The 71468-nt window shown below is 43.6% G+C and overlaps 4 protein-coding genes across 5 annotated transcripts; 2 read left to right on the top strand and 2 right to left on the bottom strand.

The window, feature by feature from the left end:
* Positions 1-12385: 12385 nt before the first annotated feature.
* On the top strand, positions 12386-33139 carry LOC122056418 (protein CHUP1, chloroplastic-like). The gene is made up of 6 exons (XM_042618356.1): positions 12386-13727; positions 13835-13966; positions 14062-14243; positions 14320-14431; positions 32650-32784; positions 32886-33139. The coding sequence occupies exons 1-6, from the start codon at positions 12489-12491 to the stop codon at positions 33051-33053; spliced, it is 1968 nt and encodes a 655-aa protein (XP_042474290.1). The 5' UTR covers positions 12386-12488; the 3' UTR covers positions 33054-33139.
* Positions 33140-53810: 20671 nt separating this feature from the next.
* LOC121968240 (probable polygalacturonase) lies at positions 53811-55776 on the top strand. Its single transcript, XM_042518702.1, has 5 exons — positions 53811-54394; positions 54470-54590; positions 54705-54879; positions 54954-55024; positions 55108-55776. Exons 1-5 carry the CDS (start codon positions 54062-54064, stop codon positions 55746-55748), a joined length of 1341 nt encoding a protein of 446 aa, XP_042374636.1. The 5' UTR covers positions 53811-54061; the 3' UTR covers positions 55749-55776.
* A 21-nt stretch (positions 55777-55797) lies between these two features.
* On the bottom strand, positions 55798-56918 carry LOC122054839. Its single transcript, XM_042616266.1, has 3 exons — positions 56550-56918; positions 56249-56461; positions 55798-56136 (listed from the first exon to the last, which is right to left on the bottom strand). Exons 1-3 carry the CDS (start codon positions 56916-56918, stop codon positions 55798-55800), a joined length of 921 nt encoding a protein of 306 aa, XP_042472200.1.
* A 6210-nt stretch (positions 56919-63128) lies between these two features.
* LOC121968239 (transcription factor TRY-like) lies at positions 63129-63946 on the bottom strand. 2 transcript variants are annotated; one of them, XM_042518700.1, is made up of 3 exons: positions 63625-63946; positions 63461-63548; positions 63129-63387 (listed from the first exon to the last, which is right to left on the bottom strand). In XM_042518700.1, exons 1-3 carry the CDS (start codon positions 63671-63673, stop codon positions 63288-63290), a joined length of 237 nt encoding a protein of 78 aa, XP_042374634.1. In that variant the 5' UTR covers positions 63674-63946; the 3' UTR covers positions 63129-63287. The 2 variants fall into 2 exon arrangements, with proteins under 2 accessions (XP_042374634.1, XP_042374633.1); XM_042518699.1 differs by having other exon boundaries at positions 63461-63551; positions 63625-63944.
* Positions 63947-71468: the final 7522 nt, after the last annotated feature.

Below are 71468 nucleotides of genomic sequence, written 5' to 3'. Positions count from 1 at the left end.
AAATCAGCACTTTATCACGTGCAGGTAAATGAGAAAGAAAATGTAAATGGGAAAGAAAATTTTAATTTAATTTAATAGGAAAGAGAAAAGATAAAAGTTGTTACACCGTAGATAAAATGAAAATAGATACTTCTTTTATACATTTTCAAATCTCTGAGTATCTTTAGCAATCCCAAATTTTAGATGCGTCATTTGAAAATTTGCCTAAATTTATTAGTTCCACTCTTGTGATGGTTGAGCACTCAGCACAATACACCGTACGCAGCCTCAAAAGCTATTGTTGGCCAGTTAGGGTTATAAATAATTTTTAATGAATAAATTTAGTATTCAATTTAATAAAAATTTATTTATATTCATTTAAAATATATATATAATTAATTAAATAAGAAATTTGAACAATTCATTAAATTAAATAAATAAGTTTGAACACATATGTGTTCAGATCGTTAATGTTCATGAATAAGATTCATAAATAATATTTGTAAACAATATTTGTGAATAATATTCACGAATCATGTTCATTAATAAAACTCATATCAACATATTAAATAAATAAAATAATAAAATAAAATAAATAAATTTGAATTATGAAACTCAATAATCAATCAAATAAGTAAAAATTTTAAATAATCAAATAAACTTGAATTGAGAGTTCGATAACATCTAAACGAACCAAGCTCAAGTCAAGCTTGAATTAAGATATCGATAACATCTAAACAAAATAAATTTAAGCTCATAAAAAATAAATAAAACCAAGTAAACAATCATTTCAAAGGCTCGGTTCATTTTAAGTCTGACTTGGCTTGACTTGATTACCTAATCAAATAAGCTTGAATACTCTGAAACTCGCCCTCAGGGCGTAGCACAGACGGTGGGCGTATAACATCTCTAGTGTAATGGCTAGGGGTTGATTCTCAAGAACTAACGATATGGGGTTTACCCCACTATGTGCTTGATGTCTGTGTACCTACATATACCGCGTGGAGCCGGTACTAGAGAGCGTTAATATAGAGAATCTATATTTGAATACTCCAAAACTCGATTCGACTCAATTTGACTTATTTATAGCCCTAGGACTAGTTGATGTTCAAAACATTACAATCTTCTTAAATACTAAATCATAAATTCTAAATAGAGACCCGAGACTCGAGATCCGAGTGAGTGCAGTTTAGCGGTCGCAGTAATTACCATGCTCTTCATCTCAAAAGTGATACTTAAAGAAAGTAGCAATCTTCATGCTTTTTCATTGTTTTCCCATTCAGTTGTAACCAAATTAATTGGATCAAATCAAAGTAAATTATCCAAAATTAAATAAATTAAACAATTAAATTTTATTATTAAAATTAAATAAATTAAATCAATATAAATTTAATTAATTTAATTAATTATTTAAAAAAATCAAAAAGTTAATCAATTTAATAAAAAATTAAAAAATCTTAATATTTTTTTACTATTTAATAAAAAAATAATTTAATCGATTTAACTGATTTTTAAAAATTTTAAATTAAAAAACTGAATCAATTTAACTGAAATAATTAGTATTTTTTAAATAAAAATTAGGCTTCCAAATAAATCAAATATATTTTCTTTTAATTATTTCATTTAATTGAAGTTTTATTCATGCTTATCTATAATAATTCAATCTATAATTGTGTTAATATGCTCACCCTTGCCACTTTTGTCCCTTCAAAAATTTTTTTGTGATGCCTTAGTTTAATAATTGAAAAGCCTTTGTTTCACTTTTCACTTCTACCTCTTTATAATTTATATTTCGTTATCAACTTAGCCGTCCACTCAACATGTCTTGCTGTTTCTCCTACTAAATGGGTCAGTAAGTCATGGTCTCTATTATGACTTAATTTTGTTTGGATGTAAATATTGTTATGGTACTTTTTCTATGGACTTATTTTGCTCGATGTTTTATTTATCCTCCTATTGTGAATATTCATGCTACTATAGATAAGTTTACAATCAAGATAATAGATCGGACTCACGTATGAGAGGAGGTAATAATCAGGGTCACTCAGCACTAGAGTCTTTAGTATAAAGACGCTCGGTTAACAGGTCGATCGGACCAAAGGAGTCTAACGTTCCCATCTGTAGTAAGACGTCTAGTATATATCCGACTGTCCATCATTCATTCGGGTTCAAGAGAGTCCCAACCAACCACAAGGCCGACCAAGAATAATATTTGGACATTACCCAGGGACCTAGCATCTCACTTGAGATGCCTAGTTTATAATGGGCTAATCTGGTAACCGACCAAATTAACATAGTGGTCTTCATCGTTTATTCTCCCGTCCTTCTATATATAAGTGGCCGAATATACAACTAAATAGAGTTACAAGACAAATCTTAGAAGAAACCTGTCTGAATTTTCAGAGCTTAAATATTCTTCAGGGACAACCCTACCAGTATAAGGACAATTGACTAAAAGTACCGATTAGGCCTCTCAGGAGCTCAGTTCTCCATTCTTCAAAAATAAGTATCCCTGCATATAGTCGTCGGTCTTAAAAAACTATCCAAACCTAGGGGACTTGGCTTTTCATTACTTCATAATCAGATCTCCAACATTACACAATATATCTCAGAGTGGTCTTAAGGGCCGAACGTGTAAGTACCTCAAGGTAATTTTGATGTGATCAACCGAGTTAAGTTAAGTACTATGTGTATTTGATCATTGTGTCTAAGTGTGCAGGAACTTAGGAACACAAAAAGTCGAGCGAAAGATGTAGCTAACGAGAAGGATGGCCCGGGAAACGAGTCGATGGACTTAGTGCATCTGAAAGACAAGGTGTTGTGAAAGAGTACACTAGCGAATGAGAAGGATGTGCGCGGTAGTCAGAGGGTTGAGAAACTGGGGAGGAAGATTTCTCGAGGAGAATATCAGAATTGGGTTCAGGTGAGCTCCAATTCTGGAGGGTCAGAGCATCACCCAAGCGAGCAGAGCAAATAATAGTTAGAAATAGAAGTTAACCATTTTAGGATGAACAATGTCGAAGGTGCCTTTAAAGACATGGAAAGTGCCTTCCAAGAACAGTACCGAGACGCCTTCAATGGATTGAAAGATGCCTTCAGTGAATGGTACTAGCCTCAAATGACCGTTTGTTTCCATTAAATTATGGATAAAATTTTATCCACTTGAAAGCTCCTTGAACCCTTTTGAAGGCACCTTACACCCACGGATAAGATCTCCCATGGGTTATAAAAAGACCTATGGAGCTAGGAAATGTTCAACAATTCCTGTATTCATTTCCTAGTATATTTCTGAGCTTTCAACAAGTATAAGAAGCTTCTCTGCCTTCAACAAAGGAGACTTTTTAGTCTTTCATTTGTCTTGGATTAACAACCACCTAGGTTGTAATCAAATAATTTTCCTCTTATTTTTATTTTATTAGTTGTTCATTAAATTTATTATAATTGTTCTACTCATCTAAGTTGAAAGATCGAAAAATAGTTAATTTTATTTTTGTGGGTAAATCACCCTCCTCTTACCGGCCACACCAGGACCAATAGAACATCCTACCATACTCAGTACTATGGTCTTATATATACACTCAGTCAGCTAAATATCCGGCCGAGATATTTTCAAGACCACATTGCTAGAGAATCGCAATAGCCTGTTAGATAATCACAATTACCGCTTGTTAGAAAATATTCTTTTGTTATTACACGAGTATTTAATAGAACATTCCTCAAAGGTAACTTTGCATTTTCCATTAGCCAACACTTTATGACAGCATATTTCTTCATCCGCCTCATTAATGGTGTCAGTTATAAAAAGAGTGCACACGAATAACGGATTCCTCAGACGGTGACTATCTGCCTCTCAAAATACATATTTCTTTACTTGATAACTTCTGACATCCGACATTTTCTACCACCTTATGATTACAGAGGTTATGAGAGGTGATATATAAAGGGGGCTTATACAATAGCAAGGTACGCTTTAAGATGCTTTTAAGACGCTTTACACTTTAATACGCCTTGATACGCTCTATTACATAGCTATTGTTTAATTTCCCACTTGGGCATCACACTTACTTGAGTATCAAAGGGTTTTCGCTAGAGACTCATTCTCTAATTTTTAGCACTGAGGTTTGTCTACTCTCTCAAGTGCGTATAGAAAGAATTTTTATTCCCATTCACAACCTCTGCTCTTATCTAAAATTTTCATTTAGTCAACTTATAGTTACTTATCCAGTATGTCATCTCTTCAGCTTTTAACAAAAGCTAGAACAAGTAGTTATTCTTTATCAATGCTAGAACTGTCCACTACTATATACTATTTATTTGTGGTGTTTTTATCTATTGAGTAGCAATATGAAATTTACTAATGCTATTGGGTGTGTGTTTCCTTTGAAGAGATATGGTGTGTGTTACTCGTGCAAAGATGGTAAACCATTATTAGTCAGCATGCCCATTCATCAAAGTAAAGGTACTCATTAAGCACCTTCAACTATATTAGATTGTTCTACGTAAACATAATAATAAAGTTCTTTTAAAGGCCATAGTGAATAATCCACGTTTGAGGTAGATCATAAGTAACATATAGGTAAAGTACAAAGTTTACTTAACAATTAAGGATATATATATTTTTTTAATGATTATCAAACTTTAAGGTGCATTTCCAAAGAGAAGATAAATTTTGAGAGGCAACAATTAAAAGGACACTTCTTTTGTTTTTACATCCCACTATTTTTTTTTATCTTGAGAATACTTTTATTTTTAATATTATTATAGCAGCTAGATACTAGCTACTTTAATTTATAACCGTTACAAATGATCTGTTATAATATGATAAAATATAATATTTCATTCTAAATAAAATTATTATATATAAAATATTGTTATATTAAAATATTTTTTTACTAATTTAGTAAAAATATTTAAACTCTATTAAGATCATTTTAACTTAATTAAAATCACTTTAAAATTTTTAACTAATAATTGCTGTAAAAAAGAATTTAAAGTCATTTCAATCAAATTTTAAAAAATATCGATGCAGCTTAAGCATTTTGACTGAGTTGAAAAAAAATATTTTGAATGATAATATTATATATATAATAATTTTGGTTAGAATGAAATATTATATTTTATCGTATTATAGTAGTTATGGAATAACAATGACTAGAAGATAGTCATAGTTACCAAAGTTAAAAGTAAGGATTATTGAAATAAAGAAAATAAGATAAGTGCCCATTTGAGGATTTTTACAAAGGAGCAGTTATTTGATGATTCCTTAAATATGATATACACTTTTGATTTCTAACTAATTTTTTAAGGAAATTTTCACTCCCTGTACATAAATATTCAAGTTGTACGAGGGCAAATGTGAAATTTCCAAAACTAAAAAAACTCAGTATGTGTGATTTTAAAATTTCCATCCGTCGTCGAAATAAATAAAAGAAACGCTCACGATGAGATGAGCGACTTAAAGCTCGGATGTTATAATTTGATTCGAATTATATGACATCGTATAGGAGGACGACGGTCAGTTCACTATCGACGGCTTCTGATTATTTGTCTCGATCAAAATTATAATCTAAATGGAAAGATAAATTCAAAAAAAAAATCATAACTAATTTTAATAAGATTTTAATTACAATCTAACATATAAATTAGGAAAAGGATCAGAAAAACATCTAAAATTACAGACAAAATCTACAATTGTCTTCTTCTGGGGTGTCTATGACTAGGGCTGGAAAAAAATACTGAAATACCGAAATACTGTACCGTAAAAAATACTGAAATACCGTATTTTTCGGTATACCGAAAAATTCGGTACGGTACCATACCGTACCGAATTTTTTGGTAACGGTAACGGTAACGATTTACATTATTTCGGTATACCAACATACCGACACAACCCATATATTAATTATATTAATTTAATTATTTAATTACTCCTAAACCAAACCCTAAGGCCTTAACTCTTCAGTCTTCCCAAACCTATTTCACGTTTCTCCTGTCGTCCTGCGTAGCCGACCATCGCTATTCGCTCACAGCCACCGTCGCAACTCGCGATTCTTCTTGCGCAGCCGATCATCGCGCGCAGCCACAGTTCTTCTCCTTGTACAGCCGACCACAGCCTGTCAAGGTTCTTCTCCTTGCGCAGCTGACCACCACGCGTTGTCACTCCAGTCGCGATTCTTCATCTTGCGCATCCGATCATCGCGCTAGTCGCCGGAGAAGAAGCACCGAGTCTGAAGAAATCTGAGCACCGAGTCTGTTCTAAGAGCTGTGCTTGGCTTGGGCAAGTTCTTGGTGAGTTTTAGCTTATCTTTTTGGTGGATTTATGGTATTTTTAGTAGGATTGAAGCATATATGTTTGGGCCCTTTGGTTATGCAATTTTTTCTGATGATTGTAATTTAGAATAAGAGCACAGTTTGTATCTACGAGCATGGAAACCCGATCTGCAATTAGTGTTCCCTATTTTGTTGTATTGGGATACATTACACTGAGATTAACTTTCCTTTTTTTCCTTACTGATTTTGCTGCCAGGTGGGAGATTTGATTTATTTTTTGATTGCACAATATTGCATTTTTTATGTGCCTTGTTAATATAATGCTCAGTTTCCATCGACGAATCTAACACGATTATGTAAAATCACCACTGTTTGCTGTTCGTTTTGCTTCCCATCGTTTATAATGTTTCCCCTATTTTTCCAGCTAGCGTTTAGCTATTTCCGGCAAGATTTCGACGAGTCTCCGTCGAGCCACCACTCTGGGACCACTATCTACTGGTTTAAGCTTCAATATTGCATATTCAGGTCCGAAATCACATCTCTTGTTCTTATAAGTAAGCTACCCAAACTAATTAAATGAAAAATATAGAAAGTAATCAAAATAGATAGAGCTTCTTCTTCTACAGTTCTATTACTAGAGCTTCTGCTTACATTAATGTCTTGTTTTCTTGAAAGAACCATATTTATACTTACATTAATATTTTCTTTTCTTTGCCCTTATGGCCTTATGGATTAACATTCCTGCTGTCCTGCATGCATAATGCATTTGTAATGTTTAAAATAAACAACTATTCTTTACATTTATAATTAGTGTGTAATTATTTTGATAATAGAGTTGTTATTACATGTTATCTTGATTTAAAAGGTTGATAGTTTCTATTAAATCTTCTTCATGTACTATGATTTAATTCCTTTCTAGTTTCATGTTGATATATCGAATAAATTGGCAGTTAATACTATTATCTTAGTTTTCTTTCAGGATGGAGTCTAATACTCTCCAAAATTCATCACAAACATCAAATACAATTGAACCTGAAACACAACAGTCCACTGCTGAAAAACGACCAAGGAAGCCTCCTAGACATATCAGGAGTAAATTTTGGGAGCATTATATAAAGGGATCAAGGAAGTTGAGTGATGGAACAGAACAACAAATAGGGACATGCAAATATTGCAAAGTTGAGATCCCAACCGTTTACGGAAGTACTAGTGGGTTAAAAAACCACTTAGTAAAGAGGTGTAAGTCAAGTCCGCTCTATGAAGCACGGGGGGATGATAAGAGTCAAACTATATTGACGAATGAGACTATGGGGCAAGGAAGTGCATTGGTTCCTCATACTTTTAATCAAAAAAAATGTGAATTGAAAGTGGCGAGATATGTGATTGTCGATGAAGTGTCTTTTAGGACTGTCGAAGGGAAGGGGTTTGTAGAATTATTACATGAATTACAACCAAGATTCAGAATTCCTGATCAAAAGAAAGTTGCAAGTATGGTTTATGATATTTTCTTAGTTGAAAAGGCTAAGATACAAAGTGTGATTGGCAACCAAAGGATAAGCATCACTACTGATACTTGGACATCCATTCAAAATATAAATTACATGGTAGTGACAGCTCACTTCTTGGATAGTGATTGGAAGCTACATAAAAGAATAATTAACTTCACAAAAATCACTAGTCATCATGGGGAAGAAATTGGAAAGATGGTTGAGGTTTGTCTAAGAGATTGGGGGATAGACAAAGTATTTTCAATTGTAGTTGACAATGCTTCATCTAATGACACTGCAATTGATTACTTGAAAAGAAGAATGAAAACTGAAAATTCATTGTTGTTTGAAGGGAAATACTTGCACTTGAGGTGTGCTTGTCATATAATTAACTTAATTGTTAAGGATGACTTGAAGGAGCTTAATGTTTCAATTAAAGCTATAAGGAATGCAGTTGTTTTTATTCATTCTTCCCCATCAAGATTGAATAAATTTAGGGAGTTTGCTATACTAGCCAAGTTTTCTAGTACATCAACAGTACCTATGGATGTCAAAACAAGGTGGAATGCAACTTATAAAATGCTTGAAGTTGCATTAAAGTATAGAAGGGTGTTTGAAAGGATGACTGAAGAATGGTTGCCCTTTATGAATTATTTCAGTCAAAAAGATGATAAGGGTAAAGAAAGGATAGGGCCTCCAAATGCTGATGATTGGGAGATTTCAAAGGCTTTTGTACACTTTCTGAAAAAGTTTTATGATGCCACTTTGGAGCTAAGTGCATCAAAAAGTCCTACCTCCCAATTGCTTTATCAAACCATGATTGCACTACAAGTTGAGATTGATAGAAAGAGACATGATGATTCAAATCCAATTCTTAAAGAGGTAGCATGTGCAATGAAGTTAAAGTTTGACAAGTATTGGGGAAATTGGAATAACATTAACCCTTTGATATTTATTGGTAATATTTTGGACCCGAGAAACAAACTTCAAATGATGAAAGTCATCGTCAGAAAATTGGGAGGTACTCCTACAAGTGTCAAAGAGTTTGTTGATAGTGTCAAACAAAGCTTGGTAACTTTATGGATGGAGTACAAGGGAATAAATGATATATTGAATGTTGAGAGTCAAGATATGCAAATAGAGTGTGATGATGGATATGGCGGCACTAGTGGTGGTGGTGGACCTAATGGTGGTCTTTGTGATGAATTGTTTGATGATGTGGAAGCACAAAATGAAGAAGAGCAACTTCAAGAGATATCCAATGAAGTGGATAAGTACTTGGCCGATGAGATTGAAAAACGATCTAATCAATCTTTCAATCTTTTGGAGTGGTGGAAAGGAAGTGAAACTAGGTACCCAATCCTTTCAATGATTGCCAAGGATGTTTTTTCAATTCCATGCTCAACCGTTGCTAGTGAGTCAGCTTTTAGTTTGGGCAAAAGAATTGTGGATCCTTTTAGGAGCAGTTTGAGTCCTAAAATGGTAGAGGCATTGGTATGCACTAGTGATTGGCTAAGAGCGGAGGAGTTCTCTTTTTGGAAAGATCCAACTGATGATGACCTTGAACTATATAAGGAAATTGAAGAAATTGAAAAAAGTAACCATTTTTTATTAAATTAAGTTTATATTTATATCATTGTTAATCTAACATGAATAATAGTGTTTCTTTTAACAGATGCAAATGCCAGTCAAGACCGTGCAAACACTTCATCATCTCCCCCCTCCACTTTGGTCTAACTTTAAGAGTAAGACTATATTTATGTTTACTTATTTCAATTCTAATATTTGTAACTAAATTTAGTTTGTAACTTTTGCAGGTCCTTTGAGATGTTAGAGACTTAGAGTTTCAACAAAATTATAGTTAGTAAGATTGCATTTATGTTTTCTTATTTAAATTCTAATATTTGTAACTAAATTATAGTTTTTAACTTTTGCAGGTCTTTTGAGATGTTGGAATTTCAAAAAATCTGCAGACACTTTTTTTTGTAACTAAGCAGTCTAAGCAATAGTTATTTAGTGTTACAACTTGTGATAAATTTGATGTGACACTTATTTTGAGTTTTGACTTTTACATGAAGCACTAATCTTGTAAGATATTTGATGGTTTATGAATTATATTTATATTCTGCATTCATGAGATTTATACTTGAGTGAGAATATAGTTGACAGTGGCTTACAAGAAGTATTGCAGGTTAATCTAAAATGTATTTTTGATAGTCATTTAGTGTTGCACTAATCTGAAATGTTTTATTTCATTCATCAACAGTCAATCTTATTATATTTTTCATCCTGTCGAATTTACTCTAGAATTTTTTTAATTGGAATTTTATATACTTTGAACTGTTAAGAAATGGGGTTTCCATTTGTTAATATATATGGATAAATTGATGTCAATCTGCATATATGTGCCCACGTAATGGTAAACCTCTAAACCTTCATTTGAGTTCAAACATGTCCAATTTTGTCTGGATTTTTATTCTTGAACAGGGATTACAAATACTGACCTTAGAGCTATTCAGGTAGTCATTTTGAATCTCATTTCAGGATTTTAATATAATATCCTAAAGTTTTAGTGTCCTCATCTTCTTACCAAAGGGACATCAACTATCTTCCAGGTGGTTGCTACTGGTGTTACCACATGGTTAACAGACAGAGCTGGTCGAAGAATTCTTCTTATGGTAAGCTTATGCGACATAAATTACCTTTTTTATGCATCTATTTTAAAAGTAATAATAATGTACATGGAAAATCTTATCTGGTTGCAGATCTCCACTGCAGGAATGGGCGAATGACACTAAGCCTTCTCCTAGTTTCTGTTGTTTTTTTTCTGGAGATCAGTCTGGCAATAGTCAGTTTACTAAATTGATTCTAGTACCATGATTGTTCTGTGGCATAATTTGATGTTCCTTTTTAATGTGATCAGGCATCCTTTATACTTATTTCAATAATTTTTAAAATTTTTGTAATTGTTGATAACAGGGAGTCTTTTTCTAAGAATCTTATCCATACCATGTAATGAGCATCCTTTCTTTGGTTGGACTTGTGGTATGTATACGTAAGCTGTGAGTTTATCATTTTATGTACCAGAAGTCATTGTTTTGTAATCCCTAATCTATTGTTTATCTTCTCATAGGCTTTTGTCGTTTCCTTCTCTCTTGGGTTGGGAGCAATTCCATGGATTATTATGTTATGTCTGAGGTATGTGAGTTAAAGCTAGTTAGTTTACTCTCTTCAGAAAGATTGCCGTAGGTTACTGGTGTTCTTGTTGAATGTATGGTGGGTTAGCACATTTCTATGAAAGTTTAAGAAAAACTTATTAACAAAATCAACGATTGATTCATCAATTATCCACAAACTCATTATATAGGTGCTTGTCAGCTTGTGTAATATACTTAATGACTCCGATCACACAAGAATGCTTTAATAATGGGTATTAGCATGTATGTTCCTCCTGTATTTTGTATGCGAAGTCCAAACTAAGTGATAAGCATTATTAGTTCTGAGTCTTACCCATGTGTGTTCACTTGGGAAGTTGAGTCTCAATAAGCGTTGTGGTATTCAATTATATCTGCTTATGAGATTTTTCATGTGATATTTTTCATAATCGTTGTGCATATCTATATCAATGTAATACTAGAACTGTGGTACGGAGAAAACTTAATCTTCATTCATAGTCTTGCAGGCAGTGTAGCAACACTTGTGAACTGGTTGATGCTGTTTGCGATAATAATGACTGCAAATTTGCTTTTGAGCTGGACCTCTGGAGGTTGAAATTCTGTTACCATGTGCTTCTCTCTGAAAATTGACACCTATTTTTGTTGCATTAACACAGGATTTTTTTTCTTCTTCTTATTTATCTTTGCCAGGTACCTTTTTGATTTATGCAGTTGTGAGTGCCCTCACCTTATTGTTTGTCATAATATGGGTTCCTGCGACCAAGGGAAGATCTCTTGAAGAAATACAATGGTCTTTTAGATGAGTTCTGTAAATACTCATCAAGTGTGCTCTTTATATCTACTTGACTCGAGACCTCGCGGGTTCTCGAGCCAGCCATGGGCAAAGTACTAAGATGATCAAATCTCGGCTATTGCTTGTACCTGTTGTCTCTTGTATAAATATGTAACTTTAGATTCTTCTTGAGTGCAATCATTCTGAAGGTTCTGACCAAATCACATCATAAATAATACAAGTGAAATCAAATTAAATATATAAGATTATTTCCTGTAGTCCCGTTTTTATTTGAAACTAGCAACAAATATAAAAAATGGAGAATGCTTCTTATATGACGGTATGACGGCATTTTATCGATACCATACCGACATTTCAATATACCGAAATTTTGGTATACCGAAATGTTGGTATGGTATCGGTATCATTTTTTAGAATACCGAATGTTTCGATATGATATACGGTACTCGGTTTTTGGTACGATATACCGTACTGACCCAGGCCTATATATGACAATGGTACATTAAGTTGATCACCGATGAAAATAAATTAGTCGGTCTATAAGTTAGACCGTAGACGAGAAAATTAAAAAGAAAATGGAAATGGGATACGTTAAAAATTTCCACCTTTATTTAAAAACTTTGTTTAGTTATTTATATGACCTTTATTTCAAATCTTGCACCCCGAAAACAATGCAATAAATAGCCTAAAAAGCCGAACTCCGTGCTCACAGCATCGAGTACGAAGCAGAGGAAAGCATTGCAATATATAGAAAGCCAAAAGCAAACGAAGAAGACAGTTGCCATGATCGCCGGCAAGGTGAAGGCCGCCATGGGGTTCCACCGCAGCCCCGCCACGCCCAAGGCCGAGGCTACTCGCCGGTCCTCCTCAACCTCTACATCCCATAAGCTCTCTCCCGGGACCGCCGGGCACCAGGCACCGCCGACTCCGCTTCCGTCCCTCAACCCCAAAACTGCCGCCGCATTCGCTCGCTCCTTCGGCGTTTACTTCCCACGCACCTCTGCTCAAGTGCAGCCCCGTCCGCCTGAGGTCGCCGATTTGCTACGCCTCGTGGAGGAGCTCCACGAGAGGGAGTCGCGCCTCCGCACCCAGATCCTGGAGCAGAAGCTACTCCAGGAGACCGTCGCTATCGTCCCCTTCCTCGAGAAGGAGATAGCGGACAAGGCGGACGAGCTCGCTCGGGCTCGCGACCGGATCGAGCGTCTAGAGGAGAAGAATTGCACGCTGCGCGACGAGATCGCGGGCTTAAGTTCTAAGCTGCGTAGCAGCGAAGAGGAGAACCAACATAGGGAGAAGAAGATTTCGGACCTAGAGGCCGAGTTGGACAAGCTGAGGAAGGTGACTTTGGAGCAAAGCAATCGCGAGTCACAGGCTTTGGTGGGAGGAGCGATCGACGAGCGCTCGTCATCTCAGCAGTTTCAAGGGCTTATCGACGCCTCCGCGAGGTCGAATCTCCTCAGGAACTTGCGAAAAGCTTCCAAATGCGCTGACATTGTCGGTCCAAGTCACGACGACCAAAAATGCGAGAGCAGAACTGAGAAGGCGGATGAAGCGGAAACCAAAGGGGCGCATCGGCAACCTCACAGCCTTGAGAAAGAAGACGTCTTGAAGCCTCGAGTTGCTAGAGTTCCAAAACCACCTCCTACGCGTAACATCTCCGCCTCGAAGACATCTTCTTCGTCTTTCCTCTCGGAGACCATATCTGGTGTGGCGATAAGCAAAACCCTCAAATTAGCGGAACTCCTCCCGCCGATTCCACCACCTGCGGGTCCCACTCGTAATGACGGAGACCGACCACCTCCACCTCCACCTCCACCTCCGCTGCCGTCAAAGGGGTCCAGGTCGACATCGGGATGCGTGAGGCGAGTGCCGGAGGTGGTGGAATTCTACCATTCCCTGATGCGGCGAGATTCTAAGAAGGAGTCGAGCTGCGGAGGCCCTGAAGTAGCCCCCATTTCCGTCGCTTCCAATACACGCAACATGATCGGCGAAATAGAAAACCGTTCTGCCCACCTTCTCGCTGTAAGTCCCTTCCTCCCCTCCGTTAACCTTCGCCGCCGTTTCCTCTGTAATCGCCAAGGTCCTAGTCCAAATTGACTTAGCTGGTTACGGAAAATCTTAATTCACAGATAAAGACAGACGTAGAGACGCAAGGCGACTTCATTAGGTTCTTAATTAAAGAAGTTGATCACGCGGTCTTCACCGACATCGAAGACGTCGTCGCCTTCGTCAAATGGCTCGACGACGAGCTCTCCTTCCTTGTATCCTCCTTTTTTAAAAAAAAAAAAAAAATTGAGCAAATTTAATTGAGCTGTTAATTAGTACGTGCTTTTGATGTCATGAACGATGCGGGCAGGTGGACGAGAGAGCGGTGCTGAAGCACTTCGAGTGGCCTGAGCACAAGGCGGACGCAATGCGCGAAGCGGCCTTCGGCTACTGCGACCTCAAGAAGTTAGAGTCCGAGGCGTCGTCTTTTTGCGACGACACTCGGCAGCCCTGTGTTTCCTCTCTTAAGAAGATGCAGGCGCTGCTGGAAAAGTACTCATCTGAGCCCTCTTCCTCTACTCCCTTCTGTTTATTAGGGATTACTTGGACGCCGGCTTCCATTCCACAGGTTGGAGCAAGGCGTTTACAACCTATCACGTGTTCGAGAGAATGCCGCAGAGCGATACAAGACGTTTGGTATTCCTTGGGAATGGATGCAGGACTGCGGATGCGTTTCCCAGGTATCCTGGCGACAATCTTTGCTCTATTTTGTTTATGTACTCATTCGCGTGCTCTTGCTTGCGTGCCGTGTTATCGATCTTTCTGATAAGAAAGGACCTTGTTTCTTGTGTACGTGCTTACTTCCTAAGTATGCTTATGACATGCATAAGTATCGAGACAAACAGAATACAGATATCATGGGCCAGAAAAAGAAAATGACATGCGGAATCAAGTTAGGAATTCTTCTTAAGTATGCTTGTGAGTCCTGAGATGCTTTACAGCAACGCAATTGTACGGATTTCCTTGGCCCATCCTGAGTTTTTTGTCCTAAAGCTATAACTTGTCTTTTTAGGCTTTTATTGGCTAGCTAGTGGTTAAGCCAAGGAATGGCCATCTTACCCAGTGAAAGCGTTACAGAGTCATTCATTACTCTCTTTAATTTGTCCATAAATCTATTAAGTTGTGTTTTTTAGAATATTGTTTTAAATAAGTTGAAATATGATCACATAAATGTTTGAATCAGGTTGACAAGAAAAATTGGAGTCCTCCTAACAAAAAGAAAAAGGAAAATGCATAAAGAAAAATAATACAAGCAACATAAAAATAAAATGACACTAAAATTCGTCTCATGTATGCTAGGTATCACTGAGCTTAATTTAATCTGAAATAAAATTCTAACCTCGAGAGATCCCTCAACGTTGCAAACCTAGAGGTAAAAGAAAGTAGAGGACAAACATCAAGTGTAAAGAAAATGTATCCATGATATAATTGTTGGTAGTTTTGAGAGCATGAAACAAAACCTAAATAAAGCGGTAACCACTCACATGGATCTCCCGAAGTCGCAACTGAAGATGTCGGCAGTTGACGAAGAGGTTCTCGCTGTCGGAAGCACGATCACGGAGCAACCGGAAAACGCTTCAAGGTTCACGAGCCAAATCCCAGCCGCTGGATGTTCTCCTTTGCTTGCACACGATTACCTCATGGAGCTCTTTGAACACCTCCGCTGAGCTCGCACACCTTTTTCCAATCCCATTTTGGATATGTGCTTGGACGCTGCTTTTATAGGAAGCCTGAGGAAGACGAAGGGGAAAGGACGCCCCTTCGTCTCCTTGGCGTTTCCAGCAAAGGGAGTAACGAAGGGGAACCCTTCGTCTCAGTAACGCCTCACATCTCCCACTTGTCCAAGTCAATCCATATGGTCACATAGATCATGTTAGTCACATAGACTACAAGGTGATCATGTCACGAAGACCAGAGCGAAATTAGTCACAAAGACTAAATAAGTCACGTAGACTTTATGAGGATCAAGTCATAAAGACCAGAGCAAAATTTAGTCACAAAGACCAAATAAGAACATCCATTCCATACATTAGGGAAAATGGTTCGTGCGACAGCAAGCACAGTGAGCATTCAATTGCTAAGAAGATTATCACACCTTACTTAGCTGCTCCATAGAACGAATCAGAGACATAAATGTCCATAGAACGAATCAAAGACATAAATGACTTGCCTTTACCCCAGATTAAATTATTTACATCATTATGAACATCTCTAATCCCTCATATTGACCATATGTCAAGAGCATGTTCAACATCTCCAATCAAACAAATTATTCACAATTACATTTTATGTACTGAACTAAAACTGTAACCGATATCATGTCACAGATGTAAATCAATCTTAATTTTCCTTTTTAGCTAGAATCTATTCATTCTAATCAGTCGCTTTCCTAGTTATGTTCCATAGACCGAATCATCCATAGGCAATAGGAAACATGCTAAAGTTGCAGACACTGATTAGAATTTCAAGTAGACAGCTAAATAGTCACTTAGGGTAAAATCGAGATTAACTTATAATCTCAAGGGTCTCACATAGTAGAGAAGTAGGGATCCATTCTCCTACTACCTTTCTTGTCGCCATAGCACATGTGGTATGAATCACATGCTACGATGTTATTCTCTTTACCAAAAAGAGCGCATGTTTTTCCCAAAATCTAACATCGTACAGATTTCAATCTAGACATTCCCAATGTCTAATCCTGAATTCAACATATGAATTCTAATCTGGCCTCAAGCAGATTCAGTAAATGGTGGGTGCATTTACTCCAATCATTACACAAATGATCTCATCTTGACACAAATATCAAGGCGGCCTTAACTTATGGGTATGTCTTTATTCACAGCTACATAAGCTGTCCCATAAGTAACAGTCTTACCTCTATTTGTACTTAACAAATAGAGAAGATTGTCCATATGAGTGGACCAATCCCAATCTGCCAACATGCTTATCGAGACTTTATTCGAATGTAATAAAGACATATACACTGAATAGATCATGGTATTTTTCATTTATCAAAATGTCTTTACAATTGTTACATTCTTCGAAGTCCTAAAGACTTCATATGGCCATGAAATGACTCTTTAGTCAATGACTTAGTAAAAGGATCAGCAAACATATTTCGTGTAGGGATGTACTCAAGAATCACCTTTTTCTTGTTAACAATATCCCTTACAAAATAATATTTAATTTCTATATGCTTGTCTTTGCTGTGATATTTGGGATCCTTGGAAAAAGCTATCGCAGCTTGACTGTCACAATATACAGTAACAGAACTCCCACTATCCTCAGCAATCTTCAGATGCTTTAGGAACCTTCTTAGCCAGACAGCCTCTTGCACAGCCGCTGCACAAGCCACATACTCAGCTTCCATTGTCGACAAGGCTACACAAGCCTGCTTCTTACTGTTCCATGAGATAGCGCCATCATTCAGCAAGAAGACATAGCCAGATTTGGATTTTCTGTCATCAAGGCCCCCTGCCTAATCTGTATCTGAGTAGCCACTTAGGCTCATATATGATATTTGGAAACAGAGGCAATAATCAGCTGTTCCTTTAAGATATCTGAATATCCTCTTCACCGCTTTCCAGTGTCTCGATCCTGGGTTTGACTGGAAACGACTAACTAAGTCAACAGCATAGCTTATATCGGGACGAGTACACAACATAGTGTACATCAAACTACCAATAGCACTGGCATATGGTTTCTTCTTCATTTCGGCTATTTCCTTAGGAGTCTTGGGATACATACTTTTGCTCAAGACAGTACCTTTTGTTAGGATCGATGATCGCGGCTAGAGAGGGGGGGTGTGAATAGCCGACCCCAAATCTTCGCGTTTCTTTCTACAAACTAGGGTTAGCGCAGCGGAAATAAAAACAAGAAACGAAGACAAGAAATCAAACCTCAATACGCGTCGATGTAACGAGGTTCTGGAGATGAACTCCTACTCCCCTAGTGTCCGTAAGGTGGGACGAAGCCTATCAATAACTCCAGTAATATATAAACGTATATGGTGCATTAATGAGATTTAAAAATTGGAAAATACTTTCCAAAATAGAGATTTTTTTTAAAAAAAAAGTACTGAATTTTTTAAATTTAAAATATATTTTCACGGGAGCCTCACTTTGGGCCCAAAACGTGGCAGCAAATTACAGTAAATATTTAAACGGATTCTAGGAACTTCTCATGTTAGTACCTAACTAACCGTCTCCGAAGAGGTAAATTATATCGGATCATTCAGATTAAAGTCCGACCCGTTATGAATCGTGATCTCGTCCCAGTCTCTCTCTCTCTCTCTCTCTCTCTCTCTTTCTTTCTTGTGGACGGCGATCAGGGAGCGTCACCGAGCGGAGGCGACGGTGAGTATTCTCCTCCTCCTCCTTCAAGAATTTGATTTCTCATCGATCGATCGATCGGTTCGGAACGATCTCACTGAAGAAGTTAGGCGGTTTTTAATCTCTCCACCAACCGATCCGATACTCAATAGATCACCGGATCGATCCATCGATCGATCCAGCTCGTTTTTCGCCCAAACCAAGTCCCAAGCCTTCCAAACCAATATCCGTCAACCTCGACCTGTTGGTGCATCGCAAGCATCCGCCACCCTCGACTGCCAAGACTCCCACCAAGTGTCCGGCCAACCTTCACCCACTTGACTTTTTCTTCGTGTCAAGTATCCGATCACCCTCGACCTACTTGACCTTCTCAACACCGCACGTCCGATCACCCTCGATCCATCCGGATTTTCCTGCCGCTTCACTCACGTGACTTTCACCCAGCTTCACCACTAGGTTTTCACCGCTTCACCACCAGATTTCAACCGCCCGCCCACTCACCAGACTTCCAACCGCCCAGCTTCACCACCACGTGACTCTCCCACCGCCTGCTTCACTCACGTGACTTTCACCTAGCTTCACCCACTAGGTTTTCATAATCACCGCTCACCACCAGACTTTCCCACCGCCTCGCTTCACCACCGTGACTTTCACCCACCTTCACCACTAGGTTTTCACAACCGCCTCGCTTCACTCACCAGACTTTCCCACTCCGGTCCGTAGAACGAGCCACCGAGGCCCTCTCGACCACAGCTCGAGAACGAGCCACCGAGCCCTCTCCGACTTCCACTTGCGGTCCGAGAACGAGCCACCGAGCCCTCTCGACCTCAGTCCCGAGAACAGCTACCGAGCCCTCCGACTTCCACTGCCAAGTTCCCATACTGACTTCTCCGCCAAGTTCCATACTGACTTTCTCCCGCCAAGCCCTCGCTGACTTTTCCCGCTAAACTCCCCGCTGACATTTCCCGTGCCAAGCGCTCCCCGCTGACATTTCCCGCAAGCTCCTCCGCTGACTTTTTCGAGTCGTCACACCACCTCGGTCAACCAGTCAACCTCGACCTAAGGTCGCACCAACAATCTCCCATCAAAATACAACTCTTCATATCACAACATCAAAATACAACTCGAGTCAGGTCAACTCGAGTCGGGTCAACCAGGTCAACCTTGACCTAAAGTTGCACCAACAATCTCCCCCTTTTTGATGTTTGACAATACCTTTAAGTTAGGCTAATCCAATAGCCTCAACTTTCCTCATGCCACTAGGTAATGAAACATAAGTTACAACCTTACATTCTCCTTCTAAGAAGGCAACCTCCTTCTTAGATAATGCAGGCCTAACTTAAACCCTTCATAAGTTACATAAGCCTCAACTTTCCTCATGCCACTAGGTAATGAAACATAAGTTACAACCTTACATTCTCCTTCTAAGAAGGCAACCTCCTTCTTAGATAATGCAGGCCTAACTTAAACCCTTCATTCTCCCCCTATTGACACACATCAACAAACTCTCCCCCTGAAGAGTAAGTTATCGTTGTTCACAACTTCACTCGTCGTGATCAACAACCTCTCCCACTAACTCCAATGTTCTTTCTTGAACATTCTCTAGACATTCTTCCCCTTTTTGATACACATCAAAAAGAGTGAATCAAGGTTAAGAGTTTCTTCCTAATGAAAGTCTCATACCTTTCATTGAAACCCTTAATTTTCCCCTTGATACTAAATTCAACAATCAACTTAGTGATAATCCCATATCACTCATGTCTTTAAGGAGTAAAAACTCCCCCCTGACTAATAGGTAAAACTCCCCCTAAAGGTCAACTCCCCCTTGACCATTGCACCAACAATGTCTTGGAGAGTTTCAAACCTTTAGAGCTCGAAAACACCACCTCCCGAGCTGCAATTTCAGGCAAACAGTCGAAATTCAGCAGGTTGGCACGCGCTGATCGGTCACCTGACCGATCAGACCTTCCCTGGATCGGTCACCGTGACCGATCCACACAGACCTGGACCGATCAGGGAACCTCCTGATCGGTCCACAACCTTGATTCTGATTTCTGAATTTTTCTTCTCCCGAAATTCAGAAACCTCTAGAAAATCACAGAAAATTTCAAAAATTGTGAAATTTTGAGGATACATTCCTCGTAACATATACTATCATGGAAAAATAGTTTTCTATGAAAATAACTTCCATTTTCAAAACTTGATACAAAGTTCGAAAAACTTTGAGATAGTTCAAGTTTAACTCAACTTTGTATCAACTTGCTCAATGATGAATGCTATCACTAGAAAAGCTTCATCAAGGTTTTTCAAATCAATTTTAAACTGATTTTAAATCATTTAATTTAGGACCACAATCTTTGGGCTAAATGTACATGACTTGTACATAAGCTTTCCCTATGATCCCCAATTTTGAATTAGGCTCATCTAGGTACAAGAACTATGCACCTTGATCCTAACTCATAATCCTAATATTTCACACTCATCTAAGGTGTATCAAACACATCCAAGTCAATTTTGATGTGAGATATGGGTTTAGGTTATCTTAGACTAAGGTCTCATGCATTTTCTAAACATCAATTTGATCTCCATATCAAATTGTGTTTTTAACCTTAAATCAATTTCATTGATTATAAATGCAAGAAATGATGACATGACATAAAATGATATCATACATAATAACATGTGCCAATGTCATGATGTCATGGCATAAAGTATGAAACTTAACTAGAGCATGACATATAAATAACCTAAGCATTATCATGACATTTTAAATGATCATAAAATAAATATGATGTCATGACATGGCATATGACAAACAATACATGGCAAATAACATATAAAGGTATAGAAAATACCTAATTCTAGCCTTAGTTGCCATTTTTGATAATTTTGATCATTTTTCCATAAAATCCATATTCCTAAGTGTATTAGACCTAAAATCATATACTAAGGATTTTTAGATCACCATGTGCCAATTAAATTGACCTAAGAGAACTCCTCAAATGTGATTGGCACATCCTAATCACCTTATTCCATAATTTTCAATTTCATTTTCAAGGCTTGATTGCACCTTGAAAATTCCTAACATGCCACCTTTTGCCATGATTAGGTTAACTACCTATTCAAGTAAGGTTGGCACACCCTAACTCATCTAACGTGATGAAATCACGCTCCTAGGAACCCAATACCTATTGGAGCTCATTGGGTTCACTAAATATTCACTAGGGATGACTTCCCTAGCAACCCTCCTAATGACCCTCTTAGGCTTTAAAGCCTTGGCCATTTGGGACTCATCAAGATCAACTCTAGGGGTGACTCCCCTTGTGATCTTGGTGATGGTCTTCCTAGCCCTAGATTTTGTTCCATAATCGAATGGAACATTGTGATAAGTAGGCTTGACCATTTGGGACTTAGGTTTGTGACCCAAACCTCTCTTGTCCTTTGTCTTTGGTTTTTGACCCTTAAACCCTAGAGATGACTTCTCCAAGTTCTTAAGAGCCTTTTCCAAAGTATCAAGTCTTGACCTCAAGACTTGATTCTCCTTCTCTAATACCTCAAGTTTTAGTTTGTCATTGTTCCTTGAGGTACTCCTAGGCATATGTCGAGTAGTTTTGGGATTCCTACCTAGGTTTCCCTTAACCTTAGATGAGTTAATCCTAGGGTTGACATTTCTAGAGTTATCCTTATCTAGGTTAACATGTTTGGCTCCTAAGCATGTGTATCGATTTCTATAATTATCATGCTTATCATTATTGTCAATTGCAATCAAACTACTAGCATGCATCTTACTAGTATTGCAATAATGTGCCTTAGAGATTACCTTAGGGTTCGCCTTAGCTCCCCCATCGATGTGCTCGGTCTCTGTCCTCGCGAGATTGCCTCCCCCTGACATCGGCTCCGATAACGTCCCCTTCACAGCATTGGAAGCACACCACGTGCTCCTTGCCTCTGCGTGTCGGGACTCCGGCTTCCTTGACCTTTGGCGCCGGTGGAGAATCTCCAAATGCAGCACTGTGTAATTTATTCAACTAAATGGCTGAGTTACCTAGGGTCGAGGATGGATAAACGCCTCCTTCATCCCTTCCTGAGGTCTTCTTCTTGCTCCGAACTCAAGAAGAACTCTCCTCTTCTTCTTTAGATGTTGAGTGGCCCTCAACTTCTAAATCCATTCCTCCATGAAGTGAACTCCTTGGCTCACTTGACTCCTCTTCATGGCTTGAAGTGGAGTTCCCCTCATGGAACTTAGCCAAGTTGTTCCACAACTCTTTGGCATTGTTGTATCCACCTATCTTACATAGAATGTCATTAGGTAATGAGAATTCAAATACTTTCATTACCTCATCGTTGATTGTGGAATGGTGGATTTGTTACTTTGTCCACTTCTTCTTCTCAAGAGGTTTTCCTTCTTTATCCATCGGAGGAGTGAAACCTAATTGTACACAACTCCAATTTTCAATGTTAGTCATAAGGAAATACTTCATCCTTACCTTCCAATACGCGAAGTCGTCGCGATCGTAGAAGGGTGGAATGGTGATGTCTTCTCCGAGTTGATCCATCTCTAGCTTGTGCTCCCTCGGGTGTTAATCCGGCGAAGACTCGCTTGATACCACTTGTTAGATCGATGATCGGCGAGAGGGGTGTGAATACCGACCCCAAATCTTGGCGTTTCTTTCAAACTAGGGTTTAGCAGAATGATAAAAACAAGAAACGAGACAAGAAATCAACCTCAATACGCGTCGATGTAACGAGGTTCAGATGAAACCCTACTCCTCAGGTGTGTCGTAAGGTGGACTAAACCTATCAACCTGTGGATGAGTCCCTGAGAAAGCTAATATATACTCCTTGTGGGTGGAGAAACCTCACTACAATCTTTGCAACAAAGATAGAAGTACACAAAATACAAAGAAGCACAAGACAATATGAATGTAAACAAACACGCGCTTTCCTGCCCTGAAGTAGCAACTTCAGACGCTACACAAATAGAACTCAATAAGAAGCTCACAAGAAGCTTCGAACTCAACAAAGCTCAAAAGCACAAAGAAGAACAAGAGGGAAGAAGAGCAAGAAGAAGTTAAACGACTCTCCTTTTATAACCCGCGAAGAAGACACTGAAAATTCAGCTGCTACGCTAACGTTAGATGGACCGATCCGTGCTTCATCGTCGATCGGGTCCAAGGGTCCGACGGCCCCGAATCCATCGATCGGCAGCGGTGACCGATCAGTCCTTTCCTCGATCGGTCCGACCGATCGTGGCCTTCTCCTCTCGATCGCCTTCTTCCGATCGCCTCCTCGATCGGTCCGCACCGATCAGAACTTCACGACAGATGCCATCGATCGATCGACGGTCTTCATCGATCGATAGATAACATGAGTTTCACAGCCGCGACGACCACCGCATCGATCCAGATACTTAGATCACCGATGATCATCGATCCATCGATCGATCCAGAGCTTTGCCAAACCAAGTCCCAAGCCTTCCAACCAACATCCGTCAACCTTGACTGTTGGTGCATCACGCTAGCATCCGGCCACCTCGACCGCTAAGACTCCCCACCAAGTGTCCGGGTCATCCCTTTCACCCACTTGGATTTTCTCTTCGTGTCAAGCATCCGATCACCCTCGACCTACTGACCTTCTCAACACCGACGTCCGATCACCCTCGATCCATCCGGATTTTCCCTCGCCCGGCTTCACCACCAGGACTTTCCAACTCCTAGCTTCACTCACCAGACTTTCCCCGCCAGCTTCACTCACTTCACTCTAACCACTGTGGGTTTTCACACGCCTCCGCTTCACCCAGATCTTTCCCACCGCCTCGGCTTCCCTCACCGGACTTTCACCCACCTTCACTCACTAGGGTTTTCACCGCCCGACTTCACATGACTTTCCCACTCCTATCTCCGAGAGGCCACCGAGCCCCTCTCGGCCTGGAGCAGAGCCACCGAGCCCTCCGACTTCCACTTGCGGTCCGAGAACGAGCCACCGAGCCTCTCGACCTAGTCCCGAGAACGAGCCACCGAGCCCTCCGACTTCCATTCGTTCCAATACTGACTCCGTGCCAAGTCTCCATACTTGGACTTTCTCCCGTGCTCTCCCTGCTGACTTTTCCCGCAAACTCCCCGCTGACTTTTCCGCCGCAAGCTCCCGCTGACTTTTTGAGTCAGTCACCACCTGGTCAACCAGTCAACCTCGACCGTCGCACCAACAATCTCCCATCAAAATACAACTCTTCATATCAAACATCAAATACAACTCGAGTCGGGGTCACTCGACCTAAAGTCAGCACCAACACTTCGCTATAGCGCTTGTTCAACGCCGTAATCCGATATGTGTCGCAAGATCTCAGTGATATAAGCTCTCGAGACAAACCCAAAAGCCTCTTCGATCGGTCTCTAACGATCTTCATGTACTATGCTTCTCCCATATCTATTATGTCAAATCGTGACGAAGCCAACTGACTTCTATCACACACTTTACGTTACTTCAATTTATTAAAGATATCATCAAATATACATATAATGATAACATGACAACTTTCATTTTCCTTCATAGTAAACACAATGATCCTCATCGACCATTTCAAACCATAAGATAATATTACTTCATTAAATCTTATGTTTGACTCTTGCTTTAGCCCATATATAGACTTCCAAAGTCTACATACTCTTTTCTCGCCTTCAAAGACATAACCTCAGGGTTGTACCATATAGATTTCTTCACAAGATTACCATTAAGGAAAGTTTTACATCCATCCATGTAATTCCACGCCATATTGCCACTAGCTAGGATGACACGTACGACACAAACTTGCCCAACCGGGAGAATGTCTCTTCAAAGTCAATACCCTCCATTTGGGTATATCCTTTTGCAACTAATCGAGCTTTGTATCGATTAATCGATCCATCCGCTTTCCTCTTACTTTGAGAATCCACTTATTCCCAATAGCCCTTCGCCCGGAGGAAGATCGACTAAATCCCAAACTCGATTCTTTCTCATCGACTCCATTTCTTCATCCATTTTTCTCTAACCGAGCTTCTCAAAGCTTCCTCAATTGCTCGAGGTTCATCATCATCAACTGGGAGAACCAATGCCTCATTCTCAATATCAAACCTTCTTCGTAGGTGTCTCTGTTGAGATCTGACTCATTCAGTGACAAATCACTCACACTTGGTTGACTAGAATTAGACATCTCTCGTAATACCTGATTTATTGATAAAGAAACATTATCCTCCTCTTTTATGGAATTTTCTTATCAACTTTATCTCGTGTTGGGACTTAGTTTTGAGAAAAGTAGCATCTCTTGACTCTTTTTAAGATATGGTTCCATCTTGTCGCTCACTAATAGAGACATAACCCTTAGAAGTTTTAGAATACCTTATAAAGATACCCTTCTTATCTTCGGGTCATAATTTTTCATATCCGTGAGTCTTATTATGAACGTAGGTAGCTGACCACTAAGGTCTCAGATTACTCAAATCCGCTGCCTATCCAACGTTCATGTGGGGTAGATGAAACTGACTTTGAAGGCACTTTGTTAAGTATATAGACCGCAACTAATAATGCATCTCCATAATAGGAGATTGACAAATTAGCCTGCGCCATCATAGACTTAACGATTTCAAGAAGAGTCATATTTCTTCTTTCAGCAACCTCATTTTGTTGTAGAGTTCCATGGAGAGTTACCTATCTAATAATCTCTTTCTCATTACACATTGTCTTAAACTGATCAGACAAATATTCACCTCCACGGTCAATGTGCAAGGTTTTAACCTTACATTCCAATTGATTCTCAACTTCGTTCAAGTAACGAATAAAGCAATCTAATGCTTTAGATTTGTGAGAAATCAAATATGCATGACCAAAAAGTGTGAAGTCATCAATAAATGTAATAAAATAAGAACTCTCATTTTAGCCTTCATATTCATTGGACCACAAATATCCGAATGAATTAATTGCAATGGTGATTCACTAATAATAGCCTACTTACCAAAGGTTTCTATCGTCTTTCCAGCAAGACAATGCTCACATATAGACAAGTTAATCTTAGCATGAGTGCCTAAAAGGCCCTCCTTAGCTAATCTATTCATCCGTTCTTGTCCTATATGTCCCAATCTAGCATGCCAAATTTCATCATTAACATCAGCATTACTAGTAAGAGCAATGTTTGAAAAACAACCATCATTATTATTTGGTTCTACATCAAGAACCATAAAACTATTTGTTACATAACCATACCCAATTAACACAGAGTTAATTCGAAGTTCCACACAATGGCTATAAAAATTTACATTATAACCTAAATCAAGAAGACAAATGATGGAAACTAGATTCCGTCGAATCTCAGGAGCATACAGGACATTATGCAGAAACAAGGTGCCTCCACCACGTAGGTTGAGCTTGTAAGTGTCAATTCCTTTTACTTCAATTCTTGCATTGTTTCCTACATATATCCATTTGTTGTCAACTGGTACCCAACGGTACTCCACATATGTAGCTCGATCACGTGCTACGTGGTTCGTTGCTCCTGAATCTTTTTAAGCTCAGAACACTCCCGAGCAAAATGACCCTTCTTGCCACAGTTGAAGCAAGTCAACTTGCTCATAAGTCTTTATCCATATCTCTTTCCTTCTTCTTGATTTGGTTTTTAACAGCAACAACACTAGCTTCCTTTCCTTTCCTTTCCCCTTTCCTTTCTTAAACCATTTTTTCTTATTATTGGAACCAGAACCTTCAGCTACAAAAGCTTGACCAGAAATCCTTGCGGATTCAATCCTCTCCGCCTCAAGTTCAACATGGCGTGAGACATCGGTGAAAGTCTTGATACTCTCACTGTGGATCAGATTCTGTTTCATTGTTTCCCAAGAATCAGCAGTCTTAAGCTCTCGAATCATGTTACTCATCTCCATGAGATGTTGGGCCATGGTAACATTCGAGAGCTTTTTATAGCTATCAAACTTGATAGTTAGCTGGCGAAGCTTACTCAAACTGACTCCACTATATTTCTCTCTAAGGGCTACCCAGACAGCATGAGCAGTGGCAATGGCTCATACTCAAATAGTAGGTCATCCACCATTGAACTAATCAATATACCCTTAGCAATGGAGTCCTTCCTTTTCCATGCCTTATAGGCATCAAGGTCACGTTTGTGCTGTGCTGTAGAACCATCAATCGGTTCCTCCATGATTTGATTTACAGCCTCTAGAACTTCTTGTTCCTTAAGAAAGTATTGTATCTTGAGGTGCCAGATTTTGTAGTTATCCCTATATAATTTCTCACCCTTATTGAGTTCAGCTATGATGTTTTTAGTTGCCATGATCTACATAAATAAACACATTATTTATTATTTCAGTATAATTCATATATGTGCAATTATTTATTAACTCGGTGTAAATTAGAGTTAGTTTACAAAATCAAGTGATAACATTATTTCCACTCATCATTTGTATGTTCTAATCTAATCAACATTGATCAATCATATTACACATATCCCATCTAATGAACGAATCATTATTAAAATAAACTAATCATTTTTCATATGAACTAATCATATGGATATATGAACGAATCATATTCTCATGAACTAATCATGTCATGAAATGAACTAATTATTTCCAAGTTTGTTAACATATAACATAACTTTTCATTATATAATTTTGTTCGTACATAACGACAGAAATTATTACATGACTCAAAAAACTAGATGAGCTAACATTGTTCGTACATAACGACAGTAAATAGAATACTAATAACATAGATAAGTTAGCACTACTCCCACTAGGATAAATGCTAGAGCAGTAGGTAATTGCATCCCGTTTGTCCCGGATTCTATGATGGGTGGTTCAACCTCAGGTGTATCCATCAGATCCATTTCTGGATCTTCTACACACTCTTGAGGACCCCCCTCTGATTCTTCGGGATTCATCTCTAGATCCTCTTCGAGATCCATCTCTGGATCCTCCTCAAAATCTGCAGGATCCATTTCTGGATCCTCTTCAAATTCTTCGAGGTTCATTTTCGGATCATCTTCAGATTCTTCGGGATTTGGATCCTCCTCTAAATCTTCAGAATCCATTTCTGGATCCTCCTCAGATTCTTCGAGGTCCATATCTTCGGGATCTGGATTCTCTTCAGATTCATCAGGACTCATTCCACACATCTCTAAATATGAGATGTGCCAATCAGACTCATCCCAAAGTTGGAATGCTATCTGCCTTAGATGTTCCGATAATGAATAAACCAGAGACCATCTTCTTTCTGTTTCTAGACTGGATACCCTTCTTGCTCGAGATTCCAGAACAACCAATCGAGCCGACTAATAAGCCTACCGACTCCGTGATCCGGGTCATATTCCAGCTTCTTGATCTCCTCCCATAGCTTATATTGTCGTTATAGCGACCAGTCATCGTGTATATCGTTCTTTGTATCTGGAATTGAAAATCATGATGTCAGTACAAAACCGACAGACCAGTAACAAAAACCGGTCTAATTCAATTCCCACATATAGAACAAAATATACAGAATGCATAAACAATTAAGAAAAACAAATTTCCTTATTTTGGGGAGTCTCATGTGACTGACACATTGGATCGGTCAATCAGGAATCCGGATCTTTAAGCTTAATCTATTGTCCTCATTAGAACTAATCTAATTGGACCTATATTCTGTTATTGTTTAAGCTCATTTGAGTCAATCTCAGACTTATTGATCAAACTCAGGTTCGTTTGATTCGTCCAATTGCTCATTGGATTAAGTCTAACCCATTAGAACAAATCTAATTTTTATGATCAAATCTGACACAACAGAACTAATCTGATCATATTTGATCATCCCAACTTCTGTAATCAAACTTACCCCAATTAATTCAGTAATAAACCGAATTAGTTAAACCAACAAATAATTTGAACCAGCTTCAGGTAGTATTCAATCAAACTGGTATGCTTAAATCAACTAATAATTTAAACTAGACCTGGGTTTGATAGGACAAGTTGGTAGGGTTCCAATTTTCAATAAATTGAACCACAAATTAATTAAATATTTATTTATTTTAATTAATTAAATACATATAGGTATGTATTATTAATTAGTAAATAAATATTTAATTAAATATTAGCTACTGTGCATGATCGTGAAGAAGCAAAGAAAAAACATGCATGCACTCTTTTAGTTTTTATACACGTTTTTTTTTAATTCTTTACTGTGCTTCGTCAAATAAGCATTGTTCATTCCTTTTTTTTTTTTAATCGATTCATGAATCGATTCAACACATGAGTGAGGCACTGTGCCGTCAATTGAATCGATTGAACAATCGATTAAAACAAAAAACGCGCACTGTTCATCTTCTTCGCGACAGCAAAAAAACAGTGAGCTATTCTTACGCCGATTTTCATGCTTTCAAAACCATGATTTTGTGCTCTGATACTATTGTTGGTAGTTTTGAGAGCATGAAACAAAACCTAAATAAAGCGGTAACCACTCACATGGATCTCCCGAAGTCGCAACTGAAAACGTCGGCGGTCGATGAAGAGGTTCCCGCTGTCGGAAGCACGATCACGGAGCAACCGAAAAGCGCTTCAAGGTTCACGAGCCAAATCCCAGCCGCTGGATGTTATCCTTTGCTCGCACACGATTACCTCACGGAGCTCTCTGAACACCTTTGCTGAGCTCGCACACCTTTTTCCAATCTCATTTTGGATATGTGCTTGGGCGCTGCTTTTATAGGAAGCTTGAGGAAGACGAAGGGGAAAGGACGCCCCTTCATCTCCTTAGCGTTTGCAGCAAAGGGAGTAACGAAGGGGAACCCATCGTCTCCAGTAATGCCTCACAATAATATCTCATAGTGAAAAATAAAATATTCAGGATGGTTAATAGGAAATAATCATCATTAACTCTCATTATATCTCTTTCTTTTCCCTTAAATAGGTTCACTTTTTATCCCATTTTTTTTTCTTTAAATTTTATTTCATCTATTACATACAAGATGGAGGATAAAGAATCCGCAATTCACCAAGTAATAATGCATCCTATGTAAAACATAGGATGTAGGATGTACGTGAACCTGTTGGACAAAATAATCTATTGTCGGAGATTTGGGGACTTTAGCTAAATTTAAATATACAAACTTAAATTCAACTTATCTGTTGAAATGACCTGAGCTGCTAATCTCAGGTTGCCAACAGGGGTCAGTGTTTGCCAAGTGCCGAACGCAGGCTTCACAGTGGTCGAGCGAGTTGGGACCAGCCGGGCAAAGAGGCCGAGTGGGCGAGTCAGACGACTGAGTGAACGTGCGATCGAGCAAGCGAAGCAGCCAAGTGGTCAGTCGGGCATAGCAGCAAGGCGACCGAACGAGTGTGCGACCGGCTAGGCTTGAGGCTGGCCGGGCATGAGGTTGACTGGGCGAGCTGAAGATAGACTGACCAGGCTTTCAACCGGTCGGGTGAGCAGAAAACCGAGCGAACTATCTCCCGAGCGAGCTGGAGCCTAGTCGGGCGTAGAGGCTAGCCGAGCGGGTGAAGCGACCGGGCGAGTAAGCCTTTGGCCGAGCGAATCGACTAGGCGGGGAAAATGGTCGACCGGGTGAAGAGGCCGGGCGAGTAGACCCAGCGAGCTACAGCCGGACGAGCGTGCAACTGAGCAGACCAACTGAGAGGCTTGGCGAGCTTACTGTCAAGCAAACAGAGCGAGCAGTCGGACAAGTGACTGACTAAGCCAGTGAGTAGATGGACGGGCGAGTCGTAGACCACGTGACCGAGTGGCCGAGCGAGAAAGCGTACGAGCGGCCGGGCGAATTGGGCGAGCGGTCGAGTCGCCAAGGGAACTAAGAGGCCGACCGGGCGGTCAGAGAGACCGACCGGGCAATGTGACCGGGCGGGCAAGCGACTGACCAGGTGAGCGTTCCGAGGCCTGCGCTGGACGCAGTTTTCTTGAAACAGATTCGCCCCACCTTCGGCTGTATTTCGAGGTTTCCTCGGGTCGTCTATTTTCCAGGATACAATGGTGAATCGTGATTCCCACTAAGCACTGATGGTCACGGCGAACTGAGAGGTACCCGATTGCTATCACGGGCAGTCCGCCACGCAAGAGATGCACTCCGTTACACAAACAACAAAAGGTTTACGTGGCAAAATGTTGGTTGTTCCACTTAGACAAATTTTGCCCCGATCAGTCCGGCATTCGGCATGTGCAGGTTGTGCTTGCACATGAGTCAACTTGGTTCAGTGCAATCCATACCATGGATTTGCACCCCCTGCACACCTACGTGTGAAAGAGAACCTCTCCCCATGCATTTGTTCACATCATCAAAGCATATGAATCAATATAAACCAACCAAAATGCCTTGAAACTCCCAATGTGGGACTAAGATCTCATTCACAATGGAGCTTTTTCTCTCCTCCATCTCTTTTCCATTCACATATATCCAACAGAAGGTGAAACTCTCAGGGTGTATCCTTGGAGGGAAGGAAACTATGTATGAAAAAATTCTCTACATGTGGAAAGCTATTCTAGATTAATTTTCAAGAAATTTTTTAAGTATGTATCTCCTATGTAGAATTAAAATATGTAAAAAAATGAACAAAATGAACCGGGATGGATTCATGAATTAGAGATGAGCTGGGTTTTGGGTGTGGAAGTGGTGGGCCAAGCACCAAAACAAAATGAACGAAAAGAAAATAAAAAAAAACACATCATTTCTCCTTGGTGGCAAGTTGTAGGCTATAAAATACATATGTAAGATTTTTTTTTTTTGAATTGGACTAAAGCCTAGGAGAGTCCTATCTTTAGATCATTCTCCAGAAGAAAAAATACATATTAATTACTGAAATTTTAGCAATACCCTAAAATAAATACTATGAAGGTCCACAAGGAGTTCAAAAACTGATATTAAAATTTTTTAATTTTAAAAAAGAATTCGAAAAATTAAATTATTACTTATAGTTTGATTTAATTGACATTTATTATATTATAATTAATTAAATAAAATAGATGAAATTCTACTTTATTTTTTATTTATATTATATATGCTAATTAAATTGATAAATGAAATAGGTGAAATTCCATTTATTTTGTATTTATATTATATATTATTTTTTTATATTAATATTATAATATTTTTTTTTATTTGCATCTCGCAGTACAGAGATAGGACATGGTAAGGTCATAACTGTGCTCATCTAAGGAAAAGTTATTATCTCAGGAAAAATTAGCATTGCCCTTTGTTAAATGCAATTGCTGTATTGTTTTCAATTGTTCTTCTCCACACTTATCCGTGTTCTTTAACTTGACATTTCCACATAAAAATCTTCATTGCCTATATTTGTGATTTGTCATAACTTGATATTAAAAATCTCCAATCATTAATATCAGAGTTGATTCTTGTTTGATTCTGTAACATGAAGGGATTCATTGTTATGATCAGCATTCTTAGTACATATTGTTTGCATACATCATTAGTATTCCTGATACATGGGGTATACTCTCATCCTGCAAGGTTGAAGCTCATTTTGCAATATACATAATCATGAAATGGTTAACTGAAGTTCTTAGTTTTGTCTATCACCATGTATAAACAGATCAAGTTAGCATCAGTGAAGTTGGCAATGAAATACATGAAGAGAGTTTCCACTGAGCTGGAGGTTATCGGAGGTAGCTCCGAAGAAGAAGAGCTCATGCTTCAGTGTGTTCGATTTGCCTTCAGAGTACACCAGGTACTTGAGGATCAATATAGCACTTTTTACACTTTTCACCAAGCACGGGCTCACAATATAAGCTGTAAAAATTGATGACCTTCTCTTTCGATGTTATCCAGTTTGCTGGAGGTTTTGATGCTGAGACAATGAGAGCATTTCAAGAGCTCAAGGACAAAGCTAACACCCTACATCTACAACGGCTGAATCGCAACCAGCCCAAGGTCTACTGCAGGTTCACATCTTGCCAAGGTTCACAACCAAGCAACCACTTGTGTAAAGTAGACTAAATCCATTTGATTGATACCTTAACCATTCTATAGACATTACTGGAAACCTTATACCACAATAGTGAAGCTCTAATTATTTCAGACTAGTGGTATCTGATGCATGCAGTTTTACTGCTGGTTTTGTTTGGCTTTCTACCTCGAACTGTGATTTCAGTCACGGACACAGATAGTGTTTCTGGAAGTGGTATCCTTTTCTTGCTCCCTCCCTAGCTAATTCTTTGGAAAGATCCGAAACTTCTGCTTGATTAGATCATGGATTGCTTGTATTTATATGCTGCTTTTCTTCCTCTCTCCTTCCTCCTAGTTGCTTGTATTCATTCATAGCTTTATCCTCTGCCTTAGCTTGCTCTCTGTTCTCCATGATCCTCTCCTTGGCCCCATAAGTCACAAATACCTTTTTTTTTTTTAAATTTGAAAATGAACACAAAATTTGTTTCTTGTAAAGTTTTCAAAATTATCCAATGTGATTAATGCATAGAGACCGCAGGAATAAAATCTCTGTGCTTGTCGCAAACAGTTGATTACGTTGAGGTAGGTAATACATTGTCAAGAGAATCATTTTGTTGGGCCTTGTTGGGGGCTATGAAGTTCGTACTAAAAGGATGTTAATTCATCGACAAGAAAATCTTTGCAGGAGGTTAATGTAATTGATCATTTTACCAATGACCTTAATAGAATACTTCTATCGATTTAAATTTAAAATTTAAGAAAAAAATAATTATATATATAATTATTTTGATGAAAGACAGTTAAATAATCATTATATTTAAGTCATTTAATCATTTTAAAAGCGTGAATACATCTTAACTAAACTGACTAAACGATTCAGACCCTTTTAAGGGCAATTTGCATGGTTGTGGTCCTTGTGCAGTAGTACTCATTGCGAAAGGGGTTTTGGGACCATTTATTTGATTCAACACTGAAAGACAAACTATCAGTCAACGACTGAAAGTGGCTATAAATCCTTTGTTGCCTTTCTTACTTTCAGTAACATTCCCCTCCTTTGTCCCTTTTCTCCCACCTTCAGGGTTGTCAACTTTTATCCTTTTCACTGCATACCTACAGTTACTATTATATTCTTCTTCTTCTTCTTCTTATTATTATATTTAATTCTAACGATCGATTAATTTTGAAAATGATCGATTTAATTCCATAAAAAAATTTCAATATAATTCTATATAAGATTTGGACCCTCATACATTTATCATTTTGAACAAAACATAAGGAGCTATGCATATCATAGTTCAATTGGAGCATCCAATATCCTCCTCTTCCATATTTGATACATGGAAGCGTTCCACTATCCTAGTAATTTCCTTAATGTTAACTATCACCTCTTAGCTATCAACCATCAGTGCTAGTATAATTTCCCAAACATTCGATCTTTGGTTTAATTTTTCAACCCAAAAAATGTGTATGCTTGGTTGAAAAATTCTTATATTTATATTTTTCAAAAATAATTTTAAAATTAAAACAATTAATAAGAATTTAAATTAAGGAGGATTATCTTAACAAATTGTTAGAATTGTAAATGAACTAAACGTTAATGAACAAATTTAATATTCAGTTTGATAAAAATTTATTTACGTTCATTCAATATATATATAAAGCTAAGTTAATTAAATAAATAAGTTTGAACAACTCATTAAATTAAATCAAAATTTTGAATAAATACATGTTAGTTTATTAATGTTTATTGATACGGTTAGTGATGGAGGGGCCCAAGAGGAAAGGATTAGAAAAGTCCAGGCTATGTGGCGGTCAAAAGTCACGAGGAGGTGGCGGTCAATAGTCATGGCGACTTGGCGGTCAAAAAGGTAGGCAGGCGGTCGGGGGCTCGGCGTAAGCGAGCGGGTTGGGATCGGCAAGGCGGGTGGCGACCTAAGCTATAGGCCTGCAGAGGGCAAATCTGAGCATGAGGCGGCCGAGCTGGCAGAGTCGATCAGTAGCTCGATCCACGGAGCTGCGGTGAGGCGCAATCTGAGCACTGGCCGGTCGAGGCGGCGGTGATCGAAGTGGCAGAACTCTGAGACTGCGGTTGAGGGCTAGGAAGTACAAAACGCAGGATGCAAGTCGATGTCGGCAGAGCTAAGCAGAGGCCAAGAGCTGGAAGTATAGGCCAATGGGTCGGGAGAGGCGGTCGAGCGGCCAGAGCTCTGGACCTGCGGTTGAGGCCGGAAGTACAAAGCGGGATGCAAGTCGGGATCGGCAGAGCTAAGCAAAGGCCAGGCTGAGTATAGGCCAATGGGTGGGCAGGCGGTGATCGAGCGGCCGAGAGCTCTGGACACTGCGGTTGAGGCAGGGAAGTACAAGCCAGGATCGCAGGTTGAAGATCGGCGTAGCTATGTCCAGATTAGAAATTGGGTCTGCGAGTTGAAGGCTCGGAAATGCGAACCACAGTGCAGGCTGGTGCGGGGACACCATGGATCGGAGGAGCTAAATAGTACGGGAGCGGAGAATCTCAACGGTCCGTCGAGGGTAATCATTACATACCAACGATGCGGCGGCGAAGGTTCTGAAGCGAAAAGATGCCCTCATGTGAGGTGCCGCCACTGCGCCCTCATTCTGAGGACAAAACCCAAGTCGCGGAGGTTCCTAACAAAGATGCTTTCACAACAAATAGCGGTGACAGTGTCAGGACTAGAGGACAAAGCCGGCGTAACGTTTTCGGCGAGGTGTTCTAGCAGGAGGGCGATAAAGGGAGAAATCCCTCGTCGCAGTACGCGCACACACTCCCGTCACTTTTTCCACAACTGTTTTCCTTTTCTCCTTATGTCTGCTTTTTTCGGGGAAAAAGGACCTGACTTGAGCGACGATAGGGACTTTTTCCCTGGTTTTGGTCTATAACGTGAGAGGGGATCGTCGAGTGTCTTGCAGGTCCTGCAGCCGCATCGACCACCCGTGGGGAGCTGCACCGCCCGCGACTTTCCGACCCAACCTGATCCAGCTCTCCGACCCGCTCGGCTGGGACGGATCAAATTAGCGCCGTCTGTGGGAACACAAGAACCTGTTCCGGAGCGTGAAGATGGAGGACTCGGTCGAAGCTCTAGCCGGAGGATCAGCGGGGGAGTACGAGCTTTTCAAGGAGGTTAGGAAGCAGGCCGCCTCCGAAAGACAAGGCACAGTTTCACGACCTCGCCCAGCCCCCGAGGCATCCAAAGAACTAGCTCCCGCTTCCGACAGAGCTCAAAGAGGAAGCAGTAGGAAGAACTTCCGCGTGCTTCATTCCGAGAGCCCCGCCGCGATTATCATCGGTCCGGACCTCGCGGGCGTAGTCCAAAGAAGGAGGAGCCACCAGCCTCAGTGGCGGAAAGCTCTCTACACCCGCCTCGGGATTCAGGAAAGGGGAAGGTCGTGATCATGGCTGAAGATCTGCCCGAAGATCCTGATGATAAGGTACCTTTCTCTGCCCAGATCTTGAAAGAAAGCCTGCTGAGGGGTTACCGAGCCCCAAACATTGGAGAATATGATGGGAGCAAGGACCCAGAAGAGCATCTGAGAAAGTTCAAGAACGCGGCTATATTGTATCAATATAGCGATGCCGTCAAATGCCGAGTCTTCCTGCACACTCTGTCTGGATCGGCGCAAAAGTGGTTCGATGGATTACCCCCAGAATCCATCAGCCGCTTCAGGGACTTCAAAACGGCCTTCCTGCGCCGTTTCGCGTGATCGTAAATACCAAAAACCGCCTTGTCTTTTGCTCTCAGCGAGTCAGAGAGCCCTCTGGCTACATCAATCGATTGATCAAGTAGCCAAGCGTCCCTCGCCACCTCTCGAGATATCGATGGCGCCTTCTCCCACGGATTGCGAGAAGGGGAATTCTTGAGGATCTCATCAAAACCCCTGGAGTTTTGATATGGTAGAAATCTTCGTCTACATCAAAGTGGAAGAAGCACAGCCGCGAGCGAGAAGGCGGTGGCACCAGCAACCGAAGAAGAAAGAGCACCACATGACCCGGCCCTTCTAACGCATTCAACCCAGGCACTGCCCCGCCCGCTCGGGCCAGGCCCGACTCCATGATCGCCGCCATACAAGCGCCTGTGGCCTGGACCAAGGGAGCACCATGTGCATATCATCGGTCCAGACACGATCTCGAACTACTTTCAATTCGCCGGGATTCGAGGCGGTGCGAACAAGGCTTGCCCCCGCCGGCCTCCAAACACAGAGAATGGAGGAAGAAGACTGTGGGCGTGCTCGGCGGGCCGGCCCGACCTAGGGCCCACCTAACCAAGTGGCCCGTGGAAGACGAAGGGCGGAGAACTCGATAATCGGGCAGCGTGGGCATGCGAGATTGGTATGATTCGGGAGGGCCCACCGACGGAGACTCGGTCGGGCACGTAAAGCACATGCCACGACTATATGTAGGGGCCGTGGGATGCGACTCTGGCGGCAGCATCGGCTATCCTCGACCTCGGCCCCAAGACTTGGAGGGTTTAGAGGCGCCTCACGATGATGCCCTCATGTCGGGCCGTTATTGCTAATAGCCAGGTGGCTCGGGTCTTTGTGGATACCGGGAGCTCGGTCAACATTTTATTCAGGGCTGCGTTTGAGGAGATGCAGATCGACGCCGCTGAGCTCCAACCTGTAACCACTTCCTTGTACGGATTTACAGGTAATGAAGTCAAACCCATGGGTCAGATCAAGCTGGCCATTTCCATGGGCACTGAGCCATTGGTGCGCACGCGGAGGAGCACTTTCATTGTGGTGGATTCGCCTTCCTCCTACAACGTTATCCTGGGAAGGCCAGCCCTGCATGAGTTCCGGGCTGCCGTCTCCACCTTTCACCAGAAGATCAAGTTCCCGGTCGGCGAGCAGGTCGGAGAGGTCAAGGGGGAGCAGAAAGTGTCTCGTAGCTGCTACATAGACATGGTCCGAGTAGAGGCGCGCAAAAGCCGGAGGACGCAAGATGGGGGAGTACACGCTATCCAAGAGGAACCGCTACCTATTACTGAAGAACCGATCTCTTGGGAGGAGGTCCAGCTACACCCCGACAGATCGGAGAGCATCACTCGCATCGCCAGTGACTTACCTCCGGAGCTTAAAGCGGAGCTGATACAGTGTCTGAGCCGCAACCGAGACGTCTTTGCTTGGTCGCCAGAGGAGTTGCCCGGGGTCAGACCAGAAGTAGCCGAGCACAAATTGCATATTATACCCGAGGCTAAGCCAGTCAAGCAGAAGAAGAGAAACTTCCCTGCCGAGCAGAATAAAATTATCCGAGCTGAAGTAGTCAGGAGGGCTGGACACGTCCGGGAGGTGCAATTCCCGTCTTGGCTCTCTAACGTCGTGTTGGTAAAGAAGCCAAACAACAAGTGGAGGGTGTGCATAGACTTTCGCAACCTCAACAAAGCCACTCCCAAAGACTGTTATCCTCTCCCGCGTATCGATCAGGTGGTGGACTCAACGGCTGGTTGTGAAAGGATATGCATGATGGACGCTTATCAGGGATATCATCAAATACCCTTAGCCCGGAAAGACCAGGAGAAGGTCAGCTTCATAACGGCTGACGGTACTTTCTGCTATACCGTCATGCCATTCGGGCTCAGGAACGCCGGAGCTACCTACCAAAGGATGATGGACAAAGTCTTTCGGGCTCAGATCGGGCGGAACGTAGAGGTTTATGTTGATGACATCTGATCAAGTCCCTCTGCGTCCGATCGATAAAGATGTAGAAGAAACACTGGGACTCGAGGCAATATGGGTGGTCAACCCTTGAAATGTCTTCGGGCCAAGGAGGAAGTTTACGGGCTATCCGGTGACCGAGCGAGGGATGAGGCCAACCACGAGAAGGTGCAAGCACTTGAACATGCAGGATCCTCGAATCGAAGAGGACGCAGGTGGTCGAGGATAACAACCTGTCGATTTATCTCAATCTGCAGATGAGCCGCGCCCTTCTTGAAGTCCTCGGGAAAGAGGCCAAGTTTCGGTGGACGAAAAGAATGCTGCACACAGACCTTTGAAGAGCAGCGATACACTGGTCTTTGCCATCACCGCATCAAGCCTGTTGTGGGAGGCCCTTTGGGTCTACTTGTCACCACCCCTGGCCGTGGGGCGTGCTAGTTAAGGGCGGGATAATGTACAACGCAGGTAGGTGTATTTCTTGATCATCTATTGAAGGAGGCCGAGGTCTCAGGTATCTGCCACCGAAAGTTGGTCTATGGACTTGTTCTCGTGGCTCGGCGTCTCCGGCCGTATTTCTTGGCGCACCCTTTACCGTCTTGACGAACAGTACAATGGGCCGAGCTCTCACCAAGGTGGAAGTGGCGGGTCGGCTTATCAAGTGGGCAACTGAGCTAGGGGAGTATGACATACAATATCAGCCTCGAACCGCAATCAAAGCACAGGCTCTGGCAGATTTCCTGACAGAAGTATACCCAGCGGACTCAGAAGAGGTCTGGAAAATCTACGTGGACGGGTCGGCTACCCATCGGGGGAGTGGCGTAGGAGCACTGCTCATATCCCCACAGGGAGATATCATGCAGTTGGTCGTGCGGTTAAATTTCAGAGCCACCAACAATGAGGCAGAATATGAAGCTCTACTAACAGGCCTGCAAGCAGCTCGGCATGTGGGGGCGAGCCGAGTCATCATATATTCCGATTCCCAGCTGGTAACGCAGCAGACAACCGGGCAATTTGGGGTGAATAGCGAGAGGATGCAAGTTTATAAGGAGGCTTATGAAAAGATGAAAGGAGAATTCAAGGAGGTCACAGTCACGAAGATTCCTAGAGCTGAAAATGAAAGAGCGGATGAGTTGGCTAAAATGGCTAGTTCCCTGAGTACATGGACGCTCGACCGATCTATAGCGCAGACCTTCCTTGTAGCCCAGATAGATTTACAGAATAACGCGGGAGAAGTAATTGATTGGAGAGCGCCCATAATGAGCTTTCTTTAGCAAGGAGCCATACCCACCAACCCCGAGGAGGCGCGTATGATCAGGAGGCAAGCCCACTCTTATGCAATGATTGGGGATCAGCTGTACAAAAGGTCTTTCTCCAGACCTCTACTCAAGTGCCTGAATATGGAGGAAGCGGACCAGGCCTTGCGAGAGATACATTCGGGGTGCTGTGGTAATCACGCTAGGGGAAGAATGCTGGCTCGGAAGGTATTGTTGGCTGGTTATTTATGGCCTACCTTGCAGAAGGACGCACAGAGGTTGGTGAATACTTGTCTATCATGCCAGAAGTACCAGAGCCTGACGCACAAACCTACAGAGCTGCTGAGAACTTCTACAGTATCCTGCCCTTTCGACCAATGGGGTATGGATATCGTGGGGCCTTTCCCGATGGCTACCGGGCAGAGGCGCTTCTTGTTGGTAGCAGTAGACTACTTCTCCAAGTGGGTAGAAGTAGAAGCCCTAGCCAGAATCACTGAAGATGCGGTGATCCAGTTCCTATGGAAAAATATCTTTTGCAGATTTGGCTTACCCCATAAGTTAGTGTCGGACAATGGCAGACAATTCCAGGGGCACAGGATACAGAATTGGTGCAAGGGGTTCGGCATAACTCAGGCCTTCACCTCAGTGGCTCATCCTCAAAGTAATGGTCAGACCGAGGTGGTCAATCGGGAGATAGTACGCGGGCTTAAAGTCAAGCTGGATCACATGGGGGGCAGCTGGGTGGACGAGCTCCCAGGCATTTTGTGGGCCTACCGTACGACGCCCCGAGAGAGCACAGGTCTGACACCCTTCCATCTGGTCTATGGTAATGAAGCGGTGGTTCCTCTGGAGGTCGGGATACCTTCTGTAAGAAGGATGATGTACGACGAAGAGAACACCGAGCGACGGCTGGCTGAACTGGATTTCATTAGCGAAATTCGTGAGCAAACAGCTGCCAGGTTGGAAGCCTACAGACAGAGGATGAGACAGAACTATAATAGGAAGGTGATCCCTCGGTTCTTCGGAGAAGGTGACCTGGTCTGGAAGCAGATAAAGCCCTTAGGGGAAGTGACGAAGTTGACTCCTCAATGGGAGGGACCGTACAAGGTTATCAAGAGATTGGCATCGGGAGCCTATTATTTACAAGACGCTCAAGGAAGGAAGTTGGATCGACCTTGGAGTGCCAACTACCTATGGCCCTATCGAGTTTGAGGGGGCTGGCTCTGTGGACGTAGGCCGGATCAGACGAGGGGCGTGGAGGCAGTAGGATAGTCAAGTGAAAACTCGAAAAGACATATGTACATGTAATGATTTCCCAGTTTAAGTGGCTAGTACAGATCATTTGAAAGGAGCAAAAATCTCATACGGAAAGCCTTGAATGATTAGGTTGTGATTCAAGAAGTCTGCTGGGGGGATGGAGCTCAAGAAGCCCTGCGCGTTCAGTTGCCTGATAACTCCAGCCGCCGTATATGGCACGGTCATAGCAAAGCGTGCCCCAGCCTGGGATAGAAATTCAGGAGAAGTCAGATACGACATTCGGCTTCGCAGGCAACGAGCTTCTTCTCCCTCTTGATAGGCTGGCAAGGCGGTAGACACTCCCGTCAAAGTCGCCCGAGACTGAGACAGTTCCTCCCTCAAGGCCTGCAGCTCTGCTTCCTGGGCTGCCAACTTAGCTGCCTAAACCTCCAGCTTATTGTCCTTCTCCCGTAGCAGGGTATCTCTGGACTGAGTCTCCCCAACCTGATGGGCGAGCTGTTGCTGATGTCCCGCCTCTTGTGCGGCTCTTTCTTCACGCACAGCTCGAAGCTCGTCTCTGACCTGCGTCAGAGACCTTTTTTGCCGCTCAGTCTGGTTGGTTAGAGCTCGAATCTCGGCTCGCAAGGCGTGGCTGGCTTGATCGGGATCATTTAGTTGTAGCTCTAGTTCAGAGACTTTGTCCCGGAGGTCTTTGCTTTCATGGTGGAGGGTGTGGAAGGATTGGTTCAGCACCAGGGACTCTGCGTGAGTCTGGACCAAGAATAACAACCCTCAGTTAAAGCAAACTCGCATTCAGGAGAAGGAACAAGGTACTTACTTTAGCCCAAGACTTCGAGAACCTATCCATTTGAGCTAAGGGCGACAAGCTACCCATTTGATTCATGCTCTCTGCCCACAAGCTGCCAAGGCAGCCTTTCATCGCCAAGACGCTAGTAGAGACATCATGTCGTCGAGCCTGAGCTGCTTCAGAGGGGATAGTGGTCCTATAACAATGGCGGGCAGGTTGAGAAGGGCCGGCGGGTTGAGAAGGGCCTGCGTCCGAGCCGGGAGGAGCAGGAGGCGACTCGGGAGTGGGCTCGCCTGATGCCGGGCCACGTTGCTCATCGGGGCTGTCCTCCTCCTGAGGAAGGGGGCAGAACGAAACGCAGAGGGTCTTCCCCTGTAGGGGTTGGGGGAGGCTGTCAGGGAAATAGCGCAACAATAACAAGAGGAAATGATGTTAGAGCCAGCCATGATGACGGCAAGGAACACTGCGGTGATAAGGGAACAGCATAGAGTCTGCGAGAAGTCAGACCTGGTCTTCGGCGCCGTCTTTGAAGTTGGGGCTGACCATCAGAGCCAGAATCGTCAGAACGAGGTAGACCCTGGGAGGGGGCCGTGGCATCGCCACCCGCAGCGCCTTGACCAGACAAGTTTCGACCCGCGCGATGAAGAGCCGCGCGACCCCGTCGGGAGGCCCGGGGGGCTCCTCGGAAGACCCGCCTAGCTCGATGGCTAGCCTGAGCGTGACCCCGATCCCCGCTGGGGGCGACCTGTGGAGAAGGAGCTTCATGCGCAGTGGGGTCGGAAACGGGTTGGACTGCTGCCCCGGGGGAAACGGGGCCGGGATAAGGGAGTAGCCTCCTCTCCAAGATTACTCGACCACGTCGCATTATTTCCAGATCGTCTAGAGGTAGGGGCAGAACCTCTGAGGCACGATGCAAGGCCTCCGCTGTAGGCGTCGACACGGAAGGTTATTCTTGTAGAGAAAACAAGCGTAAGCAGAAGAGAAGAGCCAAGCGCGGATTTACCTAATGAGCGCGGCGCCCCGGAGAAGGAGGGATTCAGCCGGAAAAAAGAAAGCATGTCTTCAGATAGTAGTCTCGTCAGATCCAGGTGCCAAAGCTCCATTCTTGTCGCCGCTACAGCATAGGAGAGGTCCATGTGAAACTCTTCCAACGCCGGGGGCGGAGGAAGTTCAGGTTGCCAACGCATAGGCCAGTCTGTCTCTTCGGGAAACCGGAGAAAAAAGAATTTTTTCCTCCAGTTAGCGTGAGGAGAAGGAAGACGGGAGAAAAAGGCAGTTTGACTGCGAGCTTGAAAGTCAAAAAGACCATCGGCACGCCGAGCGAGGGCGAAGAAGCAGTGAAAGAGGGGAGCAGACCAGGAAACTTCGCAAACCTCACAGAGTATCACGAAGCCACATAAAATCTTTATGGAGTCGGGAGTTAACTGACCTAAGGGGATGTTGAAGTAGCGGCACACTCCAGATAGGAAAGGATGTGGAGGTAGACGAAGGCCAGACACAAATTGCTCAGTGAAGAAAGTACACGAACCCGGCGGAGGATCGAAGTAAAGGTTTGCAATAGTAGGGATGATAGGGAGGAAGCTAACAGGGATTTCATAAGCGTACCGTAGGTCATCCCAATCTAACTCGGCGAAGTTCGAAACGCCTGGAAAATGCTCCGCCAACAGAGAGACTCAGGAAGGAGAGGCCATGGCAGAAGATAGCGCCTTAGAGGGTGGAGAGGACAACCGCAAAGAAGCGCCGAAGGGGAAGGGACTGATCGCCGCAGGGTTTCAGAGGAAATTAGTCGGCGGCAGCGACGTTTGAGTGCTCTACTGTGATGGTGAAAGAAAGGGTCAGATGATACTTATAGGTATGGTGGGCGGAGGACATTTTCGTAAGTTAACAATGGACGGTAGATGCCGGGTCTGGAGTAGACGAGGAACGCTCTGTGATGAGCTTCGAGAAGATAGCCAGGGGGCATTAAAGGGAAGACAAGGGCTCGATATACGAAGCGTCCCCCTAGGAAATTGTTTCAAACAGGACAAAAGTGTACGGAGGGGTCACCAGAAGGCGGATAAGTCAAATCAGCGAGCTGCACGGACACGCGAGGTAGCCTTTGGCCCAGGCCGGCTCAGTAGAAGGGCAACGATGGGGGGGAGAAGCCACGTAGCGAAGGAAAGTAGACAAGGGAAATCTGATCATCAGAGCTCGACCGAAACCAACGAACAATTGCCCAAAGAAAACAAGCTACAAGTACGCGGGGTGGACGCGGCATAGTTGTCGGATCGCAGGGGAAATCGGAGATAAGCAGGCCGAGGTCAGTACGATTACACAAATGCGGCCAAAGAAGAGCCGGTAGCAACGCATCAAAAAGCAAGCGGCATAACATAGTTCTAGTTACACTACATTCGGAGAAGGAGAAGACAGGTTATCAGGAGCCGACCGAGGGGAAGCCGGGTCGGCTGGTTCAGCAAGAGGAGGGGCAAGGGCTTCAGAAGCTTCGGGGATGGCGGCAGGAAGATCCTGGGGAGACACCTCTACGGGGGTTGGAGCGGTAGCAGGAGGAGGAGCAGCCTGGAAGAAGAGCCCGTCATCCGCCTCGAAGGAGGGGAAGGTGTCCTGCGGCAGTTCCCGGGCCAGGCGAGCAGTATCCAAGAAAGTGGCGGGGGGCGCTGCGCGCAAATAACCTTGCTCGAAGGCTTGTCTTACCCCGCCAGCAGCCCCGTAACTCAGCAGCACGACCATCCAGCGCCCCAGCTTCTGAAGGAAAAAGGAAGAACGAACATAGGCCAAGCGGTAGGCCTTCAGCCGCCCGAGCTCTCCCGCCAGGTACTCTGCCATGGCGTCCTTGTCCTGGGTAGCCTCCGCGCGAGCTGCAGCCAGGTCACTCTGGCCCTGAGACACTGCCTCCTGGGCCCGCGAAAGCTCCGCCTGCAAAGATTGAAGCTGGGCCTGGCAAGCTTCCCACTGAGCTCGCAGGGTGGTTTCCCGACCCACAGCAGCACTGGACACGGTTTAGGCTTCAGCCAGCCCCATCTGTAGGAGCTCCCGACCTTGCTTCAGCAGAGCCAATTCCCTGGACTGGGCAAGCAGCTCTGCCTCTCGGTTTTTTAGTTCAGAGGTCACCGCTTGACGGCGTTCCACTTTAGAGGCCAGGGAAGACTCACTCGCCTTTAAGGCCGCCTCCAATGCCCGCAGTTTGTTGAATGCGGCGTCAGAAAGGGCCCAGGCGGAGGCCGCTGATTCCCCGGCAGGCGGGCAGACAGGAGTCCAGGCCTTCCAGGGAGGGCTCAGAAGGAGCTGTGAAAGATGAAGGGGGTTCCAGTTCCCGGAGACTGGCCTTGAGTGCCACATTCTCCTGTTCTAGCTCGGCCGCTCGTTGGACTACGCTCAGACTCGCCGAGCAGGTCTGCAAGTGCCCATAGGAGGGGAAAGGAGGTTATGGAAACACACACGCACACCCAGAAGAAGGAAAGAAGGGAAGAAGGGACTCACCGCGACCAGAGAACAAGCAACCTGATCGAGCTCTTCCAGAGGGTATTCACTTTCCCAGAACTGCCGATGAGCCGATTGCCAGGAGTTGGCCAAGGCCCCGTGGAAGTCGACCCTACCAAAAAAAGGGGATGAGGTAGCAGCCGGCACGTTCGCCGGGTCAGTCGCCGAAGGAAGCCTCCAGAGGGCCCTAAAGGCCCAGTCCGGGGAGGGCGGTTCAGAAATAGGCACAGCCAAGCTCGTTGGTATCAGAGGGGAGGAGGCTGGAGGAGTCAACGAATCCAGGGGTTGGCCACCAGAAGGTGAAGGCGGGGCAGGTAGCACGCTCTGGAGTGGCGCCTTAGTAAGTCGGTCTGACGGCGGGCCTGCCACCTCCAGGTCATAGGCCTGTTCCTGGCCCAAACTTGTCTCCTGAGCCGAGCTCGTGCCCGAAGACTTGGAGGGGGAAGAAAGAACCACCACGCGTTGGCGCTGTGAAGGTGGAGGAGAAGTGGCGGGGACCGGGGTCGTCCGTTTGCTATTGCGCGTCACACGCAGCCGCAGAGTAGGACGGAGAGGAGGAGCCTGTCTAGTGGGCGAAGAAGCAGTCGCAGGTTGATCGGAGGTGTGGGACAATGCTGGGTCTGCAGCGCTGGGAGAAGGTAGCACTGCGAGCGGCGGGGCAATCACAACATCAGAGGTCGGGGGTGCTGGAAGTTGAGGATCGAAGGCAGCAGCTGGATCAGAAGGTAGGCCTGGTGTCAGCTCCTGATGCAGGGCTTCCAGGACAGCAACTGCGGGCGTCTCTTGGCAGGCAAAGGAACGGAGGATAGCAGCCGCTACAAGAATAAAAAAGAAAAGGCACCTCAGTTAGCGAAGAGCGGCGTGCAAGAATAGACAACTTACCAAAGGGAGCTCCGATTCCTGCAGGGACGGGACTAAGACCGAAGGTGTATAAAATGCCTTCCAGCATCAGCACAGACAAGCGAACAAGAACACCGGTCAACTTGTCCGCAGCTGCAAAGCAGGCAGATTCATGAACATGTGGGGGGAAAGCCGAAGCCGGGAGGGGGCGCCACTGAGAAGACCCAGCCAAGGGGGAAGGCGGTTTAAGAAAGAAAAAGCGGGACCTCCAGCCCTTATTGGAAGAAGGTAGGCCGTCAAAGAACTTAAAGCCTGGCTTGGCCTGAACGTTGAATATCCCCGCCTCGGCTCGCCGGAAAGAGTAGAAGTGCTGGAATAGGTGAGGCGTCAAGGAAATTCGATAGATACGACATAAGATGACAGTTCCACAGATAGCTCGAAATACATTGGGAGCAAACTGGGAGACGCCGATGCCGCAATATTGGCACAAGTCTGAAATAAAGGGGTGCAAAGGAAAGCGAAGACCGCCCATAATCTGATCTCTAAAGACAGTTATACAACCTTCAGGAGGAGACGAAGGATGTTCATTGGGTGATGGGAGTCGAAGCTCATATGAGGAATCCAATTGCAGAAGGGATTGTAATACCGACAGGTCACGGTGGTCCAAATCCGAAAGAAGGCGAGAAGGATCACAGGCCAGGAACGATCAGAAGGGCAGAGGGGTCGCGAGCTCGGGCCGGAAGATGGCAAGTTGCACTAACAAGGACGAGCACGGAGGAGGATAGGAGGAGAACGAAGCGTTGGAAAGAAAGCGGCAGATGACCTTTAGGGTTTATAAAGCCCATTCATGCCTGAGAAGCATCGAGAATCGGGCCGAGTATCTTTTTGGGTAACCCGCCCCGCGCCGTCTAAAGGGAAGTAAGCACGGAGGCGTACGAAAAAGGTATGGAAACTGACGTCAGGAAGCGTGGACCATAAATGCAACGGACAGGTGTCAGCATAAGAATAAACCTATTAAAGATAGGCGCGGCGGAGTAATCATGACAAGGTATGGCTCTAAAAAAGAGGCATCCCTCGGTAAGGTCGAGTGGGAGATTTTACAGAGCTGCAAGGGTCAGGCAATCCAGTAGGGGTCGCGAGGGGAACAGGGCTGATCAGCGGAGGTTAGGAAGGCACGGGTTGGCAGTCAGGGGAGCTGCTTACTCGGAGTAGCTAGGCAAGCATCTCGGTGGAGACAGCCCCCAGGCCGGTTCGTTACCACACCAGCATGCAAAGGCACGCGAAGCTCCCACAAGCTAAAAGAGCGTTGCGTGCCCAGGGCCGAATAAGGTTCATGTTCCCTCTCTCCCGCCCACATCCTATACTATGCATGATATGCTTGCAGGAAGACGAGGGATGCGGCAGAACGAGCGCAAAACTGGCGAATAACGCCCAGCCCGGTAGAAGTAATTAAGGCGGTTCAGATGAGGCAAATGGAGGCTGAAGAGAGCATCACATCTGTGCTACTAGCAAGGAGGGTCCAGCAGGTCTCGAACCAGCGCCATCGCCACCGGTCTCGGACCGGAGTATCATTACTGGTCTCGGACCAGCGCCATCGCCACCGGTCTCGGATCGGAGTATCATTACTGGTCTCGGACCAGCGCCATCGCCACCGGTCTCGGACCGGAGTACCCAGACTCTCGCCCCAGTGCGAGTTATAAGTGAGCTCTGTCCTCACGCCCAACGACCTTTTTAGGTCGGCTCCCATGCGAGAATTAAAAGTGAGCCCCGTGCTCACGCCAACGACCTTTTAGGTCGGTAGTGAACTCTCGCCCGGTCGAGTTATAAGTGAGCTCTGTCCTCATGCCCAACGACCTTTTTAGGTCGGCTCCCATGCGAGAAAAAAGTGAGCCCCGTGCTCACGCCCAACAACCTTTAGGTCGGTAGTCCCACTCTCGCCCGGTCACGAGTTATAAGTGAGCTCGTCCTCACGCCCAACGACCTTGGTCGGCTCCCACGAGAATTAAAAGTGAGCCCGTGCTCACGCCCAACACAGGTGGTAGTCTCAGCACTCTCGCCCGGTCGAGTTATAAGTGAGCTCTGCTCCCCAACGACCTTTTAGGTCGGCTCCCATGCGAGATTAAAAGTGAGCCCGTGCTCACGTGACAACCACAGGTCGGTAGTCCCTGAACTCGCCCGGTCTGAGTTATAAGTGAGCTCTGTCCTCACGCCCAACGACCTTTTAGGTCGGCTCCATGCGAGAATTAAAGTGAGCCCGTGCTCCACGTGACCTTTACAGGTGCAGAGTCCTGCACTCGCCCGGTCACGAGTTATAAGTGAGCTCGCCTCACGACCTTCTTGGTCGGCTCCCATCTGAGATTAAAAGTGAGCCCTGCTCCGCAACCCACAGGTCGATCCTGCAGACTCGCCCGGCGAGTTATAAGTGAGCTCTGTCCTCACGCCCAACGACCTTTTTAGGTCGGCTCCCATGCGAGAATTAAAAGTGAGCCCCGTGCTCACGCCCAACGACCTTTTAGGTCGGTAGTCCCAGACTCTCGCCCCAGTGCGAGTTATAAGTGAGCTCTGTCCTCACGCCCAACGACCTTTTTAGGTCGGCTCCCATGCGAGAATTAAAAGTGGGCCCTGTGCTCACGGCCAACGACCTTTTAGGTCGGTAGTCCCAAACTCTCGTCCCAGTGCGAGTTATAAGTGAGCTCTGCTCTCACGCCCAACGACCTTTTTAGGTCGGCCCCCATGTGGGAATCAAAAATCAGCCCCTCTTTGAAAATCATAAGCGAGCTCGGTGCCTATGCCTAACTACCTTTCTGAGAGATGTGCCTCACGCCCAACGACCTTTTTAGGTCGGCTCCCATGCGAGAATCAAAAGTGAGCTCTGTCCTCACGACCAACGACCTTTCAGGTCGACCCCATGCGGGAATAAAAAATCAGCCCCTCTTTGAAAATCATAAGCGAGCTCGGTGCCTATGCCTAACTACCTTTCTGAGAGATGTGCCTCACCTTAAGCCGAGCGTTTTCCATAATCAGGTCAGCTACATCTGGTTTTACTTTACGTAAATTTCAAACATGCAGCCAATACGCAGGGCAAGGGATGCGGAGCACCATCTACCCTACTCCTACAGCGCCAATATTAACTACGAAATCTGGTTTTACACGTTCATCACAGTTGCAATTTTTAAGCACTAAATTGACTTTATTATCCAAAATACATGCATGAAAAGAAATCATGAAGCGACTCTAGGCTCTTACACAAGGGCCTATTTCTAAAAACGTGTTTGCTAGATGAAAATTGAGCAGGAGAAACTGGGCCAAAAGGGGACGAATCTACAAGCGTAGCAGCGCAGTTCAGCAAGGGAGGGATACAGCCAAGGCTACAGGCAGAAACGCCTCCTGACAAAGGAGCCACCGCGACAATGAGCACTTCCGCGTGAAGACCTGTCTGGAGATTCAGGCGCGCTCACAGCCCGGGCCAGCTCCGCGTGAAGGGAGTCGATGACTGTTTATTGCCGGGCGAGCGTGTCTTGTTTGTCCTCAAGAACCGCAAGGAGGAGAGATAACTCTGTCTCATGCTCTCGTTGCAAACGGTCTTGGCTGCTAATTTGGTGCTGCAGATCAAACTGGTATTCGTCTTTCATCGCCTTTTCTGCATGCACGCGAGATTTTGTAAGACGATACAGGGCGTCCATGTCATGCAAGGCAGCCAGCAGACGAGCTCGGTCCCTGGACAGGCGCTCCAGTTCACGTTCTTTCTCGGCAAGTTGCGAGGTGAGCTGATCTATCCGCATTTGGGAAGGTAGTTGATCAACTTCGTCAAAGGAAGGAGAATGCATTTCGGGGGAAAGAAGCAGGTAAAGCGCGGGTGAACAAAAGATAGTAGGGGAGCAGGAATGAAGAAGGATAGAGCGAAGAAGTGACCGTGAGGCTCTTTATAAAGAAGGCGGGTGGCCAAGTCAAAGCAAAGGCATGGGCGCGACACCCCAAGCGACTGGTGACGTAATGAAGAAGGCATGGTATCCCAAGCGACGCGACACGAAAGCTGACGCGTGACGTAGGAAGCAGGGTGCGCAAAGATATGCTGAGATCATAGAGATACGCTGAGGCAGATATACAGAGATCTGCTGAAATCACAAAGATAGGCCGAAGTCACAGAAATGTGCAGGGGTCTAGTCAGTCAGACTGTCGTCCTCCTTCGACTAGACTTGTGGGGGAGGCTTGTGATACGGTTAGTGATGGAGGGGCCCAAGAGGAAAGGATTAGAAAAGTCCAGGCTATGTGGCGGTCAAAAGTCACGAGGAGGTGGCGGTCAATAGTCATAGCGACTTGGCGGTCAAAAAGGCAGGCAGATAGGGCAGTCGCGGCTGGCCGGGGCTGATCGCGCTGGTGGCGGCCAGCTTCTTCATGTCGATCCAGTTCCCGACGATCTTCGCGCTGGGGATCGAGGGGCTGGGGCCGCTGCGCCGTGCGGTTGAGGCTAGGTACAAAGCAGGATGCAACTCGGTATCGGTAAGCGGAGGCCAAGATGAAGTATAGGCAATGGGTGGGAGTGGCGGGATCGAGCGGCCGACTCTGGACCTGCGGTTGAGAGCCGAAGTACAAAGCGGGATGCAAGTCGGGATCGGCGGAGCAGCAGAGGCCAAGAACTGGAAGTATAGGCCAATGGGTCGGAATCGCAGCCCGAGCTACAGACCTGCGGTTGAGGGCCGGGAAGTACAAAGCGCAGGATGCAGGTTGAAGATCAGCGTAGCTATGTCTAGACAGTTATGGAGTTGAAGGCCTGGAAATGCGAACCACAGGTGCTGGCTGGTGCGGGGATACCATGGATCGGAGGAGCTAAGTGTACGGGAGCGGAGAATCTCAACGGTCCGTCGGGGTAATCATTACATACCAACGATACGGGCGAAGGTTCCTGAAACGAAAAGATGCCCTCATAGCCAGTAGTAGTCATTACAGGACAAAACCCAAGTGCGAAGGCGGAGATTCCAGAAAGATGCTTTCACAACAAATAGCAGCACGACAGTGTCCGGGACTAGAGGACAAAGCCGGGCGCCTAACGTTTTCAGGAGGTTCTAGCGGGAGGACGCATAAAGGGAGAAATCCCTCGTACGCAGGTACGCGCACACACTCCCCGTCACTTTTTTCCACAACTGTTTTTCCTTTCTGCTTCTGTCTGTTCTTTCCTGGGTTTTGGTCTCTAACGTGAGAGGGGGGATCGTCTGAGTGTGCGCAGGGTCTTGCAGCCGCATCAGCCACCCGTGGGGAGCCTGCACCGCCCGCGACTTTCCGTCAACGCCCAGTCCACCGCGACCGGCCTCCGTACGACTCAGCTTCCGGACGGGATCATTTATCAACAAAAAATATCATAATAAAATTTATGAACTATGTTTATAAATAAAATTCTCATCAATATGATATATAAATAAAAAAAAATTAAAATTGTACAAACAAATTTAAATTATCAACGACTTAACTTATTTATATCCTTACAGATAGTGTAGCAAACAAAAAAGTGGCGCAGCTACATCACAATCAAGTGTTATACTGGACATAGTGTAATAGCAAAACACTCAAAAGAGTAATTAAAGGATTGGACGAATATTTTAAAGATTGACCTTGAATGTGTATATATGTTAGGAGAAAAAGGCTTTGGGGACATTTACATTATATAAAACATGGATTGCTAGGCCCATAAGGAAATTAATGCTCCTGATAATGAGGCCAAGGCAAGGCATGCATGCCTATGTGCCAGAGGTGTCGAAGCATTTCTCCCGTTCGTTCTCGATCAGCTGGTCCACTTGTTATTCCTCGACGGATTAAACCTACTTCTTTTAACTCCATCCTTGGCTGCATGTTTACCCACCACCGCAAAAGAGCATGTGATCTGTTGACTGTTGGTGCCACTACCCCGTCGCTGCTTCACGGGAAATGAGTTCACGAGCTCTTGTCATGGCCTGCGAGGGTTTCTGATGACCCTTCGCTCCTTAACAAAATCTCACCATCACTGATACCTGTGAAAATGCTGAGGATTTTTGATATAATTAAACAAGACATTAACAAGTACTATTTCAAGTAATATTGTCATAGAATTATAAATGCAGCACAGTGGTGAAGAAGAAGAAGCCACGACGATAGCACTACTAGTACTAGATTCCTCACAAACGGCTCAATGTCAACAACACTAACTTTCTCATTCTATTCTTCCATTGTCCATTCTGTACGACCAAAGAGAATAAAGTACATTAATACTTGTTTGGGCTAGCTAGTGAAGTTATAGATATTAAGAGAGTGTTTGAGAGAGTTTTTACTTATTTAAAATTAATTTTTATAGAAATTATTTTAAAATTAGTGGGAAGTTAGAAGTACAAGTGTTTGAAAATAAAAGTTAAGGTAAAGTTGAAGTGTTTGATTAATAATTACTTCTAAGTTTAATTTTTAATTAAATGATAGTAATATTTTTAAACTATATAAATTAATCTTTTTTAATTATTAAATATAATTTTGATACAATATAATTATTATTATATTTTAAATATTATATCAAAATTATTATTTTTTATAATAAAAAATATACAAAAATAATAAAAATAAAAATAAAAAAAAAGATAAAATTTATATAAATACATAGAAATATGTATAAAAAATCTATAAATATAAATTATATAAAACATTATTTAAAAAATAAATATCACAAAAGTACAGTGATAATTATGTAAAATACTAAATTTATTAAGGTTATAAATGTAATTACAATTACGTAAAATGATAAATTTATTAAGGACCTAAATACTAACTTTTAATTTTAGAGCGTAAATTAAAAAACAGAAGCAAAAAAAACATCAAATTCTTACTTTCAATATTTGAGCAAAAGTTAGGGCTTCCAAATGGTGTTAATACTTGAAGTGTTAGTGCCAACGTGAATGATTTTTAATAGTAGGGTAACACTAGCGCGTTCAATTCATTGAAAGCAATAATGCCTATAGATTAAAAAATTTTAAAAAAATAACATATTACCATTAATGCCAATGTGGATGCTTTTTTAAGAAATTGAAGTAAAAATTGACATTCACATCCACTAAAAAAAACTTAACCAGCTAGAATTTATGCATGCATGCATGTATAAGAATATTTTAGTAATATCATATGCATATATTAATTACATGTATGTACATGCATATATTATGATTGGACGATAGAGAATTCTAGATAGCCAGATTCTGACCAACAAATTTTACTCATAAAAAAAATTATAGATCCGCTAGCCTCTTAGAATCTCTATAAAACACTCCCTAAAGCCTAGTTCTGTTATACTGAACTTCAGCATTCTTGTGAATTAGAGCACCAAATGTTAGGTAAAATAACTCACGAATGTCAATCCCGAAAGGTATCATCTTCTTCCCAGGATGAATAGAATGCATTAAATAGCTCGCTAGTGTGGCCCTCGAGTAAAAGAAGGGATTTAATTTGGAAAGAGATTCTCATCTCCCCTCCATTATTCCACCACAGAAAGAAGATATGTAAGCGATCGAGATGCTTGGTTCTGTTGTTAATATAAACATTTTCCAACAGTGATGAGCTGGTTAGAAAGATTTTGCTCTGGACCTTTCTACTTGGATTCATGCATGCAACGTTTCTCCTTTCTCCCCCCCTTTTTCTCTCTTGGAGCCTCTTCGGTTTCTACATTGATTTAGCGTCAAAGCTTGGTCTCCTGGAAAGCCTATCTTGGCATCTCTTCTTGTACTCCTCTGCTTTCAACCTCCATCTTCCTTGTTAGCTTGAAAAAAATGGTTCCTCTTGAATTTTTGTTACGACCGGCCGCGTTGCTGCTTATGCTGCTGCAATGCAGCATGTCGATGATGGAGGAGTCGTGCGTCGGCGTGGTGCCGATGAAGCAGAGGAGGGAGATGATATCGATCACCGATTTTGGGGCGGTGGGGGACGGGAAGACACTAAACACATGGCCCTTCAAGAAGGCCATGTACCGTATTTCGCACCAGAGGCACAAAGGTGGCACTTTGCTCTACGTCCCCCCTGGCGTTTGGCTTACAGAGAGCTTCAGCCTCACTAGCCATATGACTCTTTTCCTCGCCCGAGGAGCTGTGATCAAGGCCACACAGGTGCTCCTCCTACAATTTTGCCCAATCTAATGACTGGATTTTAAAGTGGATTTGATTGAGCTTCGTCTCCTGCAGGATACAAGGAACTGGTCTTTGGTGGACCCTTTACCATCTTATGGAAGAGGGAGAGAGCTGCCTGGAAGGAGATACATGAGCTTCGTTCAGGGAGATGGAATCAGTGATGTGATAATTACAGGTGATCCGCATTTTGCTCTATCTCTTCATTGGTTATTTATTACTAAAATGACAATTTCCACAACATTGAGGAGGGTGAAGGATCCAATGTTTGGTTGACAATGCTTGTTTGCAGGTGAGAATGGAACAATTGATGGCCAAGGTGAGGTGTGGTGGAGCATGTGGAGACAGAGATCTCTCCGTTTCACCAGACCAAATCTTATAGAGTTCAAGAATTCCAGAGACATTCTCATTTTCAATGTCATCTTTCAAAACTCTCCGTTTTGGAACATTCATCCTGTTTATTGCAGGTTACTATAAAACAATTCCTTTAACTTCGTATCATCCTGTTTATCTGAAACTAATTAAACCCTCCTTGGTGTAGGAATGTGGTGATCAAGCATGTAACAGTGCTTGCTCCTCGTGATTCTCCAAACACTGATGGAATCGATCCAGGTATATATATATATATTCGACATGTTTATTATTTCTCTTCTTGACTTCAATCTGCAAATTAACCGTCGTCAAACATGGTTCAGATTCCAGCTCAAATATATGCATCGAAGACGCCTTCATCTCGACCGGAGACGACTTGGTGGCCGTCAAGAGCGGCTGGGACGAGTACGGGATAGCCTACGGCCGTCCTAGCTCTGGCATCACAATCCGGCGTATCACCGGGTCGTCGCCCTTCTCGGGAATCGCCATCGGAAGCGAGACCTCCGGCGGGATCGACAACATCCTAGTGGAGAACGTCGACCTGTACAACACCGGCATCGGCATCCACATAAAGACCAGCATCGGCAGGGGAGGCCACATCAGAAACGTCACGGTGGCCAACGTGCGCATGCGAAGGGTGCGAAAGGGGATCAGAATCGCCGGCGACGTCGGCGACCACCCCGACGAGTACTTCAACCGGCGGGCGATCCCGACGGTGGACGGCGTGACGATCAAGAACGTGCGGGGCGTGCAGGTGCAGCAGCCGGGGTCGATGGAGGGCATCATCAGGAGCGCGCCATTCACTCGGATATGCCTCTCGAACGTCAAGTTTTGGGGCGTCGGTCCTCGCCGAGCGGCGTGGCGGTGCTCATCCGTGAGGGGAGCGGCGGTCGACGTCCGGCCGCGGCCCTGCTCGGAGCTCGCTGACACCTCCAGCTCCGGATCTTGCTCGAGGACTGCGTAGAAATTGTTGGAGCTGTCTTTTTTCTTATAAAAAAAAGGACAATAATGTTTCAGAAAAAAACGACAATAGATTTCATATTATTCCCTTGAAATGAAATGTGTGTATTTAAGAGGTCCTGCTGACTTCCCTCGCTCGATCGCTCTCGTGCTCCAGTTTTCTCCTGAAGAAGACCAACTTCCTCAAATTGCTTCTTCATCCTACCGTTTCCAAGTATCAATGTAAGCTGATCCTCTCTGCCTTTACTTAACCTCTCATATGCAGAGCCTCGAAGCTTCTCAAGCCTCAGCCCGTCCATTTGCTGCATCTTGAACACCTTAATCACATTCATCAACCCCCCAACCATGAACAGAACACTCCCGCACAGACCCAGCCAACCCCAATTTCTCTCCTGCGTTGAAAAACAGAGGCAGCTGTGAGTTTCGCTGACAGGTTAACGTCGTTTTTAGTTAGATTAATTAACAACTCACAACTATTCTCTGTGCATGGATTGAGCCAAACACACGGCATTTGCTGAGAATTCCAGCGACCAAGAAAAGCAAGCTTCCCGTGAGCAGAGGAAGCTGGACGCACTTCTGCAGGATCTGAACATGCCCGTTTGCTCGCTCGTAGATCTGGCATATGTTGTGGATGGAGCCGATGAGCCAAAAGAGTGGGCCGGCGATCAAAGTGTTCAGAGCATGTTTTTGAAGCAACTCATTGTATCCATTCTCCGTCTACATTTGTAATTGTGCCGACGCACCGGCTTTTAATGCAGTTTCTAATGCCAAAACGTAACGGGTGAGGTGCTTATCGCGAATTAACCTGGAGCGAGAGGAGCAAGACGCCGACGAAGGCTAAGATAGTGCCGACGATGTTGATCAAGGGAACAGAGAACTCCACGAGTGCCAGCTGCAGGTCGAACTCGAACAGCGCGAAGCAGTAGTCGAAGCCGGGGAGGTGGGCGACGAGGTCGTGGGCGTTGACGGGGAGGAGGAAGGCGAGACCGAGGAGGGCAAGGGGGAGGCCGTAGTTGGCAGTGTAGGGGAAAGGAGAGAGCAGGACTGACAAACCACAGACGAGGAAGAGAGCAGCGAGGAGGTAGAAGCCGGCGTTGAGGTACTCCCACCGGTTGCGGGTGCGGCGGCCGGGCCCGTAGGCGCGGCTCTCCCGAGTCGACGCGAGCTTCACCATGGCGAGGAACGACGGCGATACAACACTAGCGAGGGAAAAGTGTTGATAAATTCTTCATCGATCTGTGGCTGTAACAGCTTCGTCCTCACGGGGGCGGTCGGGCAGAGATTGGAGGCGAAGCAGAGAAAACCGAGAGCGGGGCGGGCGGAGCTAAACGTGGCGTCGTGCATGGCGTGGTCGTGCCCAACCTGCGTTATACGTGTCAGTTCTACAGACCCCAGGACTGCTTTTTGAATGGCAGTTGACTGAGAACTTCCCTCGTTGTTTGCTTACAAATTTCTTAAAATGGTAAATCAGCACCAACATTTACTTGGGACAACGTAAAATATGTATAAAGTTCCATTATTTAAACAATAATATTTTGATTTTAAAATTTAAAAACTAAACTATTATTAAAATAAATAGAATTGAAGAAGAGCATCAAAACATACCTCATTTTCATTAGCTTCCCTAAATATAAAATTTATTTTATATTTTATATTTTATATAAAAAAAATATTTATAAAAACTACTCTATCTATTTTTTAAATTTAGATTTTATTAATAGACTTCTCTAAATTTATTAGGGAATAAAATCTATCCAATAAATATTAAAATATTATTTAATTTAGGTGAGAGAGAAAAATAAAGAACATACATTCGGTATTAAAAAATAGATATTACATAAGGAGAGAGAAAAAATAATAAAAAAATTTGGAAGAGAGAAGAAAATAATAAAAAAATAAATAAAAATTTTGGAATAGTTGATGTAGTGTGCAATAAAAAATAATTATCTAAATTTAATAAAGTAAATGATTTACTCTAAATTTTAGAAATATTATAGAGAAACTGATGTAGATCCTCTTACACCTTGTTTTATCAAGATCCATATCTCTTTCTAGAATTTATCAAAAGAAACATAAATTTGGAAAAATGTTAAATCACACCTCGTACTTTGAGAATGATCAAATGATACCTTGGTTTGGATGACCTTCCATTCTACCTGTTCCGCCAACATTAGTTTTCAGCATGCTAGTTTCCAATGTATTTTAGCCACATTTTAAAAATATATATATATATAATTTAAAATTAATTTTTGTGGTTCAAATGCATGTGACCTCATCATGTTGGTCATCCTCTCTCCCCATTACGTGATATTGAGCTTCGTGTTTACCATATCTCTTCTTGCTCTTATAAATACAATACTATCACGAACCTCTTCCTGCTTACCATATCACTTCTTGCAGTTTGATAGAGTAAGCAAAAGCAAGAGTAAGTATAAAGAGGGAGCATTGTCATAAGGTGTTGAAAAGATGATGTCAAAGGACAATAGCATTGAAGAACAATGTCATTGAAGGAAAAAAATTGAAGCAAGATTGAATATTATAAAAGAAGATAGATAAATATTTAATGATATACATATAGTATTTGTTATTATTTGTCAAATTGGTCTGTAATGTGTAAAAATATAATGTACACAAATAGTGTTTATGTTGTCCATCGTTGTTTGGAAAACATTTATAGAACAACACCAAGAATATAGTGTCCTCCATTGTTTATTTCGAGCTCTTTGAAGGTATTCCACTATTATGCTAACTTTCAGCTAGAATGTGGTCCTGATCTCTAGGAGACTAGCCCCATGTTGGTCCTGATCTGGGATTATAACAGGCTCGTGGTAGTCCTGATCTCCCAACACCAGACTCATATTATTCCAATAGGGTAGCTCCCAAAAAAATAGCCCTTGTCTTCCAATCATACTTGCACATCCTAATACTGTATTTATTTATCTCATCGGAATTAGGTTGAGAATACTGGTAGAAATCTATAACTATCTACTTGTTCAATGATTTCTTCACCTGAAACATAGATTGTTGGAGGAGGTTTTCTGACTACAAAATTTTTTAGGAATTTTTTTATTTTATCTAAAAGGGTGATCAACTAATAAAAATTTATGGTGATTATCAAACCAAGATACCTTCCCATAGCAATGTAATGAAAATACATCAGATTCTATCATGTAGTGTGGACATGCTAATTTACCAATTGTGCTTCATCCTGACAATATTGAGTATACTGGAAAATCATTGATCATCCATAATAATATAGCATGTAATTTAAAATTAGTTTTACTTGCAACATCATAAGTCATCGACCCTACATTCCATAATTCAATCAACTCAGTAATCAAAGATTGTAAGAAAATATCTATCTTTTCTTTAGGATTGATTGGACTAGGAATAAGCATAGTAAGAAATATAAATTCATCTTTTATGCACATCCATAGAGGTAGATTATACAGTGTTAATATAACTGGCCAATATAAATATTATTGTCCCGACTAACTAAATGACTGAAATTCATCTACGGAAAGTCTCAATCTCACATTACGTGGTTCTATTGCAAAGGAAAAAAATATAGTATAAAGATGCTTCCATGCAAGGGAATTATAAGGATGACACATAATACCTCTTTTTTGCTTATGCTCATGATGTCACATCATGTGGTAAACTGTAACGACAAATGCATATAAGCGTTGAAGTCTAGCAATTAACGAAAAGTAATACATCACTTTCTAAGTAATTTTTTTTTCTTCTTCCCTGGTATGTGAGAATCATACTTATAACGAGGGTGAACATAGATTTTGCATTCACTCAATTCATTGTATTTATTTTAAATATTATATAGTTATTTATACAATAATCAATCTTCTATATAGGCAAACTTAAACCTCTAACCAATTTCTTTATACTGTAGAAGCTATCAGTTATTATGTTATCAACAGGGAGTAACTCTGACATCAATTAACATATTTCATCATAACATCTTTCTGAAAAATGATGTTTGATCTCGTCTGGAAGCTGAGTCGGACAGAGGCTGGCCGCATTGTCCTCGTTGTTGACGGAAAGTCGCGGAGACGCCTGGTTGATCTGGTACCTACGGGAAGGATTCCCATGGGTGGATAACGGGGGTGTGATGACTGGGACGTTGAGGCGAGGGTTCTGAACACACTCAGACAAGCACCCAGGTCGTTAGAGACCAAGAACCAGGGAAAAAGTCCCCGGGTCAGACCCTCCGACGCTCAAGTCAGATGTTTTTTCCCAGAAGCACAGTGAAAGGACCAAAAGTAAAGGACGAAATGTGAAAATATGAGTGAGCGTACCTGCGTAGAGAGAAAGACTCCCTTTTTATATGGCAGTGGGTACTTCTGGAGTCTAACGAGTGTCAGGGAATGTCGGGTGTCAAGATTTGTGTGGCGGTGAATAACACATGGTATCTTTCTATAGGTCTAAGGAGGAATCAGTGGTCAATGAGCCCTAGACCGTTAGCATATTCTCTGGCATGCGGTGATTATTCTCTGACGGATTGTTACGATTCCCTAGCTTGATTGTCGTATAGTGTATGTTCGCCCCGGTCTGTTAATCTTAGACTGGGTCCTCATACCTACAAATCTTGACCTGTAGAACAGAGCTACATTCCCTGGCGCATTCCCTGGCTTATGTTTGTTGTCCCGTAAATTCAGATCTGTACGTTTTAGTCCGCATATCCCGACCTATATGTCCTGGTCTATATATCCTGTTCTGCATGTCTATAAGTCCCGACCTGTATCCCGTAAGTCCTGAATCGTATGTCTTGACCCACATTTCCTGTTCTGCCTGTCTCGTCCTATAAATCCTTACGTGTAAGCCTTAGTCTGCCCTTCCCGGCCTGTACGACCTGGTCCATATATCCCGACCTGTACGACCTGGTCCTTATATCCCAACATGTACGTCTTGTTTCGTATGTCCTGTTCTGCACGTCTGTAAGTCCTGACCTGTATCCTGTAAGTCTTGAATCGTACATCTTACCTACTCGCCATGTAGGTCTAACCCCTGAATGTCACTTATGTCCAACTTGGACCGTCTTTTAATCTGGACTTCTGACCACCACGTAGGTTGGACCTTTGACCACCACGTAGGCTGGACATTTGACCATTACGTAGGCTTGACTTCTGACCGTCACGTGGGTTTGACTTTTGACCGCACCGTGGGCTTGACTTCCGACCACGTCAGCTATCCGACCCTACTATCATGCATCGTATCAATGTTCTTCTTTCATATTCAATAACCTTGCAATAGATGATAGTTGGAAATAATCAAAATGAATGTCTTCCTACAGTTCTCTTTCACTAGTCTTTAACATTTCATATAATTATTAATATTCAGGTGTTGATATTTCACCTATATTAAAATAATCAACTGCATTCATCGTATTGTGAACTATTGATTATATTGCAATATCATTAGTTGATGATTCCCTAATAACAGTTGTACTGGATCACGAACCATCAGAAAGGTCCAATTGGTTCAAACAAATAAGGCTCTCTATGACAGTACCAATTATAGTAATTTAGGACAAAATTATTTCTACATATATCTACTTTCATGATATCCTCATCACATAAGACTCTATTTCTACATTTGGAATAATTACACGGACATCGTAACTCGGTATCATTCATACATACTGGATGACTCTTATTAAATTTCACAAATTGTTCAACTTCAGCAATAAAATCATCTCTAATAAATTTATTATCTAATCGATTATACATCCAAGTTTTGTTTATATATATTGTCATCTAATAAGAATATAATTTCATACAATTTATTACAAAGTACATGTGTTGCTAAAACTATTAAATTAAGAATTAAAAATTATCTTAGATGTAAATATACCAACACTAAACTAATAAAATGACTATATCATGTTATGCATCTAAATTTATCTATGTAAAATAGCATATAGATAATGTTTAATAAATTATACCTGAAAATGTGTAGTTCAATCGGAGAAGAGCAGTAAATGCAATATACTACAAAAAAAAAATAGCTGAAATTAATCACAAACAATAACAAGCTAGGACAAATTCATGGCAGGACCAAGCTAGCGAATGCAGACTCATGACCGGCAAAGCTAGCACTCGGATAACCTGTCGGCCACGTGCTAGTCGTGGCGAAGCCGACCGCTACGGCCAACAAGTGGCGGCCGCCAACACTGCTAAACACGGGCAACAGCTGCCAGCCACCCAACCAGTGTGCTGGTGGCCAGGAAAGAAGCCAGTTGGGTGCTATCGCCCCACACAGTCATCAATCGGGTGCTAGCGACCAACACAGCAGCCAGCTGGATGTTAGTGGCCGGCATAATTGCCAGCCAAGTGTTGGCGGCCGGCACAGCCGCCAGCCTAATGCTAGCGGTCGACTCAACCGCTAGCCTCGTGCTAGTGGCTGACACAACCACCAATAGCAGCTTGGAGGCCGACATGGCCGCCAACCACTTGTTGGTGGTCGGCACATACTGCCAACCCCATGTTGTGTCGGTCGCTAGTTGACAATTGGGAAGAGGGAGAGAGGGGGCGAAGAGACTTACCGGAGAATCGCCGAAGTGCTAGAAATTTGGGGAGAAGAAGTCGAAATCGCGCGTAAGGAAATCGGAGCAGTACCCTAATTCTAATTGGACTTACTAATAGATCCGTCGGAAATTATCAATAGAAATATTTTTCCATCGGTAAGCCTCTTTAATATTACTAACGAAATCTATATTCCATCGGTTATTGTATTTGATATTACCGACGGAATATCAATTCCGTCGGTAATTCCAAATTATGCTGGCATGAATCAAATTATACCAGTTATTAGCCAAAATCAAATTTTAGAAAATTAAATTTCGTTGGTAATTATCAATAAAATTTTATTTCGGTTAAGAATTTTATCAGTAATTCTGATTTTTTTTTTTTTTTTTTTATAATAAAGGGTTTCGGTTTTTGTGATTTTCGACGACGAGATAAAGAGATTACTTTCAACGGCCTGGAAGAGATCTTTAGAGAAATATTTGCTTTCTGGGTAGTGAGTTGTCACGTATATCCGAACTAACGAAAGCTGTTTTTTTTAATCAGTTTTTTTTTTAAATGTGGCTACGATAGAAAACGGGGACGAATGATGGAATGGAGACAACTCAAGGGGGTAAAAGCGATTTAAAGGCCACGGGCAATCCCAACATTGTGTACGGAAAAATGCCCTTAATTTGTTGCCCACCTGATACACCGGACAACATTTTGGCCGGCAGCAAAGAATGAAATGAAGCAGGATCAGAAAGACAGCACTAAATTTTGTTAAAAATACATCCACCGTTGAGCATTAGTTAAAACCCCACTGGTTTTAATTTGGTCGATCCATGAATTCTCATCGCCTTAGATAATTCAAATAAAGCTCGTCCAGTAATTGCATTCTCAAGTAAAACAACAAACCAACAAACAAACGGATCTTACATCCTAAACAAAAAAAAAAAGAAAAAAGAAAAAAGAAAAAGATATATTATCATACTTAATTAGCGAGCTAGCTATGCGCGAGTAGTTTAGTAAGTAGCAAAGCCGTCTTCACGGTGCCTCATGATCCAGAACCTCTCTATCTCTTCAGCTTTTCGACCCGGAATGCGACCTGCTATCAGATCCCACCTGCAAAACAAGCTCAATTATTCTTTCATTCCAAACAGAGTGGGAAATGGAGCCATGAGCTAATCACCGCTACCTGTCGCCGACGAGGCGATACATTCGGAAGATGAGGTCTTCCTCCTGCTTAGTCATGTTGATGAACTCCCACTCCGCGCTGCTCACCTCTGCTGCAGCCTCACCGATCAATACTTTGTGTGAGCTAGCTAGCGATATGATTGAGCGGACAGAGAAGAAGCTCACCTTCGGAGCCGTTGGACAATTTTCGCTGCTTCTTGCGGCGGGCGTCCATGGCTTATGGCTTGAGGAGGTGCATGCATAGGTTCGAGAGGAGAGGTGTGCGGTAGCTGGAGTATATATAGCGCGGGGAGGGGGAAAAAAAGTAGGTGGGGAAAAAAAAGCAGAGAGAGATCGGTGCAGGCTTGAACAAAGAAGGAAATGGCGATTAAGTATAGAGCGGAGGGAGGGAAGCAAGTAAGGGAAAGAACGGCAGGTGAGTGCGGAGGACGCGACAAGGTAGCGCAGCCAGCGGCCAATGACCTGCCCTCGCTCGGCGTCTCAGCTGACGAGTAGTTGTCAATTTTGTTGGCCTTTGTTTTTTCTCCATATTGGTAGCATCGTCCTCCATTTATTTTTATTTTTATTCTTAGTAATTCATGTATTTAATTTTTTACAATCTAATTAATCCGGTAGGTAATTGATCCGACTATATAATTAAATTAAAAATACAAATCAGTACGGACGGTCTAATATCATAAAAAATGTGAACGGTATGATATACTTTAGATTAAATTATTAATTATGATTTTTTTTTGATAGGGAGTTTGTCGAATTATGATTAATCTAATTTAGTCATGCCTTAATCATGCCTTCAAAGAAGTCCGAGACATTAGAAGGGATAAGGGATAAGGGATAAGGCATGGGCAGAGCCACATGGATTAATTAAAATCATGAGTCGCATAAATTATTAGGTTTGTCCGACGCTGAGAGCTAGCTAGTCCAGCTCTTAAACACTTCTTTGCATCCTTATCCTATATATATTCATGGCTCATTTTCATAGGTCTGGATCTCCAGACATATTTCTAGGCATCCGATTTATTTTTGAAAATCGGGATACTCAAAAGGACGTCTGAGCGTCCGAATTTATGAGGATGGACCCATGAATATACAAGATAAAAATGTGCAAATTAAATTTTTATTTGATATATATATATTTGATAATGCAGTGTCGAATCTAAATTTATTAAATATTAAATAAGATTATCCACAACATGGCATCTCTAACGGCGTAAGTTTTGTTGTGGTCCCATAAAAAAAAAATAACAGAGAGAATAAGGAGCTCTCCCATTGGATGCACTTATAGCTGTGGTTGCTATATACCTATCGGCCCATATATTGCAATTACCTGGATTGACGCTTGGACTAGCCTTTGTACGGATCTACCTGACCCAACGCTAACACCTAAAATAATAAGTTAAACCAATTGCAACTCGCAGTTTTATCCTAAATCTCTCGAGGTAAAGGGGCAGTGCAGCTTTCCAGTTTCGAGAGATGTGATAGCCATGGGTAGGAGGCTCACGTGGATAGGATTCCAACGCCCTGGCTGGCACCCTTCCACACTCTCCTCTGTTTGCTCCACGCCAAACCCACCTTCCTCTCCCTTTTCTCGTGAAACTTCAACTATCGCCAGCCGCCTCCGTTAGCCGACCTACCTTCCCTCATTGGTAGTCCACTCCTCTCCTTTCCCCTCTCTCTTTCTTTCTCTCCTCCAATTGTAAGGAATAAGGACCACTAGGTATTTCCTTATTTTTCTAAACCTGCCTTCTGTACTCGAACGAGGTCATTACTCGCACCATGATAGAGGTGTCCAAAATAAATTCAACCCATCAATTATCAAATCCCATTTGATCCAAAAAAAAAAAAAAAAAAAATTAAGTTCAGATTAAAGATTTTCAAATTCAGATTGATTTGGATTAGAGGTTTTTGATTGGTTTATTTTCTAATTGGATTCGGATCAGATTAATCTAAATTTAAGATTTATAGATTTTTTATTAAATTAAATTTTATTTTAAAATTATTTTATGCACATAAATAAATATAGTATAACAACCATAACATCTATATGAGTTTGGATACCCACATTCTTCAGGCCGAACAGCATTATGTTGTAGCAATACGTACCGTCGGCATGATGAAGCTGACTTTCTATTGAGTTTATAAGGTAAAATTTACTTGATGATACCCTTGATATGCGTCCAACATGCATATCAGCTCGCACCCAGCCGTGAAGTCTACCATCTGATCTATCCTGGGCAATGGATAGAAGTTTTTTGGGCATGCCTTGTTAAGATCCCAGAAGTCGATGCAAACCCTCCATTTATTGCCCGGCGTGGAGACCAGCACCACATTGACGAGCCAGCTAGGAAGCTGAACCTCGCGTATGTGACCGACCTCCAGTAGCTTCTCAATCTTCCCCCGAATAATCAGATTTTGCTCAACCCTGAAGTATCTCTTCCTCTGCTTCACTGGCCGAGCGTCTGGTCGGATGTGCATGGAGCTCATGTTGCACGACGCTTGAGGAAATGTCGGGCAGCTCATGCGTCGACCATGCAAAGACATCATGATTCTGCTGAAGACATCTGATCAGCTCGGCCTTCTGCTCGGCCTCCAAGTCAAACGCTATGAAGGTCGTCGCCTCCGCTCGGCCTGGATGTATATGTACTTCTTCTTTCTCCTCATAAACCAAAGTAGGGGACTTCTCAGTTATGGTGGTTACCTCCATTCGGGGTATTTTCTGAGCGGACTTTGCCTTAGTCTTGACCATCTCAACATAGCATCTCTGAGCGGCCAGCTGATCCCCCTTTACTTCTTCAACTCGATCTTCTACCAGGAACTTAATCTTCTAGCAGAAGGTTGAGACGACCACTCGGAATTCATTGAGGGTCGGTCTACCCAGAATGGCGTTATAGGCTGAGGGGGCATCTACTACAATGAAGTTTGTGGTCCTTGTCCTCCGAAGTAGTTCTTTCCCGAGCGAGATGACCATCTTGATCTGGCCAATCGGTAAGACTTCATTGTCGGTGAACTCGCATAGAGGGGTCGTCATTGGCAACAGCCTGTCTCGGTCAATTTGGAGCTGATCGAATGCCTTTTTGAAAATGATATTGACCGTGCTACCTGTTTCAACGAATATACGGTGAATAGTGTAATTGACCATTACCGCTCGAATAATGAGTGCATCATCATGCGACACTTCAACTCATTCGAGATCACGGGGGCTGAAGCTGATCTCGGGTCCACTGGCCTGCTCCAGGCTACAACCCACTGCATGGATTTATAACCGCCGAGCGTGTGACTTCCTAGCTCGGTTGGCATCCTCGCCGGTCGGCCCGCCAGCAATGATGTTGATCTCCCCTCGAGCGGCATTGCTCATGTTCTCCTCCTCCCGAGCAGACGGCCTATTTTGCTCTCGTCCGGCTCTCACCGGCTCCGCACTCCTCCGATGAGGCTGTCTTGGGGATCGCCTTGCTTCCTCTCACCGATCAGAACGACGATACTCGTGTCGTCGGTCAGGCGAGGGGGATTGGCGACGGTAGCTCCTAGGCGTCAGTTGGGCGACCGGGTTGAATCCGCGACAGTCGCGGGTGTTGTAAGTTGCAGACTGATGGAACGAGCAGAACAAAGGGGTCCATACCTTCCCCTTGGGCCTCGGCCGCTCTGCGACAACATGCTGGATGACGTGTGGCCTTCCTTCCTGGTGTGGGAGTATTACTTCAGCTCGTGGTCCTCTTGGCGGCTGATGGTTGGGCGACGGCCGTCGTTCGGTCGGCACCGATGGTTCGGATGGAGCCTCCTTCCTTCTGGCCGCATGGGCTTCCTCCACGTTTATGTACTCATTGGCCTTCTTCAACATATGGTCGTAGTCGCGGGGCGGCTTCCTGACGAGCGATCGGAAGAAGTCCCCGTCCACGAGCCCTTGTGTGAACGCGTTCATCATGGTCTCGGACGAGGCCGAGGGGATATCTATTGCCACCTGGTTGAAGCGCTGGATGTTGGCTCAGAGAGTCTCCCTCTAGCCCTGCTTTATGGAGAACAAGCTGACGCTTGTTTTCTGACAGCGTCTGCTGCTCACGAAGTGATGAATGAATGCTGTTCGGAAGTCTTTAAAACTTCTAATTGACCCGTCCGGCAACCTCCGAAACCACCGTTGCGCCGAGCCGGAGAGAGTGGTGAGAAACACTCGGCACTTTACTTCATCTATGTATTGATGAAGAGTAGAGGCATTATCCAATTTACCGAGATGGTTGTCTGGGTCAGTCGATCCGTTATATTCTCCGATCGCCAAGGGAGCGTAGTGCTTCGGCAACGGATCATGCAGAATGACCTTAGAGAATTGTCGGTTGATCCATTCGAGTGACGAATCAGCTCGGGGCGCTTTGCCCTTTCTGGTGTCACACAATGGAGCCTCGTCCGAAGAAGAACTCCTATCCTGGTTGGCTTGTGTGATCTCTGAGGGCGTTTGAAATAACGCCTGGTGAAACGGAATTGGCACTAGTGGAACCTCTCCTAGAGTGTCGGTCGGCATCTTATTCTGTCCCCATATGGAGAGTTGCTCCGGTCGGTCCTCATGTGCCGCTCGGCCCCTCGAGGCCGACGTCGCTTGCTGCGCCAGACGATCGGCTAGTATCTTTTGCTGCTGCTGTTCGGCTATCTTTGCCACTCGTACCTGAATGAGTGCATCGAGCTCCTCTGGAGTGAGTGTCACAGTGTGGAGACATCCAGCTTCTTCCATCTTCTCAACTCAGATTCAGGTGCGTTCCCACAGACGGCGCCAAATTTGATCTTGTTCGAGAGTGAGTAGACGGGTGCTGGGGAGGTGGTGCTCACGTTGACTAGGCGTCGACTGAAGACGATGTGGACCTCCAACGAGCTAAGCCTGCAACCACAGAGTCGTTAGTGCCGAGCCAGGGAGGGGTTCCTCGGCGATAGCCCTCCGACGTTCAAGTCAGTCACCGGCAGCAAATGAATAAAGTAGAGAAGAAAGGAGCAGCAGCGTGACTGTAGCTACAGTAGTGAAAAAAAACATACCTCCGATGAAGCTTTGAGGCTTCTTATATAGAGATCCCAGGAAGCGTGTGTTGGGACCGATGTGCCCGCTAGAGGGGGGGTGAATAGCGTCTCGTCGCGCGCTCGTCGGTTTGCTTCGTCTTGATGATATGCAGCGGAAAGAAAGACACAACAACCCAAAACGCTAACACCTAGGGTTTACTTGATATCCACCTCAAGAAGAGGTGACTAATCCAAGGATCCACACACCGACTCACTCCTCCACTATGAAATACTCCTTTTCGGTCACAGCCGGAGGCGGAGAAGCCTCGTACAAATACACACAACACTACAACACTCACACAAAAAGAAAATACAAGAATACAACTGAAATACACCCTTCTTCTTGCTTACTTGTTGCTTTTTATTGTTGCCTCTTGAATCTTGGAGATGCACTCCAAGAACCCTCAAGAACTGGCAAGATTCTCGGAGAAAATCGCTGGTGAAAATCGCAGAAAATTGCAGGAGAAGAACGCAAAGTTCTACGGAAGAAAACGCTCCGGCCAGGCTTTAAACAGTGCTCCCAATCGATTGAATCCATCCCCAATCGATTGACACGTCAGCATTGTTAGAATCCTATGTACTCGGCTAGAGAGGGGGGTGTGAATAGCCGCCCCAAATCGCTCGTTTCTTCCTACAATTCGTTAGCGCAGCGGAAAAATAAACTAGAAACGAAAGGAAGAATATCAAACCTTAACACAGCGATGTACGAGGTTCGGAGATGATGCTCCTACTCCTCGGCGTGTCCGTAAGGTGGACGAACCCAATCAATCCGTCGGTGGATGAGTCCCCGGAAAACCGGCTAATAAAAACACTCCTTCTGGGTGGAGAAACCTCGCCACAGAAACTTCTTGCAACAGCAAGAAAAGAGTACAAGGAAAACAAGAAATAAAGTACAATACAAATGTAAACTTTCTTGCCTTCTCTTCGATTGGAAGAAGCAGCAAGCTCACTAGAAAACCAGCAGCAGGAAGCTCACGCGAAGCTTCAAAGCAGCTCAACAAAGCTCAACAAGAAACTTAGTAGCACCAAGAGAAGGAAGAAGGAAGAAGAAGAAGAAGGCTCGCAGCAGCAGCCTTTATAACCTGCGAAGAAAGCGAAGAAACACGAAGAAATCTGGCCGCTGCGTCAGCGGTTACTGAATCGATGCGTGGACCGATCAGTTCATGTGATCGGTCCACGCATCCATTCCCTCCTCCTTCGCTTGGTCACGATCGGTCCATGGACCGATCAGGAACCTCCTCTGATCGGTCCGGACCGATCAGGGCTTGATCGGTCCCGGACGATCAACCCCTCTGCGCCTCGCTCCTTTCGGCCGATCGACTCCGATCGGTCACCGGACCGATCGTTAACACATATGCTACTGATGTATACGATCGGTCACCGATCGAATATTTCAGATCACCGGATCGATCACCGGATCGATCCACTCATGGTTTTCGCCCAAACCAAGTCCAAACCAACATCCGGTCAATCTTGACTGTTGGTATATTGCGCCTAGCATCCGGTCACTCCCTTGACCTGCTAGGACTCCCCGCTAAGTGTCCGGTCAACCTTTGACCCACTTAGACTTTTCTCTCCGTACCAAGTATCCGGTCACTCCTATGACCTACTTGGACTTCCCATCACCGGATGTCCGATCACCCTTGATCCATCTGGATTTTCCCTTGCCCGGCTTCACTCACCGGGACTTTCACCTAGCTTCACTCACTAGGGTTTTCACCTGGCTTTACTCACCAGGATTTCCACAACTGCCTGGCTTCACTCACCAGGCCTTTCGGACTGCCTCACATCCCAGTTAGGACTTTCCCATTTACCTCGCTTCACTCACTAGGATTTTCCCCTGGCTTCACTCACCAGGATTTTCCCGTATGCCTGGCTTCACTCACCAGGAATTTCACCTTCACCTAGCTTCACTCACTAGGATTTTCACCGGATTCACTTAAGATTTCCATTGCCCGGCTTCACTCACGGGACTTTCAACTGCCTAACATCCACTTAGGACTTTCCACTGCCCGACTTCACTCACAGGACTTTCCACACTGCCTAACATCCCAGTTAGGACTTTTCCGTGCCAAGTCTCCATACTTGGACTCTTCGCGTGCCAAGCTCCCTGCTTGGACTTTTCCAGTGCCAAGTCTCCATACTTGGACTTTTCTAGTGCCAAGCTCCCTGCTTGGACTTTTCCGTTGCCAAGTTTCCATACTTGGACTTTTTCCCGAATCAGGTCAACCTTGACCTAAGGTTGCACCAACAATCTCCCAAACATCTATTCTTGTCCCATATCAAGAATACAACTCTTCCACGAGTGTCAAACATCAACATGCAACTCAACTAGGTCAACCTTGACCTAAGGTTGCACCGACAATCTTCCTAAGTCAAACATCAAAATACAACTCGAGTCAGGTCAACTCGAGTCAGGTCAACCAGGTCAACCTTGACCTAAGGTTGCACCAACAAGCATCGCTCCATTGCAGCCGTCCATCACCTGTATCCTGCACAACGGTCGAATCCCAATCTGTCGGCCAATCGATTGGGACAGTCTGAATCGATCGGTGGATCGATTCAGACGCTCTCTGTGTTCTTCGCAATCGCGCGAGAACTTCCAGCTCTAATCGATCGACCAATCGATTGGAGATTCCCAATCGATCCACCGATCGATTGAGAAAGCCTCTGTGCTCGCGACTTATGCTCCCAATCGATCGACCAATCGATTGAGTCATTCCTTCTTTCGCAGCACACTCCAATCGATCGGCTGATCGATTGGGCCCTGGTTCAATCGATCGCCCGATCAATTGAACAGCCTGGACTTGACTCAAACTCAAGTCCAAAGTCTCCAACCTAACTCCCGGTCAACCGTGACCTGTTGGGTCTCCATGCCTAGCATTTGGTCACACCCGACCAACCTCGAACTAGCCTTCTAGCCTCCTCCATCAGCCTTGCGTCCCTCGGATATCTCTCATCCTTCACGCTTTGCCTTC

Source organism: Zingiber officinale, chromosome 3B (assembly GCF_018446385.1).
Source record: "Zingiber officinale cultivar Zhangliang chromosome 3B, Zo_v1.1, whole genome shotgun sequence".
Classification (NCBI taxonomy): domain Eukaryota; kingdom Viridiplantae; phylum Streptophyta; class Magnoliopsida; order Zingiberales; family Zingiberaceae; genus Zingiber; species Zingiber officinale.
This window is presented reverse-complemented; position numbering and strand designations above follow the sequence as displayed.

Bases quoted from the DNA above. Each gene is read 5' to 3' on its own strand.
- LOC122056418 (XM_042618356.1), top strand. From the start codon at position 12,489: ATGATCGCCGGCAAGGTGAAGGCCGCCATGGGGTTCCACCGCAGCCCC. The intron at 13,967-14,061 runs GTATCCTCCTTT...CGATGCGGGCAG, and splicing joins ACGACGAGCTCTCCTTCCTT to GTGGACGAGAGAGCGGTGCT. The intron at 32,785-32,885 runs GTACTTGAGGAT...GATGTTATCCAG, and splicing joins TTGCCTTCAGAGTACACCAG to TTTGCTGGAGGTTTTGATGC.
- LOC121968240 (XM_042518702.1), top strand. From the start codon at position 54,062: ATGGTTCCTCTTGAATTTTTGTTACGACCGGCCGCGTTGCTGCTTATG. The intron at 54,591-54,704 runs GTGATCCGCATT...GCTTGTTTGCAG, and splicing joins CAGTGATGTGATAATTACAG to GTGAGAATGGAACAATTGAT. The intron at 55,025-55,107 runs GTATATATATAT...AACATGGTTCAG, and splicing joins CACTGATGGAATCGATCCAG to ATTCCAGCTCAAATATATGC.
- LOC122054839 (XM_042616266.1), bottom strand. From the start codon at position 56,918: ATGGTGAAGCTCGCGTCGACTCGGGAGAGCCGCGCCTACGGGCCCGGC. The intron at 56,462-56,549 runs GTTAATTCGCGA...TTACAAATGTAG, and splicing joins TCTTGCTCCTCTCGCTCCAG to ACGGAGAATGGATACAATGA. The intron at 56,137-56,248 runs GTGTTTGGCTCA...TTTTCAACGCAG, and splicing joins GAATTCTCAGCAAATGCCGT to GAGAGAAATTGGGGTTGGCT.
- LOC121968239 (XM_042518699.1), bottom strand. From the start codon at position 63,673: ATGGACGCCCGCCGCAAGAAGCAGCGAAAATTGTCCAACGGCTCCGAA. The intron at 63,552-63,624 runs GTGAGCTTCTTC...GTGAGGCTGCAG, and splicing joins ATTGTCCAACGGCTCCGAAG to CAGAGGTGAGCAGCGCGGAG. The intron at 63,388-63,460 runs GTAGCGGTGATT...CTTGTTTTGCAG, and splicing joins TATCGCCTCGTCGGCGACAG to GTGGGATCTGATAGCAGGTC.